At 34.1% G+C, this 60,948-nt stretch overlaps 1 protein-coding gene and 1 long non-coding RNA gene across 2 annotated transcripts; both read left to right on the top strand.

The window, feature by feature from the left end:
- Positions 1-302: 302 nt before the first annotated feature.
- Positions 303-11,351, top strand: LOC107867298 (endo-1,4-beta-xylanase 1). Its single transcript, XM_016713465.2, has 9 exons — positions 303-734; positions 817-879; positions 1,370-1,438; positions 2,115-2,482; positions 2,565-2,724; positions 2,837-3,189; positions 8,777-8,954; positions 9,177-9,710; positions 10,063-11,351. The coding sequence occupies exons 1-9, from the start codon at positions 654-656 to the stop codon at positions 11,179-11,181; spliced, it is 2,925 nt and encodes a 974-aa protein (XP_016568951.2). The 5' UTR covers positions 303-653; the 3' UTR covers positions 11,182-11,351.
- Positions 11,352-43,993: 32,642 nt separating this feature from the next.
- Positions 43,994-47,612, top strand: LOC124897746. The gene is made up of 3 exons (XR_007054681.1): positions 43,994-44,134; positions 45,358-45,432; positions 47,265-47,612. It is a non-coding gene; the product is annotated as an uncharacterized LOC124897746 (long non-coding RNA).
- The last annotated feature ends 13,336 nt before the right edge of the window (positions 47,613-60,948 follow it).

Here is a 60,948-nt window from a genome sequence, read left to right as displayed (position 1 = left end):
AAAAGAGAACAACTAATAAATGACGTATGTGTTAATACATAAATTTTGATAGTTCATCTAGAAAAATAGAACTAATAGTTGCAATTTGAAACTTGTAAAAGAACAAATAAACTATAGTTAAAAGTGTTTTGTAATCATTTAACTTTTTAAAAATAAAAATATGGAGGAAAGTTTTTGAGTAACGGGTAAAATTATTGTCACATAACTAAGAGATTACAGGCTCGAATCATGAAAATAACCTCTTACAAAAATATACCATAAAACTGTATATAATAGATCTTTATGGTTTGATTTCTCCTCGAAATGCACCCATAAACGGGGGCTTTGGTGAATCGGCCTTCTTAACTCTTTCAAAAAAATAACCTATACTTATGCTAGATTTGCACCATGTCCACACTACAGTAACATAATAATTTCAATTGTCTTTGAAGTTTAAACCCACCCCACTAATAATTTTATTTTTGTCTTAGGATTTACTTATTTTAGTATGTCTGGATTAACTAGACAGGAAAGACAACTAAAGACCAAAAGAGCAAAGAGTTATGTCAGACACTGAAAAAATGATGTTATAAAATCCTAATTGGTTGGTGTCCCGCGCTTTTCTGAAGACTTAGCTTCCAATCTTTCTCAAACGGAGCTAGTTGTCGTATATAATGAAGAGGTTATGTGCTTCTACATTTGCTCGTCGACTCTTCAAACCTCGTACTACAACAAAAAAACACAAACATTTACAGGTGCTTTGTCTTCTTGTTTTGTCCAAAATCCTCTGGAAACTTGTTTGGCATTTTTGATTAATTGTGTGATTGTTGAGCGTAGGAATCAAAGGAGAAAATGGAGCAATCACCAATTGTCACTGTTAATGACAACAATGATTATCAGGTACGAATTGTTTTTTTGCAAATTTTCCCAATTGGGGAATGTTGGTCCATTTTAGAAAGGAGAGGTATTGTGTTCTTTGCGATTCTTGAAACAAGATTCTTTCACTGGTTTGCCAATTCTTGAATATCATTGATTTTGCTAGTCGAGGGGTTGAACAAGGGTTTATGGCATCTGAGACTGTAGAACTACTGTAGGCAATTGACATAAGTTAAATTTTCAACTATGATTAATTTTCTTGAAAATGCATACATAACAACCAACATTCAGTATCTCCAGAAACTGAAATTACAAGTACCTTAGTTGTTGATACAATGAAACATATGCATTGTGTGTGTTTGTGTTGGAGATTGGGGAAGTGGATTTAGGAGAGAAAAATGCTTACATTGTGTACAAATGCTCCCTGACTTGAACTTTTTATGGGTATTTTTTGGGCATTGCATTCGGTATTTTGAGTTTCTCCATTCGAAAAATTGCATGATTGTGATTATAGGAATCAAGGGAGAGCATGGAGAAGTCAGATATGATCACTGCCAGTGCCAACAACAACTTTGATTCTCAGGTATTAATTGGGTTTTGCTTCTTTCCTAAATTTGTGAATGCTGGATCATTTTGGAAAGCGGAGATGTGTTCCTTGAGATTATTTTACTGATTTAACCGTTTTTCTATTATCTACAAATTTTGCTATAAGAGGGGTTGAGGAAGGGGTATGGCATTTGGGATTGGAATGCTGTAGGCAATTTCCATAAGCTAAATATCCGAGGATGATGTTTTTTCTTGCAAATCCATAGATAAAGGAATGTCATTTAGGTGTTGATATAAGGAAACAAAAGCATTGTTCATATTTGTGTTGGAGAATTGGATTATGAGAAAAAGAAAAGGTCTTACCTTGTTAATGAAAGTCACCCCAAGTAGTGTCGGAATATGGGGAGATAGGTGTATATCCTTAGCAGCTTTCACCTTGCATTTTCTGTACAAAAGGTGAATCCATGGCTTACAGGATCAAATCTGTCGTCGTGCAAAGACTTGCCTTCAAAAGCTTATCAGAAGAAATTTTAGTAAACTCCTCCATACTCAGTATCTAAATTAGTTTTGATTGGCCTAGGAGCAATTTATTTAGATGAAATCTGTACCTTCAGAAGCAACTGCAGCTATTATTTTACACTCGATATTAATTAGTGGAGCTGCTGTTAATTTTTCTTCAAGCTCATCAATCATACATATTTAATTTCTTACAGAGTGCAACGGAAAATGGGAAGGAGACTGGGAGTTATGTTGCTACTAACATCATCCTAAACCATGAATTCTTGGATGGGCTGCACTCTTGGCATCCCAATTGTTGCGATGCTTTTGTGGTTCCAGCAGGTTCTGGATATCATAAAGGATTAGCAGCTGAGGAAGGCTGTTGTTATGCTGTTGTCTCAAATCGTAAGGAATGTTGGCAAGGCTTAGAGCAAGACATTACAAGCAGAGTATCAGCAGGTTCCGCTTATACAGTTTCGGCTTGTGTTGGAGCCTCTGGTACTTTTCAGGGTTCTGTTGAAGTCCTCGCCACGTTAAAACTAGTGTATCAAAATTCAGAAACAAGCTATCTATTCATTGCAAAGTAAGATTCTATATTTAGTTTGTCTTTGTTATCTTTAATTGTTTAAGAAGCAATAGTCATGGTAGAGTTTTACTCCATCCAGAAAATCTGCTTCGAAGGAGTGTTGGGAGATATTAGAAGGTTCGTTTTCTCTGTCAACTATGCCAGATCAAGTTATATTTTATCTCGAGGGACCTCCAGCTGAAACTGACCTGCTCATAAAGTCAGTAGTGATATCATGTCCTAGTTCTACTGCTTGTGATGTAAGTCTAATTCTATGTCTATATTTCCTTCTTTTTCTCTTCAGTCTAGAGATTGCTCAAGTTTATTCAAATTATGTTCTATTACTGAAAGATTCTCTCCTTATTTTGATAGAGTTCTGGCACATCATCTGTTTGTACCGACGATGATAACATCATAATAAACCCTCAATTTGATGATGGCCTCAATAGTTGGTCTGGAAGAGGCTGCAAGGTGGCTTTGCATGACTCTATGGCGGATGGGAAAATCACTCCAATGTCTGGAAAAGCATTTGCATCTGCAACAGAACGCACCCAGACCTGGAATGGAATTCAGCAAGATGTAACAGGGAGAGTGAAGCGAAAACTAGCTTATGAGGTAACTGCGATTGTCCGGATCTATGGTAACAATGTCACCACTGCAGATCTTCGCAGTACATTATATGTTAAAGCAGCTGATAACCGTGAACGGTACATCGGCATTGCCAGGTAGGTGAATCCAAGTTCGCCTTACATAATGTGCATTAATAATGTGTTAGATTTCTATAATATTGAGCTATGAGCTTGAAGGAAAAGAGCAGAAGATTCTAGAAGAATAGTTTTTTCATTGATTGATTTTCTTAGCTAATTATGGCACTACAAGTTACATTTATAGAGTTAGTTTGCTCCTTGTGACAGCTGTCACACTTAACCAACTAACTCACTCACACATACATCACATACACACTAACTTCCTCTAACTAATCATCAACTAGCTGATTACACTTTTCACTATCTTAACACTCCCCCTCAAGTTGATGGCTTAAAGATGTTCTTCATTCCCAGTTTACTTAGTAGATATTCATGCGGACTCTTCCCTAAGGCTTTTGTGAGAATATCCGCTAGCTGCTCCTCTGTAGGTCATCTTCTGACTGATTCTTTCTCTCACAAAATGACAATCTATGTCAATGTGTTTTGTCCTTTCATGGAAAATAGGATTAGCAGCAATCTGTATTGCTGCTTTATTGTCACACATCAAATCTACAGGTTGTTTAATCTGAATTCCTAGCTCTTGAAACAGTCCAAGTAACTAGGTGATCTCTGGACTACAAGTAGCCATGCTTCTAAACTCTGCTTCTGCAGAGCTCCTGGACACAGTCTCTTGTTTCTTTGATTTCCATGAGACTAAAGCACCTCCAAACTTTATTACATACCTAGCCACTGATCTTCTAGTTTGTAAGCAAGCACCCCAGTCAGAGTCACAGTAGGCTGTCAACTTATTAGAAGTTTCTGCAGCCATAAACAATCCCAAGCCAGGATTACCTTTTATGTGCCTCACTACTCTCAATGCAGTTTCCATGTGAGATGTCTTTGGAGAGTGCATGTATTGACTTAGTACCTGTACTCAAAGGACAAGTTAGGTCTAGTCATGGTGAGATACAATAGCCTTCCTACTAGTCTTTGATATGCTGTTGGATCCTTCAGAGGTGCATCATCATCTCCTGTTCCATTGGAAACATGATTGTCATATTCCACAGATGTTAGTTTCTGATTCATTTTCAGTGGAGTACTAGCAGGTATTGATCCACTTAGTCAAGAGCATACTTTCTTTGATTCAGCACTATCCCTTCCTTGGACCTGGCTACCACTATGCCCAAGAAGAACTTCAGATCACCAAGATCCTTCATTTTCTTTTGTTGCAAATCTGATCTAGCTTGATTAATCAAGGTGAGGTTGTTTCCTGTTATTAACAGATCATCCACTTAAACAAGAATAATCACTATTTCATTTTCTGATTTTTTGGTAAACAAGGAGTAGTCATAATAACTTTGACTGAACCCCATTTGTGAGAGAGCATCAATCAGATTCTTATTCCATTGTCTAGGGCCTGCTTTAGGCCATATAAGGACTTGTGTAATTTGCAGACTTTTTGAGTCTCCCCCTGTCTGTAAAAACCATTAGGAATATGCATGTAGACCTCTTCTGACAGATCACCATTAAGAAAAGCATTGTGCACATCCATTTGAAAGATTAACTATTGTCTAGAAGCAGCAAGAGCAATAAGGGATCTTACTGTCACCATCTTTGCCACATGAGAGAAAGTATTTGAGTAATCAACCCCAGCCTATTGACTATAACCCTTAGCTACTAGTCTGGCTTTATACCTTTCTACCTCTCGATTTGCCTTGTACTTTACTTTGTATACCCACCTACAACTTATAGGAACTTTACCAGGTGGCAAGTCAACAATAGACCAAGTATGATTCTCCTCAAGAGCTGCAATCTCCAGCTTCATAGCCTCAACCCAAGAGGGATCTTTGGAGGCTTCAAGGAAAGTGGAGGGTTCAGGAATAGAAGAATAGACAGAGAGAGCTTGATTATACTGAGGAGAGAGCTGAGAGAATGAGACATAGGAAGATAATGGATATAAACATTGGTGAGCCGAGATAGGCTTGGCAGTGACAAAGTCATGGATCCAAATGGGAGGTTTCTTATGTCTGGCGGATTTTCTGAGAAGAGGAGGATCAGAATGAGATGTAGAGGGATGAGTAGGAGCTGAGGGTGAAGGGACAGGGCCATGCTCCAGCTTAGGAGAGACTAAAGAGGAAGTAGAAGAAGGAATGGAGGGGAAAAAGAAAAAAGGGACTGAATGATCAACAAAAGTGGACTGCAGGTCAGGAAATAATTGAGATTCAGTGGGAACTTGGTGAAGGAAAGGAAAAGTGGACTCTTGAAAGCTGACATTTCTACTAGTAAAGAATAGTCTTGTATGAAGATCATATAGTTTGTACCCTTTCTAGGTGGATGAGTTGCCCATAAAGACACAAGGAATTGCTATAGCAGCAAACTTATCTGAACAATAAGTGCTAGAGGCATAGCCTAAATAGCCAAAGACTTTTAAATGAGAAAGTGAAGGAACCTATTGATAGAGGATTTCAAAGGGAGATTTATAGTGAAGTATTTTTTGAGGGAATTCTATTTAGCAAGTACACAACAGTGTCAACACATTCACCCCAAAACTTGAGAGGTACACTTGCTTGAAATCTGAGGGATCTTGCAACTCCCAAAATAGTTCTGTGTTTTCTTTCCACCACCCCATTTTGCTGAAGGGTATAGACACATAAAGTTTGATGCAAAATACCAAGATTAGACATAAGAGATTTAAATTCATGACTAAAGAACTCACAGCCATTATCAGTTCTCAGAATTTTCACAGAAGTAGAAAACAAGTTGTGCATTCTAGCCAGAAAATCTTTGAGTACAATTATCACTTCAGACTTAAACTGGATAAGAAACAACCAAGTGAATCTAGCATGATCATCAACAATAGTAACAAAGAATCTCTTTTTATCATAGGTAGGCACTCTATAGGGTCCCATATATCACAATGAAGTAGATGAAAGGGAGCCTTAGACACAGAGTTCTATGCTGAAAAGGAAGTTTAGTCAGCTTAGCAAGGGGACACACAGTGCACATGTGCTCTTCAAACTTCAAATGACTTAGTTCAGCATGCCTTTTAAGCACCTCAACAGGTGCATGACCCATTCTTTTGTGCCACAGAACACTGGAATCAGACAACAATTTCACATTATTGGCACATCTGTTTACACTTGCAGGTTTAGAGGAAGCATTTTGGAGAATTTAAAGCCCTTGATTTTCTTTACCAATCCCCAGCACCATGCCAGTATAGAGATCCAGGAAAATGCAGAGGTCAGGAAAAAAATTCACTGAACATTGCAACTCCTTGGTAAGTTTTGATATAGATAGAAGATTATATTTAAACTTAGGCAGATATAAGACTGAGGGAATTGCCGAGTACACCAGAGGTGCCTTTGTGAGAGATTGGAACCTCATCACCTGTTGGAAGATAGACCTGATTTTGTGAAGACTGGGTCATTTTATGATAACCATGCAACATATCAGGGTTGGAAACCATATGATTAGTAGCACCAGAGTCAATAATCCAACTATCACTTACAGTAGGACTAGTTGGAGCTATCATGATACCTGCATTTGCTGCAGGTGAAATGGAATCCTTGTCCTCCTTCCCTTTGTTGAGCAGCACGATAATCTGTTGATATTACAACAACAACAAACCCAGTATATTCCCACCTAGTGGGTCTGTTGATATTGCTCTGGTGTAAAATGAGGAGTAGGATTCGAAGTAGTCTGGGATGAACTGGGTTGAGACATCTTATCACTAGTAAAAGATGTGTCCACAGGGAATGCGGAGTCTACCATATGTGCATACTGTCCTGAGCCTTTCTTCTTGAACTTGGGCCAATCTGATGGCTAACCAATCAGCTTGAAACATTGATCCTTAGTATGACCATTATAACCACAGAACTCACAAACCACTGGTGGTCTTTCTGTGGAGCACCTCTATCGGTGGAAGTTGGTGATCTTCCCTCATAGATACCTGCAGTCTTAACTGAACTTGTACCTCCTGAACCACCAAGGACCTAGATATCCGCCTTTGCCTTTGTAATCTGGTTTATAGGTAAAGAGAGCTGCTGCATCCAGTGCATCATTAAGATGACCCACTGTGGAACTAGAAGCTATGGATTACTGGCTTTCATGATCCACAATCATGTAGTACACTTTGCTAATGGATGGTATAGGTGTCATTAATCGGATTTGGCTTCTACACTGGGAGTATGTTTCATTTAGACCCATTAGTAACTGTAATACTCTTTGATAATCAAAGTGTTGTGCATAATTTCTAGATTCAGGGCAGCTACATCTAGGAGAAGGCATAAGAGCATCAAACTCATCCCAAAGAGTTCTCATTCGAGAAGTTCCCTGAGAGAGGGTCACAATTTCTCTATGCAAGTAGAATACTCTAGAGCCATTCACCTCATCAAACCTTTTCTTTAAATCTATCCACACATTATGAGCATTAGAGGCATAGATAATACTACTCAACAGATCCTTCCGTACTGAATTCATAATCCATGACAAAACAACAGCATTAACTCTCTCCCACTGATCATGTACTGATTCATCAAAGTGATTTTTAGGATATCTCCCATCAACAAAGCCTATTTTGTTCTTGCCTATGAGACTCAACGCCATAGATCTACTCCACAGGGCATAATTTTCAGTGCCAGTAAGCTGGATAGAAATCAGAGAGCTACCTGGAGTGTCGTTTGGATGCAAATACAAAGGATGATTGTGGTCAATTTCAATTGTACAAGCTGATGTAGGTGTATTTCCAGGTGCTGCAGTTGTAGTTGAAGGCTCTGCAGCTGAGTTTCGAGTAACCGCCATTAAGGCTCACTGTAAGCAATAGAACAGTAACTGCTATTCTCACTGATCAGGTGAAATCGATAGTCTCTAGCACCGAATACAGCCAGCGATCAGTAGTGGCTCTGATACCATGTTAGATTTCTATAATATTGAGCTAAGAGCTTGAAGAAGAAGAGTAGAAGATTCTAGAAGAAGAATATTTTTTTTATTGATTTATTTTTCTTAGCTAGTTATGGCACTACAAGTTACATTTATAGAGTTAGTTTGCTTCTTGTGACAGCTGTCACACTCAACCAACTAACTCACTCACACATACATCACATACACACTAACTTCCTCTAACTAATCATCAACTTGCTGATTACACTTTTCACTATCTTAACATAATACTTGTAGTATCTCCTGTCTTATCATCAACTTTTTCTTCTATCCTTGTAGTATCTTCTATGATTTTATCGTCTATGTTTTTTTCCTGATCTTAGAAACCATTCATACTGCACATAAAAAAGTGACTCATGTCTCTCTTTGTTCTGTTGAAGGAATTTTGACTGGTTCTTCTGCTCCGTATATATTTGGATACTCATCTGTGTTGCAGTCACAAGCATGTGCTCTGTAGTAACTTCATTTTCTAGAGTTAGTTAACTTGTCACTTAGAACAGATCGATAATATCTTTTGACGTTAAATTTGCAATCAACTTAGTTCGTTTTGAAACTGAACAAGGTGAGCAGCAATTAAACGTGGTGTTTTAATTGATCACATTGTGATTTCTGTTTTACCTTCCATTTTTATTTACCATGTATATCAAAGTTTCGTTCAAGTGGTTTAACAAAAGCTACTGGTGTGTAGTGTCCAAGCCACAGACAAAGACTGGGTGAAGTTGCAAGGGAAGTTTCTTATTAATGACTCCCCGTCTCAGGTTGTTGTCTTTTTAGAAGGTCCACCTGCAGGGACGGATATCCTCCTTAACAATCTAGTCATAAAGCATGCAGCTAAACCTCCTTCACCTTCTCCACCAGTTATTGAGGTCAGTTGAAAATGTGCAATATTTTTTTTCTTCCTTTTTAATTTACATAGTACTTGAAGCTTAATATTTTCTGTGTAAGTGTTAGGTTATGCCACTTAAGCTTGCTAGCTGGCAATTCAGCTGTTTGGTCTGTTTAAGCGTCAAAAGTACTTTCATGCTACACCGGCCATTACCTCCCCGTACAGAGTTTGATGCATTCTCTTTCATTTTCATCTTTTTTAGGATGCTGGTTTTGGTGTTAATATAATCGCAAATACAAATCTGAATGATGGCACAAATGGTTGGTTCCCACTCGGAAACTGTACAATGAGTGTTCAAACAGGCTCACCACATATAATGCCTCCAATGGCTAGAGATTCCCTTGGTGCTCATGAGCCTTTAAGTGGCCGCTATATCTTGGTGACTGGTCGTACTCAAAACTGGATGGGCCCTGCGCAGATGATCACAGATAAAGTAAAACTCTATTTGACATATCAAGTATCTGCATGGGTTAAAATTGGAAAAGCATCAGGACCTCAAAACGTAAATGTGGCCCTTGGAGTAGACAGCCAATGGGTGAATGGGGGCCAAGCTGAGGTCAGCAGTGATAGGTGGCATGAAATTGGAGGATCTTTTAGAATTGAGAAGCAGGCAACAAAGGTTATGGTTTATATTCAGGGTCCTGCTGCTGGTGTAGACCTAATGGTTGCTGGGCTTCAAATATTTCCAGTTGACAGGACTGCACGGTTTAGACACTTGAAGAGGCAAACTGCAAAGGTAATACTTAAGTTTTGTGTTCATGGTATTTTCACTTATTGTGTGTAAGTAATGATCATCAGTTGTTTCGAGGTGTTTCATCAGCGAAATCATCCCTTTACTGTTGCAGCACTGCTTTAGAGTACAAATCTTCAAAATTTTTCTTTTGAGCATCATAGAAGTTTTGAAGGAAAACAGAAGTTAAAAAAAAAAGCTCCTCCTGGAAACATCACTCTTTAAAAATTGTCATTGCAGTCATTAGAAATGGTTTTTCTATATCTTTCTTCTGACTAGCAGAGAATGTCGTTACTTTAATCACAGTTTATTAAGCATTAAAAATAAAGACTCTCTTTCTTGCTGATTCTCTTTACAGATACGCAAGCGAGACGTAATATTGAAGTTCTCAGGATCAGATTCAGGCAGTTTGTTTGGCACATTTGTTAGAGTTAGACAACTGCAAAACAGCTTCCCCTTTGGATCAGCCATAAGCAGAACAAACATGGATAATGAAGACTTCAATGATTTCTTTGTCAAGAATTTTAATTGGGCTGTGTTTGGAAATGAGCTGAAATGGTACTGGACAGAAGCACAGAAAGGGAACTTAAACTATAAAGATGCTGATGAGCTCCTGGACTTCTGCACAAAAAACAACATCCAGGTTAGAGGTCACTGTATCTTTTGGGAGGTGATTGGCACTGTTCAAGCATGGGTACAAGCCTTGAACAAAAATGACTTGATGACGGCTGTTCAAAACCGTGTAACAGGGCTACTGACACGTTACAAGGGGAAGTTCCCGCATTATGATGTGAATAATGAGATGATGCATGGTTCTTTTTACCAAGATAGATTGGGTAAAGACATCCGGGTAAACATGTTTAAAACTGCACATCAATTGGACCCTTCCGCCATCCTTTTTGTAAATGATTACCATGTAGAGGATGGAAGTGATTCCCGATCTTCCCCTGAGAAGTACATTGAGCATATTCTTGATCTCCAAGAGCATGGTGCACCTGTTGGAGGTATAGGTATTCAGGGACATATTGACAGTCCCGTTGGTCCCATTGTATGTTCTGCTCTGGACAAACTTGGTGTTCTTGGACTACCAATCTGGTTCACTGAAGTTGACGTGTCTTCTGATAATGAATACGTTAGAGCTGATGATCTAGAAGTTATGCTTCGGGAAGCTTATGCTCACCCTGCTGTAGAAGGTATGATGTTGTGGGGATTCTGGGAGTTGTTCATGAGTCGAACAAATGCACATTTAGTGAATGCCGAAGGTGACATCAATGAAGCTGGAAAAAGGTACCTTGCTCTTAAGCACGAGTGGTTATCCCATGCTCATGGTCATATTGATGAACAAGGGCAGTTCAGCTTTAGTGGATTCCATGGTTCCTATGAAGTGGAAGTCGTAGCTGTTTCCAAGAAAATTACCAAGAAATTTGTGGTTGACAAGGGTGATAATGCGCTGGTGATCTCCATTGATTTATCGTGATGTTTTAACTCAATTTATCACCTCGCTGTATGATTGTGTGTTGTGCAAAAATTATGTTCATACCTTTTATCATCTTTCTGTGCACGAGTCTGCTGCAAATTGTCTCATTTGTTTGTTTTATTGTATATTTTCAAGTGAGTAAATAAAGAAAGGTTTCTTGTGATTATAAATGTGATGTAGTAGTTCAAAAGTCAGTTACTAGTACTATTTTCTCCATTAGGATTTAGCTAGTGCAGAAGTGTACAAGATATGTTTGATCAATTATTTCATAAACACTGGGATTTAACTTAGTTGATCTATTGCATTTCAAGTGAATCTTGCAATCTGTAGGCAAGAATACTGATGAACGACAATAACACTCAAATGCCACATTTTGCAATAATGCGCATATAATGTAAGCATGCAGCAAAAAATCCCAATTAAGGTTCAACCAAGCAAAAGTTTTGGCACACTGCTCTATATCAATGTGCAGGTTCAATTAGAACTGAAATAACCCCTGAGTGATTTTCATGGAAAATGCAGGCATCTTTTCTTAACAATGTTATTAGATCCTATGAGCTGGAAGTTATTACTACTTCAAAGAATATTACCAAGAAATTTGTCGTTGACAAGGATGACGATGCTCTGGTTATCTCTGTTGATATATAGTTCCCCTTTTTTACCCAAGCTATCCCCTTATAGTGTATGTTGTGCTGTGTTAAAAATGTTTTTTCATGCGTTTCCCAAAGAACTTTGTTGAATTAATGGAACTTGTCAGTTTCTTTCTAGTATATGGGAAACATTTCTCATTGTAACGGGTAGTTTGCTTTCTTCTTTGTGTTGCATTGTTTTGCATATTTTATTAGTTGAAGTCAGTTTTGCTTGAAGCCTAATTTGGTCTAGTCCAGCCAAAAATATTTTTGATTTGATTATGTAACAACTTCATTTCCACTGTGAATACAATGTCGGGTTATTCTAAAAAAATAGACCCAAGTTAGGGTGACTTTCAAATTTTAGCCCCAAATAAAAAGGCTTTGTTAAAATAGCCTTTACTATATTTTTTTGGATGAAAATACCCTCCTCCAAAATATTCGTTCTTAAATCTCTTTCTTCCTCTCGTTCTTCCAAATTCCAGAATCGACTTTCAAACATTCACAGAATCGACTTTACCCGTAAGATTTCTTCAGGTATGAATTTCATCATCAAAATTCATTGTGGTAATTTTAGTTTATTGATGCATTATGGTAATTTTTGCTCGTTATATAATTAGCATATTGATTTGATTTTTGGGGAGGTGAACGTAAGCTGAAGTTGGGATATGTTGTTGTTGTAGTAACATATTTACCATTGAGGAATTGCGTCGAACAGGTTGTGGGGAGTTTGTTATTGCGATTATAATTGTGTTTGAGTAGTTGCGGGGGGTTGGTCTTGGAGGGAAAGGCCGTTAATATAGGAGTTAACGTTGATCGTAACATATTTTGGGAAGGCAAAACGTATAGGGTCAAGGTGGTAAAGAAATTAGTTCCAAGTATTTCAAACTAGTGGTATAATTAGCATTAGAAGATGATGAGGAATTGTTAGAAAATGATGAGGAATTGTGTCGAACAGGATGTGGGGAGTTTGTTATTCCGATTATAATTGTATTTGAGTAGTTGCGAGGGTTTGGTCTTGGAGGGAAAGGCTGTTAATATAGGAGATAACGTTGATCGCAACATTTTTAGGAAGGCCAAACGTGTAAGGTTAAGGTGGTACAAAAATTAGTTTGATTGTTTCTATAGCTCGAACACAAACTACAAAGCTACCTTTCTTGCAAGCTTCCCTAATTGTCTCAGTTTGTTGGACAACTTTGCATTTCTCTCATGCCAAACTGCATATATAAATTCAGTATATACTATCTTTCATACTTGGGTTATGTGTCTCTTGCCTTTAATTCTCTGCTTAATCCAATCATACATTGCAACTCATATAGCAGATAGTGGTTGAGTACTATTTAGCCAGCAAAGCAACCTCTTCCATACTACATTTGTATAGTTCCATTCCATGAATAGATCATTTCTTGTTTCGCTAACTTGCTTGCACAAAATACACCCAAGGTCAATCTGAATATTCCACTTCACTAATCTATCAGTGGTCACACAATGCTTCACCATCCAATAAACTTGTAAGGAAAATCCAGGTCAATCAGGATCTGCTTCAAATAGGGTCAATCTACAGTATCATAAGTCTTCTGTATATCCACTTTTAACATACATCTAACTGAAATATTCTTTTCACTATGAGCTTTAACCAATTCATGAATAATCATAATATTGACAACTCATTTTCTATCTCGGATAAGTCCAGCCTATGTTTTAGAGATTAAAGAAGCACTAACTTGTTGATTCTAAGAGAGAGCATCTTATCTATTAGATTGTATAACATAGAGCAACAGGCAATGGGTTTAAACTCTCTAATGGTAGTAGGATTTGGCACTTTTGATAACAAGGTTACTATTGTGCAATTCACTGCATTATACAACTTTTCAGTGTTAAAAAAATCCTTCATTGTTGAACACGCATCACATTTAATCCTTCATCTTTTATTAACTGCAGTCGTATTGGTTAGTGCACACTCCATTAAAGATTGGTAAAAAGTAATAATCTCATGCTTAATATCCTGAGGATCCACCAATTTAACACTATTTAAAGAAATAAGCTCCACTATCTGCTTCTTGTTACTTTTTTTCTTTCATAACTGCACTAAAATACATGGGTTTTGAATTACCTAACTTATACACAAAGCCCTGAATTTTTGTTGTAACATGCTCTCTTCAATATTGCTCAATTTCTCAAGAAGAGCTAGTACATCATTCTCTTTCAAGGCCATACTATCAGAGTAATGAGTTGATAAACTATGTTGTATCGCTTGCAACCTATCTCTGAAGTAACCAACCCTCTCAAAATCACCCCTATAGTGTGTGTTATTCAATAGTTTCAAGTGCGATTTTAGCATCTTCAGATTCTGCCATACATTTCAAATTATGCCCCATGGGCAAGAGTTGACACTGCCTTAGTCTGTAATGATTTGATAGATGACCTATAACTCTTGCCCCAGAGAAAAGACTTAGATAGTTATGCCCCATGGGCAAGAGTTGACACTGCCATAGTCTATAATGATTTGGCAGATGACCTATAACTCTTGACCTAGAGGCAAGACTTTGACAGTTATGCCCTATGGGCAATAGTTGATTATATCTTACTCTTTAATGATTTTACTTGTTGAAGATATATATTCTAAATTTAATTGTTACTAATCTTTTATTGTTTCATTTTTCACAAGAATTGTGCTTGGAATGGATGAAAAAGAAATAAGTATTGAGCAATACAATATGGGACAATCAATTAAAAGTATCGATAGAAATAATGAGTTAATGGTATTAAATCAATATTGGAGGCTGAAATAGCTGAAGAAATGGGGAAGCCATCCAAGATTAAGAGGGTACGACAAAAAAGAAGAGGATACTTAATTTCGAGACTACTCTCTTGAGACACAATGCCTCTTTGAATGAGGTAAATTCCAAGTCTATCTTCATTGATAAATAAAATATGATGACGTGCATGTCAAATATTGCAATTACACACAACATCCAATTTAAGGTTATCAAAGCAAACACAACAAGATATTCACTGCGATGTTTGGACGACAACTGCGCATGGCAGTTTCATGCCTCGAAGATTGCTGATTCTTTGCTCTTTCAGGTTACTACATATGAAAAGGCTCATAGTTTCTCGGTTGATTTTATAACGTCTGACCACATAATGCGACATCAAAGGTCATATGTGACTCCATACTAGAGCTTGTGCGTGACTCTAGTAATGTAATCACACCAAACTTGGTGGTAGATGAAATGAGAAGGAAATACGAAATAATCATATCCTACAACAAAGGATGATGAGCAATACAGCATGCCTATACGGTGATAAGAGGAACCGCGGAAGATAACTACAACAAGTTGCCATCGTATCTTCACATGATGAAAGAAAACAATCCAGGCACGTACACAAACATAAAGATGGACGATGAGAACAGGTATAAATGCTATACTAATGAAATTGAAAACTTTTGCCCAAGAGGCAAAAGTTTATTCTTTAATTGCACTGATTAGATTATTAACATATATGCAACTCTTGCCTCATGGGCAAGACTTAGTTTAGAAAATTGTTGAAATTGAAAACTTTTGTCTAAGAGGCAAAAGTTTATTCTTTAATTGCACTGATTATATTATTAACATATACGCAACTCTTACCCCATGGGCAAGACTTAGTTTAGAAAATTGTTGTACAAATGCTATACTATTAAAATTGAAAACTTTTGCTTAAGAGGAAAAAGTTTATTCTTTAATTGCACTGATTAGATTATTAACATATATGCAACTTTAGCCTCATGGGTAAAATTTAGTTTAGAAAATTGTTGAAATTGAAAACTTTTGCCTATGAGGTAAAAATTTATTCTTTAATTGCACTGATTAGATTATTAACATATATGCAACTCTTGCCTCATGGGCAAGACTTAGTTTATACAAATGTTATACTGTTGAAATTGAAAACTTTTACCCAAAAGACAAAAGTTTATTCTTTAATTGCACTGATTAGATTATTAAGTAACTCTTGCCTTATGGGCAAAACTTAGTTTAGAGAAGGGATAATATCCACGAAAATACCTGAACTTTGACCGAATTTTCAATTGAGCATACTGAGCTTTGTAGGGGTCTTATTACCCCCACTAGACTTTTTTCTGTATTTTAATAACATATATCAGACCTCTTGAACTATTGCGTGTAATTCACGCACATTGGGCACGTGAAAGTGTTAAAAAATCGTTAAAAAACCTTTTTTTGGTCAAAACAGCCCTCAATTTTCTAATTTTTATAAATTGAATGGTTTTTTATTTATTTTTCATTTATATCTTCTCTCTTCTTTCTTCTCTTTTTCAACGGTGTTTCTTTCTTTCTTCTCTTCAATGGTGTTTCATGGGTGTTCCATTGTTGAATTGGAATTGAATTGAACATAATTTCATCACACACACACACATCAAATAAGTTATCTTTAACACACCCAATTCAATTACATCAATTTGACCCAATTTCAACACACACACCAAATGGGTTTTCTTCAATCTTGATAGTAATTGAAATTTTAAATTCTCAAGAAATCTGTGAAGATGATTTTCTCAAATTATGAATTTTTTATTTATTTGACCCAATTCTGAAGAAAATTCTTGCTATTTTTTCCATTAAATTGAACTTGGGGAGTGTAAAGATTGAAACTTTCTGAGTTTTGGGTTGTTTTGGAATGTTGGATGTCAATGTTTTGGTTGTAATGATGCTGTTTTGGATAAGAACAACACCATTGTTTTGGTCTGCTGCTACTGCTAATTTTGGAGAAAAACAACACCATTGTTGGATAATAAAAAAAGAGAAGAACAACACCATTGCTGCTACTGCTAATTATGGATTTTGATGAATAAAAAAAGAGAAGAAAATAAGAAATTAAATGGAGAAGAATAAAAGTGAAAAATAAATTAAATGAAAATTAATTTTAAATAAAAAATACGCGTGTCAATATGTCATTGGTACGTGTATTACACTTTCCACTTTAAAATTGGTTATAGCATTTTAGGGGTAGTTAATTCCACTTTAAAAAAGTCCAGGGGGTAATAGGACCCCCGCAAAGTTCAGTTTGCTCAACTAGAAATCCGATCAAAGTTCAGGTATTTTCATGGGTATTATCCCTTTAGAAAATTGTTGAAATTGAAAACTTTTGCCCAAGAGGCAAAAATTTATCCTTTATTTGCACTGATTAGACTATTAACATGTATGAAACTCTTGCCTCATGGGCAAGACTTAGTTTAGAAAATTGTTGTACAAATATTATACTGTTGAAATTAAAAACTTTTGCCTAAAAGGCAAAAGTTTATTCTTTAATTGCATTGATTAGATTATTAACATATGCAACTCTTGCCTCATGGGCAAGACTTAGTTTAGAAAATTGTTGCACAAATGCTATACTATTGAAATTGAAAACTTTTGCCCAAGAGGCAAAATTTTATTCTATAATTGCACTGATTAGACTATTAACATATATGCAACTCTTGCCTCATGGGAAAGACATAATTTAGCAAATTATTGAAATTGAAAACTTTTGCCCAAGAGGCAAAAGTTTAATCTTGAATTGCACTAATTAGATTATTAATATATATGCAACTCTTGCCTCTTGGGCAAGACTTAGTTTATAAAATTGTTGAAATTGAAAACTTTTGCCTAAGAGGCAAAAGTTTATTCTTTAATTGCACTGATTAGATTATTAACATATACGCAACTCTTACCTCATGGGCAAGACTTAGTTTAGAAAATTGTTGTACAAAAGCTATACTGTTGAAATTGAAAACTTTTGCCCAAGAGGCAAAATCTTATTCTTTAATTGCACTGATTAGATTATTAACATATATGCAACTCTTACCTCATGGGCAAGAGTTAGTTTAAAAAATTATTGAAATTAAAAACTTTTGCCCAAGAGGCAAAAGTTTATCCTTTATTTGCACTAATTAGATTACTAACATAGATGAAACTCTTGCCTCATGGGCAAGACTTAGTTTAAAAAATTGTTGTACAAATGTTATACTGTTGAAGTTGAAAATTTTTGCCCAAAAGGCAAAAGTTTATTCTTTAATTGCACTGATAAGATTATCGACATATATGCAACTCTTGCCTCATGGGCAAGACTTAGTTTAGAAAATTATTGTACTCTGATTATAAACATCAAATGTAAATTGCTACTAATATTCTATTGCTCAACACAGGTTTCAATATGCATTTTTTGCTTATGGCGCTTCAATCATTGGATGGACTATGTCACGACCCGAACCAGGGCCTGGCCGTGACGAGTATTTCGAACCATGAAGGCTCGAAAGACCCCTATCTGTCTGGTCATCATGCACCTAATTCATATGATCAAAGTAATGCGGAAGAAGCACAATAATTCAAAAACATGGTCATAAATATGGAAAGAAACAATAACGGGGAAATAAGATTTCCCCCAACGTCAATCAACCTCTAAATAACTGTCTGCGAAAATCTCTAACAAATGACTGAGTCAAGTAACCATATATAAACTGGGACAAGGCCCCCAGTAGACCCCAAAACTGAATATAAGATAAAAGGACTGCAGGACATAAGACCTTCCGAAACATAAAAGGCTCACCACTTGTCTCTGCAACTCTGTCTGAATGATCTACTGATTCTCTTGACCCCTATACTGGGCCTCTGAACCTGAGAGGTTGGAGAGGGAAAAGGGTCAGCACAAAAGTACTGGCACGCAGAGATATCAAAACAAAACATAATATTTTTACAAAATATAGTTGAGAGCCATTATAAAGCAATTTCGTATCAAATCATTTGAAAAACATGGGCGTAATGCAATAGTTTCTCAACAACAATGAAATGCAACTGAGCTAGGTAGAATACCCTACATAATTTACACCAACTGTCTAACCTTGGTTGCCGCCAAGATTAGAGTATAAGTGAGGGAGAGACACACAAGGTCACGTAGCATGGTGTCTCGACCCAATGGTAGTGCCCAAGATCACTTAGCCCGGGCTCTTACTTATAGTCCCAATTTGGGAATGACATAAAGTCAAGTACACAAGATCACTTAGCCTGGTACTAAATCTCCGTGTCGGCAAACACGTTTTCCAGCGATGAACCCTTACACTCAAACGCCTTCTTCGGGCATCTACCTTTCTCATGTAAAATCAATGTATTCAAATTTTCTCTGATTCAATCACATATCATGTTCTGTAGGGTATCGTCATACCCGACTTGCAAGTCATTAATATCACTTCCACATATGTATTATCATGTAAAATCAAGGTGCTTCATCATTTACAAGTGGTGAACAATATTTATTTCAAATTCATGCTCTCTTTTGTTAGTCACAATATGATATGGGGTATCAAGACATTATCATGGAAATTTGAAAGCAATTTATCATTCATATTTATCAAACTTCCATGGAAAATCTCAAATCACATATGCATGGTTTCAACCATTGAAGTATATAGGCAAACAATTCCCATGACATAAAGAAAAATTACTTAGAAATCATATTGAAAGCAAGTTATTAGCATTTGATTCAAAACCCCCATTTAAAAGCATGCATGTTCATAAAAACTACACCCATGAGATTTTAGGATAACCCCATGTACTTCTATTTCCAAGGATAATAGATGTTTCTTGAAGCTTGCCGATTGGTGATTCCAAATATGTAATTATGTTTGAAAACCTACGGTCGAATCTTGAACAATTTGAGTTTTTATTTTGAAACCCTAAGGAGAATCTTTGAGCACTTTTGAAGAATGGAGGTGTATTTTGGGGTCCTTGGAACTGAATTTCGTGTTTTAGGGCTAAGTAAAGGTGGAAAAGGACCACTTTGTCCCCAAAATAGAGTATTTAAGTCACTTGAATTCTTTACATAGGTGCCGCCCATCCCATAGCCTATGTTTACATAGGCGCCGCCTAGGCTATCGCCTATGTTTACATAGGCTCCGCCTAGGCTATTGCCTATGCTTTCCAGTGGACATGGGCAATTGGTTAGGCAACGCATATCACTTTGAAAGGCCATAACTTCTTGCTCAGGTATCGGATTTTAGCAAAATTGGTATCATTGGAAAGATAACTCGAATACCTATCATTTGACACATAGTAGGCTTTCTAATTCGACATATACAGAGAGTTATGGTCGATGGAAGCTGACACACTTTACAACGTCCACTAAAACTTAGTCGATAGAAATAGTTTCAACTCGTCCATGAGTTGAAGGACCTCTATGGTATAAATTCAAGCTTGAATGAATTCACATGCTACATAGATAATTAACATGCCGTATTGGCATAGGATTTTATGCTTTGGAATTATCAACGCATCGAAATCATGGTCTATATTGTAGCCCAAAATGCGGGGCGTTACAGACTAACTGTAGACCGGTAATAATGGTAGATGCAATATTTTTAAAGTCAAAATATCGTGGTGTCCTCATGATAGCAGTGTCAAAGGATGGAAACAACAACATATTTCCTTTGGCTTTTGGAATTGCAGACTCAGAAAATAATGAGTCTTATAATTCGTTCTTCAATCAGTTAAGAAATGCAATTAGGGTACGTGAACAATTGTCTATTCTATCAGATCGCCACCTAGCCATTGCAAATGCAATTACAAATATCTATCCAGACTGTCAGCACGGGATATGCATCTATCATACGGAGAAGAATTTAAGAAAAAGATACTTCTCAAATGTGGTTCTATCACTCTTCTACAACGCAACAACAGCATACAAACGAACTAAATTTTATACTTTTATGGATGATACAGAAAAAGTCGACAAAGTTGCTGCAGAGTACTTGAAAGAAGAAGAACCAAAAAGATGGGCTTGTTTGTTTCATACCAACAGAAGGTACAATATGCTTACGACTAATAATGTAGAGTCCATGAATGCGATACTGAGAAAAGCAAGGCAACAGTCAATACTAAGACTGATCGATTATATTCTGAACAAGTTACAAAGATGATTTTATGAAAGAAAATTGAAAATGCAAAGCAACTTTCATGACATCACACATTGGGCGGAAGTGGAGGTGACTAGCAAGATTCAAACCGCCTTGAAATTGAAAGTAAGTAATTGAAATTGTATTTTGATAATAGGAAAATATTCTATTACTATTTTTTTATTGCAGATTATATATAGCTTGTTTACTATTATTTGTGGTTTATTGCTATTTTTTTTATTTTCCTGAGATTTGCGCGTGAAATATATGTTGTGTTGCTTCTGTTCTGTTGCTTCTGCTCATAGCTGTGTGATCGTTTATGATTTGATGTTGTATGTTTAATTGTAGCTGTTTTTTTATGGCCTCAAGATTCGTCCCCTATGTATGTTTGATTGCTATGTATGGCTGATTCTACTCATAAACTAGATGTTTCACTATCATAGTTGATTCTACTCCTAGGTTAGATTCAATATCTGTTTTATCTCAGTTTATTTGTCGCTGATTCTCCTGCTCATATGTTGGAAGCATCACTATTAAATCAGCTGATGTTCCTGAGCAAGGTTCTGTCTTTTTTATATAATACAGAGAATTTAACTTTGAAATCTCATTCCTTGGATGACAGATCCTTCTCCTGCACTTTCCCTGACCAAGCCAAGCATCAAAACTCTAAGTATCCCCTATATTGGCCCTTCTCTTCCATTTTGAAACAGAACCTTAATTGTGACTCCTTATTATTGATCACTTATTATTAGATTTTCGATTAGTTCAATATCAGATTGTGATTTGATGTTATATGCTTGATTATAGCTGTTTTTTGGTTGCCTCAAGATTCGTCCCCTATGTATTGTTGATTGATCTGTGTGGCTGATTCTGCTCATATACTAGATGTTTCACTATAAGTTGTCATTTATTTATCATTTTATTTACAGGTAGACCATATTGATGCAACAAAATTTATTGTAAGAGAAGAAGGAGTTGAATATATTGTAGACCTGAAGAGTAGGACTTGCCAATGCTTGGTATTTCAAACAGATGAGATACCATGCACCCATACAATTACAACGATAAATAGTAGACATATGAACAAGTCTATCTATTATTCTCATTAGAATCTTGGCTACAAACATACTAGGTAGAAATCCTACTATTTGAAAGTACAACATGATGGATTGTTCCAGATAACATAAAGGATCTGGTAAAAAAACCTCCAGATACAGAGGTTCTGCTTGGGAGAAGACAAACATCCAGATATCCTTGCAGAACAGAATCTTCAAGAAATAACTACAGATGCTCGGGATGCAAAAGAACCGGGCACAACAGATTAAATTACCACTACACTCCTATCCTTCATCCATATGCAAGAAGATACAGAAAGAAAAATAAAAAAACATGATTAGTTTTACTTTTTATCCAAAAAGTTGGATCAAAATAGCAGTTATAATAGAATTTTTTTATACCCTATTTTAGTTAGTAACAAGTACTTTTGACTTTCAGTCACGAATGTCTTCTTATTTATATGAAGTTTTAACTTGTGGTGAAGTATTTAACTCAATACCTTCTTATTGATTGTTTATAAAAATTACTTAGTATGTTAAATTTTTTTATATATTGATGTGTAAAAATATATCATATTAACAGGATACACCCCCAAGAGATGTGATGTAAATAATTCTACGGAATACACTTTAAAATTTGTCTTAAAGGCAAGATCCAGAACAAGTTATGCCCCATGGACAAGAGTTGACACTAGCTTATTCTGCAATGATTCGGCAGATGATCCACAACACTCGCCCTAGAGGCAAGACTTAATCCCCAAAGAAACAAGTTATGCCCTATGGGCAAGAGTTGACACTAGCTTAGTGTGTAATAGCTTGGCAGATGATCTATAGCTCGTGCCCTAGAGGAAAAAATTAATACAACAAATGAACAAGTTATGCCCCATGGCCAAGCGTTGATACTAGATTAGTGTGTAATGATTTGGTAGATAATTTATAATTCTTGCCCAAGAGGCAAGATTTTTAGACCCCAAAGGAACAAGTTATGCCCCATGGGCAAGAGTTAACACTAGCATAGTCGATAATAATTTGACAGATGATCTATAACTCTTGCCCTAGAGGCAAGACTTAGACATCAAAGGTGGTTCAACTAATAATTTTTCAAAGAACATTCTTCCTCTACCATACAAAATATGTTTATAGGAATATTACAATCTTACAACCATATGAGCATCAATCTTCTAAACCTAGACTAAAATACTATAAGCCAAGAACAAAAGCAATAAATATTAAAAATTATAAAAAGAAAAGCATGGGGGAGTATTCAATTGCGAGTAGAAAAAAAGATGATACCAATCAACAAAATCAAATAAAAAAAAAGTGGAGAACCAACTACTGAGGAGGAGTAGATGACCTTTAGATTACAAGGTCTAAACTATTTCTTATTTTATGCCATTTAATCGAGGAAAAATGTGATTGAAAAGTTCACAATGATCAAAATACTCATGTAGCAGTCACACATAATTAATGATAAGACAGCCCCCATAGGAACAAGTTATACCTCATGGACATGAATTGGCCCTACCACATTGTTTACTAATTTAGAAGATACTCAATAACTCTTTCCTCAGGGGCAATACTTGCACAAGGAAAGGCAAAAAATATTCTTCGATAATAAAACATAAATATACGAAGATACCAACAAATGAATCAGTAGCGATTCTACATTGTATATTTTACGTTATCGCATAAAAATAGCTTATTCAATTTGAAAAAACTGTTTAAACTTTGCATAATCACATAAAAATAGATAAAAATCCTTCATGTGCAGTGATTTCAATAACTACAAAACTAAACTACTACTCCTGGTGCGTCCTCTTCCTCTTTTCCTTTCCAAATAATCTGCAAACTTTTTCTCTAGTGTTGTTTTTTGTACCAGCTTCTAGTTTTCTCTTTTCATAATCCCACAACAAGGCTCTGTACCTCATGCGAACATAACTAATGTCAATCTCTGTAGAAATATCTCTACCATGAATGACATATTCAGCAAACGCACAAGCAAATGCTCCACAATTACTGTGATACAAAAGAAATATATTACGTGAATATATGGAAAACAAAAAAAAAGTGAAATGAACATTTAAAAAATAAATTCAATACGATACCATTGAGTTTGTTGTGGCAGCTCATCAACCATTTTTATCGGCAAAGTGTCATTTTCAGATTTGTCAATGTCCTTCTCAAAATAGAAATTGACCTTTTTAAGAAAATATGTTATTAATGTTTGGTAAGGTAATATCACTTTTTGAACAACTTTATTACTGTGTTTGGTACGGTTGGAGTCGTATATATATATGCACCAATCAGTAAAGTCAAAAACTCCCAAAATTCAGTGTCTAAGTTCAAATTTTTTTCGTGGAACATAAACTGGAAATAACACATAGTCAACCTTGTTCCACGGTTCGTTTGCATCACAATAAAAGCCTCTGATATACTCCTCAACCTCATGTTTCTCGGGAAAGGCAAAAAAATCTTTCTGATTTTCTATAAAATCGTGATAAAGAGCATCAATCTTATTTTTAAATACAAAATCAGTTGTAGTGAACTTCACAACAATATTAGGTTCATATTTTGCCTTCTTCCTCATGTAGTAGAATATTGTGTCTAAATGCTGCGACAAAATAAAAAGAACACTGAATAAGAGCATTACAACACATTTATTACATAAAGAAGTAATCAAAGTAAGATGATTGCCAATAGTGGAATATAGTTGGCGAAGAACTCGGGCATGTTATAATACAACTCAAACTGTGCCACAATACTGCTTCTCTTCTAACTTATCCCACTATAAGCCCTATTTCTAATATGGATGGTTATTGATACAATTGTAGACTCATGGTACGTAAAGTGGCTTAACTTTTGTAATTGTGCATTCCAGGTATGACAAGAATCATGTATCTTTTTCTCTTACTCTTTCAACTATTCAAATACCTTTGCTTGGGTACATAATCGATGCATCATTCCTTTATTATATGTTTAATTTCACTGTTTACTTTGTAATAAACCACATCAAAGCATTTCTAGACAGTTTATTCAGTTTCAAAGGAAAAATTCACTCTCTTTTACTTACTCATGATTTATAGACACCTTACCTAAGTTAATATTCAACCTTTTTCAGAGTTCCTTTGATATTTTGGGGTAGCCAATCCAATACATATATTTACCCAGCTGAACGATTTAAAAGAAAAAATCTAACTAGAGCATAGAATAAGCAAGAGAAAATAGAACTCCAAAAATTGAACATATAGAAAAGTTTACAGCTTTACACCAAAGTTACAAATAGCAGCTAGATATTTAGCGAATCAACTACTGAAACAACATCGTTCAAAGGGGTGGAGGCCAGATTTTCATCATCTTCAGTTTATACACAACAAAGAGAATTTTTGAACTTGTATATACGTATACAATGTGAATTTTTGACAAAGGGGGTCCAGCTGACCCCTTCTACCTGCACAAGGTAGGGGTACATACACTCAACCCTCCCCAGACCCTACTTGTGGCTTGGGGAATTACATTTGGTATGTTGTTGTTGGTCCGAATGGCCCCCTTTTGCCCTCCTAACTATACACCTCGCTCTACTCATGAATAAAAAAGTTACAACTTTACACTAAAGTTACAAAGGTAGCAGGTAGATATTAGCCAATCCAAACTACTAACCAGTATTAATGGAAGTTGGATTTTCATCAAGGGTGTTCATCATCTACAATATACACATAAAAATAGTTTTTGACCTTATAATATGACATATGAATTTTCGTCAATGCACAACCTTTACTTAACTCTGCCCCCTAGCTCTACTAATGAAGTAAACGATAAGAATAAAGGATAAGACATCAAACTTCCATGAAAAACAAGCAAACAAACAATAAAAATCCAAACCAACAAACTTTAGCACTTCCTAATAAACCAAACAAAACTACTGATCAACATTAGCAGAAGCTGAATTTTCACCAAGATGTTAATCGTCTACAATATACACATAAAAATAATTTTTTTAAGCTTGAATCCCAAGAATCAGAATAAATATAACCATTACAAACAGTCAAACAAGAAATACTGTCAGCATGTTTGACCTACTAGAAGAAAGGGAGGAACAAAATAAAGAACAAGTCAAAAGCACATTACAAATATAGATTAGGATAACAAGTGATAATACCGTGTCATTCAAAGGTCGACCACAAGTTGCAAGTGAATAAAACCACTCCTTCAAATTCACAACATAAGAGCCAAACATTAAATATTCGGGCAGCACATCTTTGAGAAATGAGAGATCTGTGGGTTGAAGCTTTCTTTCCTACATGTGACATTGATGAATCCCAACTTGTTTCTTCCAAGTATGGCAATTATCATCGATTCAATCCACAAAATAGTTTTTAGATCTCGCTAATTGAATAAAAATTGACATAACTTCAGACAGATCTGATGCATTCAGATACAATTGATGATTATGACTCAATTTCTTGGGCAATTCATTATCTATCACCACCACCACTGTTTCTCCTACTAACTTTCTTAATCTTTCTCCTTGATTATCTTAACTTAGATCATATCAATAGTCAATAGCTCTTATACCATGATGTAAAAGAGGGTCAAGAGAAAGAGGATCAAGTGAAAAAGGAGAAATGAGGATAATCTTCAAGGTGAAGCAAGTTGTGATCCAATGGTTGATGATCAATATCGTGAGTCTATTTGATTGAAATCGGATGAAAAGAAAGAGAAGCAAGAGAAAGAGTATTTGAGAAATGAGGAAAAATGATGAACAACGAGAATGAATATCTGAGAAAAATCTGGAAAAAAAAAAAGAAATTAAAAAAACTCTAAATAAAGATTAAATACAAATAAATTAAAAAAATAAATAAAGAAAGAAATAGATAATGGTTGAGAAAAAAGAAAAACAGAAAAAAAAAATTAAAGGTTGAGACAACTAAACTAAAACATGAAAATAAAGTTAAAGGAAAAAATAAAATCTGAAAATAATAAAAAACAGAATAATAAATTTAAAGAAAAAAAAGTAGAATAATAAAAGAAAAGGAAAAATAAAAAAGTGAAAATAATAAAAAAATAAAATTTGAGAGATATATGAGTATGGAAAACTTTAAAATAAATTTGAGGTGTAGAGGGGTAAAATGAAATTTTTAGTATATTAAAAAGTAAGGATGACTATTCTTCAAAGATATTCTTATTTAGAATTAAATATCTAAAGTCACCTATATTTGAGAATATGACATGCAATTTCCTGCACAATGTCAGAGCATGTACATATATATTTCTGTCCACCCATTAAACAGTTTAAGCTTGCATTGTGTATGGTGCTGCTAATTCCTGAGCCCAAAGAGTTTGGGCTTGTGACCAAAGCCCCCAAAATATATTAGTCTCAATTCAGCATATGGTGAATGAGCCCATCCATTTCAATACAGTTTTTCATGCAAGGCCAAGGCCAAGGTGCCTCCACATATGTTTTGGTACAACTGGCATGAACTGACCAATTTGATCTTGAAAATTCATGGTCTTGAACGTTTGATCTCCCACTTTCTCCGTGGAATAATTTTATCCATTAGGCAAATGGGTCAAAAAGTTCAAGACTATCCGACTCCAAAGCCACCATTGTTGTAAATCACCTAGCTTCTTCTGGTATACTTTTTAATATTTAATCAACTTTTTCAATATCTAGCTAGTTTTCATAACAAATACTTATATCTTTGCCCTTATTTTCTTTGTTAGCTCTATATTGTCACTTCTTCATCTTCCTATGCTTTTTCGTGTACTATGAATCGCTCGGTTTATACATCGCAAATTTTGTCATTCAAACTCTAGAATCTTTTCATGAAGTTGGCTTCATTTCTGTTGAGAAAAGAAGATATTGTACATTTGAAACTCCAGCAATTTTGTATTAGTGCCATCCTAGAATTTTCTTAAGTGTCACCCTTGAAATTACCATTGTACTTTTCTTGTACATATTGCACTGAAATATTTTCTCAGACGCAACGCATGAAATTACTCTATTATGATTTTCTTCGTACACTTGAAAATGTGACGTTGAAAGTACTACCCAAGAAAGCTTTCTGGATTTCGAAATGATGTAAATGGAACTTCATTAAAATTTCAAAATAATGTAGGCTGAACTCTTGTCAAACCCTATGAGTCTATGACATGTCCTGGATTATATTGATCAGAAGGAGACAATTGAAAGTTTTAATTAACAAGGGTTTAGATTGAAAAACTTTTCGTCCCAAGTTTCACATGAAAAAAGATTTGAACTTTTACGCATTATGGTTTTATTTGTATCTACATCTTGTCTTTACGTTAAAAAATGCCTAAACTATGAAAAACAATTGGAATACTATTATAACTAAAACTGGAACAACGGTTCAAAAAGAGGCTATTTGCTAAGTATTTTACTACTATATTTTTCATTTTGATAGCCCAATGCGTAATTGCTGAATGGAACTCCTGAAATTAAATGACTCAATTTTATTTTCAACTTGAGGTTCTGTAGAAAACAAGACAAGACATTTGGAGGTGAACAGCTAAAAGATTGTGCTAAAGAATAAATGACCAAAAGAAATCGTGCTAAATTAGGTGTGTGTTTGTGTGTGGGGGGTGGGGTGGGGGTGGGGTGTTAGAGTTGTAGGGTTGGGGGTAGTACCACTATCTAATCAAAGTCAATTTAGTGTAACTGTGATTACGTAAGAATGGTGAATATCGTCTCAATGAACATTGCCTACTGGCTGCTCATTCCAAAGTCTATATAATATTTGAATTATATTATACTAAGATTTAAATGAAGAATCATTTAGCTAATTTCAATAGTAAATTAAATCAATATTTCTAAACAAGTCAAACTAATCACTCGGTCTACTCCTAATTGAATATTGACGATAATTTAACATATTTTGATGATACTGTCTTTCGAGAGATCTTTAGAGATGATCAGAAAAGTTGATTGTTGGGATATCTAAGATACAACCTAATTTAAGTTTTACTAAAGAATTATGGTGTATGAAACGAAGATTAAATATCCCAAACCAAATGATAATCATGAAGCTATCGAAGTGGAAAGAAATTGCTAAACTGTTGCCCAACTTATGAGAAAAGACAATGTATATAACATCATCCATTTAGACTTATTATTAAAGATTGGCGATATTTGTCGAAGGCCGAGATTCGACATGTCTGTAGAAAGGCAAATCAGTATATGGACTTTCTAGCAAATAAAAAAGATAATTGTAATGAGACCTTGATACTTTGCAAAAATATCAGTAAAGCGCTTAGGAAATAGTGTTTCTTCTCTGCAAACTTAAGTCGTGTTGCTAATGAACATTTCTAGTATATTTGTTTAGTGTATCTCAAAGTAATTTATATGACACAATTTGACCGGGAGGGATGTGAGGAGTGTTTGGATATGTTTCTAAATCTTCCCTTGCATAGAATATACTGTAGTTACCAACAATCATTTGTGACCTTAAATAAACCTAATACTTATTACATAAAGGGGCCCATTGGGGGCAACTCTAAAAAGTAAACATTAGTCCCACAAGTCACATCTATTGATAGACTCCCACCATCTACTTCCCTTACTAAGAAGAAGTATGATTAAACTATTGTTGGGCCATCAACTCCCAAACACAGTACCTTTCTCTGTTACATGTAAGGCCCCACTCCACATGGGTAGTCTAATCTTTTCCCTTGTGAAAATTAAGTAGCCGGAAAATAGAAATAACTAGTTTTTGTTTTCAATCTGAAAAATATACTTTCTTAATTTCATTTTATGTGATATATTTTAATTGAACACAAAATTTAAGAAATAAAATAAAAGTGTAGTGATGTTTACTGAATTATTCTTTATTAAAAAATATATTATTATTATCTTTAATTAAGTAAGATCTTATAAGTGGGACCAGTAATAAGGATATAAGTAAAATTGTGTCTTTAAATGGTTTTAAATAAGGAAAAGTGACATTTTTTAAAGACGGATCAAAAAAATGGGGACATATAAAATGAGCCGGAGGGAGTAGACAATTGAAAATTGGAGTTATTTTTTAATTTTTGTGAGCAATTTGGAGTGAAAAAAAAAAATGAAAACACATTTTGTTGTTTTTGAAATTTGTGAAAAAGTGAATAGAATGAAAAATGAAGTTTTCTGAAATTTAGCTGAACAGATTTCTCGGAATTCAACTCCGGAAAAAAGTGAGTTTTTCATGGCCAAACGCCTCCTAAGTTTACAAAGTCCTTAATTTTTATTTTTATTTTTATAAATAATGTTTATAATGAAAGTGGTGAATTAAAAGTATTAGACATTTATTCTCAGAAGCTTGTACTTATGCAGAAATGGAATGAATTCACACAAACATAGTCAAATACAGAACGAGGAAATTTGAGGAAAACTGAGAAATGTAGGTAATATTAATCAATAAAGTAATTATCTTGGGTCCACTTAATTGATTTGAAGTAATTAGAATAAAATGGGGACAAATTAAGATAAGAATTTAGTTAAGTAAAAGGAGCTTACTGTCATCACGTGAACCTCCAAATTATGTGATGTAAATTGCTAGACATGATCTTATTCAGTTATTCTTATAAAATTGTGTCCCACAAATTAATTATGGTCCCATTTTTAGACAAATTCATATTTCAAATACAACAACCAAAAACAAATGATAACAACATATTCAGTATAGTTTTGTATGTCACAAAAAATATACTCCTACCTTATAAACATAAATACACTATTCAGTGGGGGAGTCAGAATTTTCAGCAACAGGTTCACAACATACGATTTAATCGAAGGAGGCTCGACATCTACTGTATATACATAAAAAATAATTTTAACCATGTATATATAATATAATTTTTCATCAAATGAGGTTTGGATGAACCCCCTAACTTACATGTAGCTCCGCCCCTGACACTATCTTCTAAACGTCCAATAATTATCATGTTGAATCAAACAAAATTTCCGAAATCATAATAGGAATATAACAGCAGAGTATGAAGTTATTCTTGCTATTGAATCTGTTTATTATTAAAAATAAGTGATAATTTATTAGATGAATCCATTATTTATTTATTTTTTGCTAATTTTCTAATCTATAAGGTCAACTCCAAAATGAGGCAAAGTGACAAATCGAACACCTTCCCAATTCCGGATCTATGCCGGATGTACAAATTAGGTACTTCCTTTCATTTCAATTCATGTAAATCGTTGGGAATATAAGAATTAAATTGATTAAACTAATTTATAATATGAATTTAAATATTTATCATTATCAATAATTTTATAAATCATAGTATATCTTAGAAACTACATAAAAATATAATAAGTTACTAGTATTAATAATTCAAAGATATAATCAAGCAAAAACTTATTTGACTCTCCAAATAGTAATAGAGTCATATAAAATAAAATTAAAAAAACATATAATTATCTTTAATTAAAGCAAAATAAATTTATTCAAGTTTTAGTTTACGAGAAAAAAAATGAAGTAGATAAATATAACTTACATTATAGGGTATGAAACCCAAGGAAGCAAAAGAAGGAGCGAATCTAGAAGGTAGCGAGTGCCAAGGAGGTTGACCTAAATCTCCGGGTAAAATATTGCACAGTATATAAGATATTTTTATAATATTTTATGTATATATAGAGAGAGACTTTAAAAACTCGGAACATAAAAATAGAAGTTGGCTGTAATTGATGGGATTCAAAATTCATTTAAGATTTTAAATTTAAATCTCAGACGATATATTTTTATTTTTTGAATCATATTAATAAAAACCCTAAATCCCTCCAGAAGCATTTTATTTTTGGTTATTTAACCATTGGCTTTTGATATAAATTAGCAGGAGTAGGTAGTGAAATCTGGGGTGGGGATGGGGACTGACAGAATTTTATTTTATTTATTTTTATTTTATTTCTTGGGAGGGGGGGAGGGGGTCAATGATGTCTGGGAAGGCATTGTGGTAAGTACAGAAGCATGGGGAAACAGCTCCCGCGCTGTTTTCGCGCGCCATGATCCAGCTCGGGGACCCCCACTCCATTTCTCTCTGTCTGATATGACTTCTCTTCTTTATTTTCCCTTACTTTTTGTTTTAGTCCGTCTTTTGGGACGAAGATTAAATTATCTCGAAATTATATAACAATAGTATATTTAGTGTATTTTTATAAAGTAAAATTTGAGAGGATAAATGTACGAAGTTCATACAACTATCTTAGATAAAGTAGAAAGATTTTTTTGATAGATCTCGGCTCAAGCAAGCACCAGTATAACAAACAAAAAACATGAAAATACATAACGAAATGATACAAGAGATAAGACACTCATAGATTAATACTAAAAACTATCTATCCAAAATCTCTAACAACACCAAAATACCATGGAAAAAAAACTACAAGACACCTGCATAACACTATGCCTACAGACACAACTACACACAAAGCACTTCTCCCTACTAGAAAGGATGCGCTCCTACCCACTAACCTTCTACTCTGATTTGTATTCTCCACACATTATTATCAAGAATCGTGTCCTCTGTTAGCTGAAATTACTTCATGTGTCATGTCTAATTACCCCATTCAATATTTCTTCTACATCTATCCTGCATGAAACCATCCATAGTCAACCTTTAACACCTTCGTACTTGGGCATTCGAGTACCTCGTCCGAACCACCCCAAATTGACTTCCTGGATTTTTCATCCACCGAAGTCACTCTCATCTTCTCTCGAATAATCTCATTTCTAACCTTATCTCACCTAGTAAGTCTATACATTTATTACAAACATCCTCATCTCCGTCGCCTTCAACTTTTGAATGTGCGAGTTCTTAACTAGCAAACAATCTGCTCCATACAACATAGCTGGTTGGACTACCACTTTGTATAACTTACCTTTAAACTTACGAGACACCTTATTACATAAGACACTCGAAACGAGCATCTATTTCAGTCATCTTACACCAATACGATGCATGCTAACCTCATTAATTTCCCTATTTTCCTGAATCATAGACCCAAGATACTTAAAACTATCTCTCTTTCGAAAGGTCTAAGAATCCAGATTCACTATCATGTCCTCCCCATGTGTCATATCACTGAATTTACAGCCCTAGTACTTGCGAATATGCTACGTCAGAACATCCATAACCATAACTCTGAGAATAATCTCTCTTTGAATACGCTGCGTCAGTACATCCATAACCAAGACAAATAAAAACTGGCTAGGAGTCGACTCCTGGTGCAACCTTATCAAAATAGGAAAGTGCTTCGTATCTCCTCCTACTGTCCTCACATAAGTCCTTACTCCGTCATACATTTTCTGAATCGATTCAGTGTATGTCATAGGTACACCTTCAACATTCAAGCACTTCCACGGAACCTAATCTCTAGGTACTTTGGCATACGTCTTCTCAAGATCAATGAATATCATATGCAAGTCTTTTTTCCTCTCCACATACTGCTCTACTAATCTCCTCAAGAGGAATGGTGTCAGAAGTCGAGTGACCTGAAATGACATCGAACTAATTCTAAGAAATAGTTACGATCCTCCTCAGCCTCAACTTTACTACCATTTCCCAAACCTTTATAGTATGACTCAACAACTTGATACCTCTATAGTTGTTGTGACTTTGTATTTCTCCCTTATTCTTATATTATGGAATCATCATACTCCATCTCCAAGTTTCAGACATCTTATTCGTCCTAAAAATGATGTTAAACAACTTTGTCAGCCACTCTAAACCTGTCCCGCCATCACTTTTTAAAAAATTCACTGAAATTTCATTTGACCTAGCTAGTCGTCTTACCCCTATGCATCCTACAAACAACCCCTTGACCTCCCTAACCTTAATATGTCTACAATAACCGTAATCAAGACACCGCTCCGAGTGCTTCAAATCCCCCAACATGAATTTTTTATCCCTCTCGTCATTCAAAAGTCTATGAAAATAAGATTGTCTCCTCCTCCTAATAAAGACGTCCTCTACCAACACTTTGCTATTCTCCTCTTAATGCACTTCACTTGGTCAAGATCACGACCCATCCGCTTCTTAGCCTTGATAAGCCTATACAACCTCTTATCTCTGAAATTATAATTTTTAGACTAACTTTTACCATATAAAAGGTGGTATGAAATAATTTTATATTGGATGAGAAAAGATGAAATATTTCATCATTAGGTTTGATACTAATTTTATACTACTATGTTTGATTAGTAGTATAAATTAATCTCAAGATAAATTCATATCGTCAAATAAATATGGTATAAATATATTGTATAACTTAATGATGGAATATTCCACCTTATCCCATGTAACGAATGTCCCCTAATGATACTACTACTATGTTTTTTGTGTTTATTATTCTAATTATGTGAAATATTTTATTTTAAATTCTTTTTAAGAAAAATGATGACGTATTTTATATTTGGAAATAGTTGATGTTACACTCCTCATTCTACTCTTAACAATTTAAAAGAATTATGATCCTTTATATATTATGACATTCTGAGGTCATACTAAATTACAAAAGTACGATGATTACTCAAATTATGACTTATTTAATATTATATTATTCAACTTTGTGTTATTACACTCTAAAGTTTCATGCCGATCGATACAATTTAGGTAAAACTTAAAATGGAGGGAATAAATGTTTAATTACTTTTTCATTTTTGTCTCTAATATATTACATACATTTTTATTTTGATATTAAAAAATTAAAATTCTTCTCCACTTTGTTAGTAAAGTCGCTGGTCTTCACGTTCCTTTTTACCGCTTAATTAATGCTGCAACTTCTGTTGCACATCATTTCATTGTTTTGGTCATTAATCACCTTAAATGTTACGGGTGTACTCAAAATTTGAAATTTATTAATTTAAGTTTTATTATTTACAAAAATAACATAAATATCAATCTTTTTGGAAGTAATTACACTCTCTCTCATTTTTTAAATTATTTTACTTTCTTTCCCTATTAATATACATAATAACCGACATATACATAACATTCTATGTATATGTTGTTGGAATTTTTGTAATATGTTTAGAGAGTTGGAATTTTTTGTAATATTGAAAATATAAGTTATGTATTTGCGTAATTTTTAGTTATTTCAAAGTCACGAGCTTATTATGAAAACATTACTATATAAATTTTCTAATACAAATGTAAATTTGTATAAAACCTATTGCATTTATACGAAATTATGAATCCATACTTGATATCTTAGCCCACTGCTGCTTGTGTAATTGTTAATCTAAGTTGTTGATTTTTATTTATTTTTTTTTGGTTAAAAGAATAAACAAGACTACAATCTAAAATAGAGCAGGCAGAAAAAGAATTAATTCTTGATAGCTTCTGACAAGGGAAACAAGGCAACGGGGATCAAGGAAAAACCCATCGTGCGGTTTCCACTGTCTACTCTAATTTAGTAATTAAATAAACCTTAATTTATTAGTTGAATTGCTTATTCAATTGCAAGACCCATGAGACGGTTCGAGTAATCAAATCTAAGTTATGATTGAACTTAAGGCTTGTTTGGTGAATTTTGTTAGGAAATAAAGTAGTACTCTCTCCGTTTCATAATAAATGAATTGTTGGGTTTTGATACACGGATGAAGGAAAAAACATTAAAGACCTAAATTTAACACAACTTTTCATTTTTACCCCCCAAAAAAAGAAAAAGTTGATCTTGTAATACCTTTTCAAAAGTTAATTGGTTGTCAAATCATAAGGGTAAATTTACAAAAAAAATTCAATGATTCACTTATTTTGAAACACCAATAAATACCCCAACAATTCACTTATTTCGAAACGGAGGGAGTAATACATATGCTACTAGTTATAACTTTTGACACGCATAATGATGTATAAAATCGTTTGATCCTAAGAAAAAACCAAAAACATATACTTCTCTTAATTCAAAATAAGTAAATTTTTGCCTCAATGCACACAAATTAAAAAAAGTACGTAGGATATTACTTTTTATTTTTATTCTTTTAGATATTATCAATCTACTTTTGAAATTTCAGCCACATTAAAATAAAGTCAATTAAATCTTTTGAAACTCACAATCTAAAAAAAGGCAGTCCAGTGCACTAAAATTACCGCTATACGCGGTGTCTGGGGAATGACCCCACCACAAGGGTGTATCGTACGTAACCTTACTTTGCATTTTCGCTCGACGTTGTTTCCAAGACTTGAATCCGTGACCTCTTGGTCACATGGCAATAACAATTTTACCAGTTACTCCAAGGCTTCCCTTCAAAATTGTGATAGGCTGACAGCTCCGAGATAAAAATTATAAATGAAGGATAAAAGTGAAAGAAATTTTCAATATATTTTTTAAAGAATGAACAATTCACTTATTTGAGGCATTGAAAAATAGCTTTAAAATTCACTTATTTTGAACTAAAAAAAATATTAAGTATAATTTCACAAGTAAATTTAACCTTGTAAAAATGAGATATTAATTTCAGAAATACGGAGTAGTACTTCTTATGAGCCAAATATTAATTTTAAAGACAGTGATTCGACAGATTGTTTTATAATGTCGTGCTATTTTAGGTGTAAAATAAGTAGAGTAACTAATTAAAAAGTGGCATATATCATTAATTACTCCATTACTTTAGTAGGAGTAATATTTAATTAATTAAAGTGTTTAACAGCACCTCCCATAAAGGTTGCAAAGCAAGGAGAAAGGAAACATTGTCCTTTGCCGTCAATTTACATGCAGATTTATTACGTTTAGAGAGCCTACGTTACCCAAAAGTGAAAATTATTTATCCTTTTTTATGGTAAAAAGGTGGAGATTGATTATCCTTTTTATAGTTAAAATTTAAGAATATTTTAACATGATTGAGTCAACATAATTAATACTTACCTTTTAGTTAGGTGGTTTACGAGTAAGATTATGATTTTCAAGTCTTAAATTATTGTCCTTTTGAAAGTAGCTGTTAACTTCATGGTGGATTATGAGATGGAAAGAGATGTTGATTATACATTTTCTTCATTTTTAAGTAATTTTTGAACTTTAATAATTTGGTCAATTAATTTCAAAACAAGAGCCCAAATTGGTGTAGGGCGGAGCTAGCATGGAGCCAGGGGTTCATTCAAATTCCTTTGATGGAAAATTATGTTATTTATACATGATTGAAATTTTTTCTACACATATAGTAGACGTCGAATCCTCTTTGGCTAGATTGTGTGTTTAGTTTTTTATATTTTGAACTCCCTTAATATAAATCATGACTCTGCGCTAACAAACCCAAAAAAACATAATTATGCTGTTTCTAAGATTTTCTCTTTACTTTTCATTTAGGAACCTACTTAACTAGTTTTCCCAAGTAATTCAGCTTAATTAGAGTTTCTAATTGCAAGTGTAATCAAATAATGCTGAAGCAAACAGTAGAAAAGGAATAATATGATGATAAGTTAAACTCATCCATTTTGCTTAGAAAAGTATAATTAATCAAGTGAACCACACTAATCCACGTTGCTTATATATATAGTACTCAAATGCATGAATCATTATATGTACGAATCACATACTAATTATCTCCTCGGATTCTGCTTATTTTTATTTGATTAATGTTAAATGAACCTATCATTATCCCACAAATATATTATGATATTGCTACCAGATTTTCCAATCTTTAACATCATAGGGGTTAGTCAAACAGTAAATAATGGTCCCCAATGAAAAGTGTTTTGAACTATTGCTGAAAGGGGATTAATTAATAATGGAAACAGTAATCTTCAATTCAAAATGGTCATTAATCAACATGTACGTACGCGACAAACTTTACTTGACTTCAAAATTAGACGTGATAATGATTGGACTTAACTTGATTTAGCTTGCTTTTAAAAAATCAAGCTCCCCTCCAAATATATGGACTAAATTAATGATGGATGGTCATTGGTCACATTGGTCCATGTGTTATGTATGTTATATGTTAATTTTTGTAGTATTTAACCTTTATCAGAAGTAGTAATTAAGTACAGATGAGCGCATACTACACTTTGTTGAACATCAAAGATACATATATGGGGCCTTGTCTAACGAACAACTACTAAAACTAAGTAACTTAAAGCTGTTCATCTCTACTTACTCTATTTAACCAATTTTATGCAATTCAATCGCAGAAGAAGAAGGGGCACTATCAAATATATGAACTGAAAAAGAAATGAAGATCTTTACCTCTCTATCTATAGATTGAGTTTACTTACTAGATTTTAATTTCTTTGATTATTCTCATGTAGTTTATCTAGTTTATTTATACTATATTTAAGAGAGAATAAAAGTTTTGGTAGTCCTCACATTAAAATTTATGGACGTTAATTTTTCATAATTCTTCTTTTTAAAATTTGCCACATGAACCTTTGTAATTGGTTAATTTTTTTTTTTGATTTTATTAAATTATTTTCTTCTACATCTTAAAATAGTTGTCACATTTCACTTTTGAAGATCAAATTATATGAGTTTTAATCAATGTTTTAAAAAAAAAAAATTATTATGTTGATATAATTATTACAATTTATGGTATTTGCTTTTCATATAGTTTCAAATATCTTATTTCTATTTTATTGAATTAATATAACACAGTTTAGCTCTAAAGTAAGTCAAATTATCTTTTGAAAAATAAAACGATAAAATTTGAACAACTTTTGAAGACAATCTTTTGAAATTGTTATTCCATTGAAATTGTTATTCCAGAATGAATTTTGCAGTTAGCAATATGAATTTATCGAGACTCCAATATGAGTGTCGAAAAGTATTAGAGTTTGTGACCCGAATTTTGTTGATTCGGCCCTGAAAAGTTTACGGTGCGACCCATGTTTGTGATTTTTTGTGGGGTTTGTGGTGGTAGCGGAGGAATCGCGGTATGAACCTGTATGTTTTTTATCATAGGATTTATTTGTACACACGTACAATTATATAAGTGCATTTAGTGGGTCGTTATGGACGTAACATAAAAATACGTCATTGAAACTTTCGTCTCATTAATGGACTCCTCTTCATTATAGTGAATTCTCCTCCTCTGCTCGTGGTTTTTTCCGCCAAAGATTCTCACGTAAAACTGTGTGTCTTCTTCTTATTTTTTTCCTTTGTGGTATTGCGTTTTCTGTCTGATCATAACAAAAAGAGATGGAAAACCCAAAAAAAGTTTATTATATCTAATAACTGCCCATTTATTGGAAGGAAAAGAAAAGATGAAAATGGGGGAAAAAAAAAAAGGAGTGAGGAGAAAGTTGATAAATGTAGGGAACTGTTTGGGTTGGGGAGTTGGGGGGAGGGCCAAAAAGGGGTAGTGGTGGAAAGTTGTCCCTTTCTGGTTTGTAGCGCGAGAATTACGGGGGAATCCAAGTCAGAGCCAAATAGTATTAGTATTATTGCACAACAGTACACACCCAAAAGATACAAAATCCTCAGGCACTCCCTCGTCAGTTTCTGTTCTCTGTTTAGTCATTCATTCATAATGTCCATGCTTCAATATCAATATGATTAATAAATAACAATCTCATTCATTTATATACTACCAATGCACTCAACTTACTTAAGCAGAGATTAATTCTATTTTTTACTCTCTACGTCTCAATTTATGTGGCACAATTTAAATTTTGACAGTAAATTCAGATATGAAATCTTATTTACATATTTAAATACTATGTTAAAAATGATATAAATCACAAAATACTTGATAATTCATGATATTTAATAGATATATGAAAAAATTATGGTCAAAGAAAGTAGTGTTTGAATCTCGAAATTTAAAAGATTGCCTTTTGAAAGTCAGTATTTGGATACTACCTGCCAGTATCAACTAAGTTGATATAGGATCGCCCTTTCTAAGCCCATTTATGCAGAACTCTTGGGACTTCTGCTTAAAAGCTAGGGCTTTTGATTTATCATCAGTACTTGTTTTAGAGCGATATAACCTTCTTGTTTGTCTCTTAATCATATAACTCGAGACGAAGAGAGTATTATCTAATTGAGTTTATTATTATAGATAGTTACACGATATTGTAAATGACCATGCAAGTGATAGTAACTGATCTTTAGAGGTGGAGCCAGGATTTCAAGTAATGGGGTTCAATATTCAAAGAAAACTAAGTCGAAGGAGGTTCAACACCTACTTTAACCACATAAAAAATAATTTTGATCATGTATAAATAATATATTTTTCCGTTGAAGGGGGTTCGGACGAACCCCCTAAAGAAGGCTGGCTCCACCTCTGCTGATCTTTCCAGATGGTCCGTCACTTTGGGACTAAGAAGAGTGGGGCGTGGGGTGGAGTCAGGAGTGGGGGAAGTACATAACGGGTGAAAGTTCGATCCAATAGTATCGCGTGAGTGAAAACTGAAAATGGATATTGACATTTATAAAACTCTTTAGTCAAGTGCGCGATCATAATGAAAACCTTGGATTAATTAAGCCCCGGTTAGCTACTCCGTGCTACCAACCGCAGCCGATAAGACGGGAGAGTGTTCTTCATTGAAAAATATATTACTATATGTAGTATAATTAAATAATCATGTTTATATACTAGTAATATTTTGATACTCCCATAAGTTAAAATTCATACGGACTGGTATTTAAATGAGATCAGACATACACCTAAATCTGCCTTTAATATGTTTATCTATATTTATGAAAAAAGCCAGTTTCGTTCCCCACTTTGGAGTTTGGAGGGAAACCTAATTAATCCAGCCTTTATATGTCATTCTTGTCTCTCTTTCCCAACTTTTTGCATCCTTTATACATTTATCATCCTTTTTCTACTTTCTTTTTTCTCTAGAATTTACATTTTATTTCATGTAATGAAAGGTGAACCCAATTATTTTTTGATAGTAAGAAAAAGCATGGAGAACTTAAGGAGACGAAATTTGATTTTTTGCCTTAAAAAAAGTGAACACAACTACAACAACATGACAAGCCAAAAGAGCAAATTTACAAACATGTTTTGATTTCCAATACATACACTTTGGCTCAGGTTTAATATCTTGTCCCTATGGCTTTACACCATGAAAGGTCTCGAATTTAAGTTTTGAATATCAAAAGATCCTGATATAAACACTTTTTTTTTTATAACATGAATTTAAATTAATCGAGTCAACCTAAAATTAGAGAAAAAAGGCATATGTATATAGAGAGAAGAGGTCAGTTGAAACTGTCAGTCAAGGGGAGTAGTGTTGAATAACTAAAGTCTGACTGCATGTTAAGCTAATGCATGTGCTCTTCTGCACATATTTGTTTACTAACAGTACTCTCTGCTAACATCCCAGCTGAGTTTTTTTTTTTGGCCTGAATTTTAGAGACTCACTATGCAACGTAACAAAGATGTGACACTAGTCACTTTCTTTCTTCTAGTACTGTTTATCGTTGAATTTTTGTACAATTAATAATCCCTCTCTAGCTATTAGCTACTTTAACCCCGGTCTACCATTGTTTCTGTTCAATTAGCTCAGATGAGTTGAACTTACACAGAGTTAAGTCAAGGTACGTAATTGATTATGCATTCAAAAGACATATTTTTATTGAAGTGTCCTAGATTGACAACTCAAATCATGAGAGGCTGTTTGATGCGTTGTATGAGAATAGTACTGAAGTACTATTAATATCATGGTTTACTATGTAAAAAATGATATTGAGTAGGGTGTCTAACTAATATGCATTAGTTATACGATACTTAAATTTGCAACCAAATATTGTACTAAAATTTAATATCCCCTAGTCAACGGGTGTTAAGTGGGCCTGGTCGGATCAATTCGAAATCGGCCCATTAAATTTAGCCGGATTGCGGGTTGGGTCCAGGATGTGGTTAAGTGGACCGAGTCGAGTCCGGGTTCAACAGTAAAATTTTTAAAAATAATCTTAAATCGGTCCACTTAATCTAATCTGGTCAAATTCACCTAAACCCGGTTAAAAATTTGATCAAATCCCATCAAAAAAAAAATAAAAAAATTCAATATACAATATATATACCTACCTATATATATATTTTAAATACATTAAACAATATATATATATATATATATAGGCATGAACGCTTTAGAGACGTTTGGTTGCTTTGTCAGGAAGTGAATTGTTTTGGTTGCTTGTCAAGAAGTGAATTGTTTATGAATTAAAATCAGCATAATTAGTACTCCAATCACACTAGGCAGCATTTTTGTTGCGATGCATAAAATTTAACTTATCAAGTACAATATTGATTAGTTGATAGTGGCGGAGTCAAAATTTTTATTAAAGGGTTCAAAAATAAATATATGAACTAGTTGAAGGGCATTCAACATCTACTATATATATATAAAAAATATTTTTAATTATATAAAAATAGTACTGTATAATTTATTATCGAAGAGAGTTTAGATGAACCTCATAAGCAAAAATGGCTCCGCCACTTGTTGACAGTATCATTATGACAAAATCGAAGAAAATCATATAATGTTAAATACTTGTATCTCTCTTTTAAAAAGGAGAATCATGAATAAGCACTCCCTTATAATTGGAGATGTGCAAGGGGAAAAAAAGGAGATTTTGGGGCTCGTTAATTAAGCTAGTTCTGATTTTACAACTCTTGTAGCTAACATTGCCTTCTGTCATATTTGTCGAGTCATGGCACCTAGAATAATATGTGTCCAATCGTTTAATATAGGATTGTAGTACGGGTAGAATTAAGGCTTGATACATATTCTTTCCATCTCAAGACTCAAATTAATTAATCTATTTTAACTTGATATGGAATTTAAAATAATAAAGAAGAGTTTTAAATTTTTATGATTTTAAATTAAAAGTATGTCAAATGAATCAAAATATAATATAATCTTGTGGTCTTCAAAATGTAATTTGAAAAGTTGAAATTAAAGAATCAATAAAAAAAAAGTTATTCTTTTTAAACGGACTAAAAATAAAAATATGTAAAACAAATTGAAACAACAAGAGAAATAAGTTCATTAAATTTGTGAAAATATTTTATTTAGACATCAAAATTAAGTCAGATTTTAATTAAGCACCACAATTCCTAATAAAATATTTAAATTAGTCATTTTTTATTCAAATTTCGAAAAAGACATTGAGTGTATGTTCATTCATTTAGTAGGTAGCTAATATCATCTTCTTTAATTATACGCATCAATCTCAATTACAAAATGTCTGGGGTTTAACCGCTTATTGAGACAAATACGTATAATCAAAAGAGATGACACATTTTATGTAGTAACTTAACTGCCTAATAGATAAATGAGCAGACACAAATTAAAAAAAATAAAAATTGAACCAGCAATATCTAATTGAAATATTTTATTAAGAGTTTAAGTAGTATTTAATCAAAACATAGCTAACTTCGAATGTCTAAATAAATATAATTACAAATTTAAGAAATTGACTATACATGAAGCCTAAAATTAAATAAGATCACTTATACAGATTCTTTCATTCTAGTTCTAGTATATATCCCAAGTAATGTATTACTTATAATTCTTGATATTGACATATATAATTATTAAGAGCATCTATTTTTTTTAAAAAATAAAATAAATTATGACTCAAATTCTGAAGGCCATGATCAGCACTTCTTTTCTTTTTTTTTTCTCTCCATTTTTTTTTTTTTTTAAACTAATGGCAGAGGGTAGGTGGAAAGCCCAACCTACTAATGTCATTGCAAAATTTGAGTTTACAAGAGGTTGGTTTTTGGTAAGTCTGTCACGCCCCAATCTCAAGAGGCGCAATTGGCACCTGGCCATACTTGACCCTGCGCCAAACCTGTCGGACATATATGCTATCGGAGCATACCAACTCCACTGCAACAAACTGTATTTAGCGATAAAATTTACTGACAGACCTTTTTCTGTCACTATATGACAACAGAATAATCAGTTTGATCGGATGCAAAGTAATTCAATTTTTATGTATGCTATTAGCAATGAATCAATAATGGAATTGTAATTCTGTCATAAAATAATAGCGAAAAAATTTGACGCCTAAATTTAGTGACGGATTAGCAATGAAATATTGGTTGTTATGTTAATTATTTCGTAGCAACAAATATTCGTTGGTAAGCTTCATTTAAAAAATAAATAAATTATTTTATTTAGTGACCAACCGTTCCGTCGTAAAATATTAATTTTATTTTTTTAATTAATATTAAAGTATAAAAGGGTGTTGGGGGGCGGGGGGGTTCTAGGGTTTTTATTTATTTCCGCCCCCTACTCTCTTTCTACTCTTTCTCTCTCAAGAATCATTCACGACTTCAAGACCCTTTTGCCAAATTTGAACGAATTTTTGCACGAATTGAAGGCATTTCTGCATGTATTGAAGGTCAAGCTCACACTGATTTGCCGATTTGAAGCATTTGAAGGTATTTTCTTCCATTATACACTCTCTATCCGAATTAAAATTTGTGTTTTCTTTAATCTTTTGAGTCGGTTTTATATTATTGTTCACTCTCTATTCGAATTGAAGCTTGAATTAGTGTTAACTTATCAATTTCTTCGAGAAACAATTATGTTTTGGATGTTTTTTCGTGATTTTATTTTACAATGAGTGAATTTTGTGATTTTATTTTAGTTTACACGTTTTTGAATGCATGCAACCGGTTGGGATTAGGATTCATGGAAGCATTTGGGGCTAGGGTTTATTTGGGGCTAGGATAGTTGACTGTTAGGGTTCAACTAGATGAGATGTGGTTTGTTTTCTTTTAAAATCTTTCCAGCAGAGCGTATGTTGTCGATAGCTTATGTTAGAGCTCTCAGTAGGCTGGGATTCTACCTTATCACTCCGCGACTTTCTTTGATTTTCTTAAAGTGGTTCACAATTGAAGTATTGGGATTCTTTCGACTTTTTGTTGACATTATTTTGTTGCTTTTAAAAAGATTGAATCATTTTGTGGTTTTAGAGATCTAGTAGTGTAAGTGGTAGACTGTGGTGATTGATGAAGTAGATAGTTTTCTTTTTCGGCCTCATCTGGTATTGCGAGCCAAATATCACGATGTATGTCAAAACTTTGTTTCTGATCTTTTATGTGTATTACATTAGATACTAATTGGTTGTATTTTGCTACACCTTTTATCCCATTCAAGTTCTTTTTATTTGTGATATGATGATTCTTGTTCTATAGTGTCTATCCAAATTCTTCCTGTCACTAAGAAGTACAAATTTTTTGTAAAAGTAAGACTAGTTGTAGAAGTCATTTTTTGATAAGTGACTAGGTCTATTTAGTTTGGATTATAAGAATTGGTACATTGATTTGATGCTGATTCTTTTTATGGTCTATTATTTTTAGAACTTATTGTTTTCATCTCTTGACTTGGCTCAGTGGGAATGTATTTATATTTCTATATATGAGTATACAACAATAAAACTCAGGTGGCGGGTCGAGTTGAATTTATTTATTGTTTAAATTCGTTGTTAGTAACATCTGCTGATACAGATATGTTGTTTTAAAGTCGTCATCTCTAGATATTGCTGATACAGAAAATGTAGTCCTGAAGTACATACCTGTACTTGTGACAGGTTAACTTTTTAAGCCAAATTTGCTTAAGTCATAAATTTAAATATTTATTTGATACACTTATCTTTCAGGTGTCTATTTACTGAAATTGGTGTAGTGCAGCTGTAGATTGGTGGCAAAATAAGTGGAGTATTGTATTCAATCAGGTATGTTTTTGGCTTCTCGATTACGTTTGTAACTTATTTTTTATATTAAGCATGTAACGGTAAATTTCTTGTTAAAATAGAAGTATGTATCACTTTTATCTTATTTTATGATAAACTAGTTTTGTTTTCTACTTTGAGAGCATAAGTTTGAATAATTTAGTGAACCTATTTAACTATCAATTGACCTACTTAATTATGCTTTCTTTGATAACTAGTTCTTCATATAGAGTTTGATCATAGATTATAGTATTTATTAATATGAATTTTCAACAAGGTTAATTATTAAGACTAATTATCGTATTTTTTATTAAGCTGGTTAATTAACACTGATTAGGCTATTTTTTTTATTTCAACCTTAATAGGAACATGAATAATCTAGAACATTAGTTCTTGTAATCTTGTAACCGCTAGTTCTTGTTATGATAGTGTTGTTTCTTCCTACCATATTATTGATTATCAGTGTCAAATAAACCTACATATCTTGTATTCTTGTTGTGTTTGTCGAATCCGAGAGAGGTCCCCATTTGGTCCGCGATTTGTTGTGATTTGTGGACTATTTTGGGGTGTGATTTCATGTTTCCTTGTTTTATCATGTATCATTTGGTATCAAAGCCGAGTTATTTCGTTCCTACGAAGTCAATCTTGGGTTTGTTACTTAGAAAATCGAAAAAAAATCTGAAAACTGAAAAAAAAATCCAAAAAAGTTAATTTCTGTCCATTTTTGTTTCTTGGCCGAAAATTGTGTTCTTGTTGTCTTGGCTAAGATTTGTTTGTTGTGTGTCTAGGTCTAGTAGTGTTCTTATTTGTTTTGTCATTTCTAGTGTTAGTTTTCTTGTTCACTAACATTTTTGAGTCTAGATCTAAACTTGAGCTTAAACATGTTGAAAGTTGTTGTTGTGAACATTGTTGTGGCCGTGTGATATTGTTGTTGTTCAAGCTTGGCCGTGTGTTGTATTGTGGATTTGGAGTTGGACGTTAGGTTGTTGTTGTTTGTTGTTGGAGATTTGAGGTTGAACATGTGTTGTTGATGATGGAGAACCTAACATGAACCTTAGAATTTCAAGTGTTGTGTTTTTGGTGTTCTTCACCACCTTCATAACTTGTTGAAGAAAATGTGTTGTTTGATCTTAACACCAAGAAGAAAGAGAGTGGTATTGTTGTTAGTCTTGAAGACTTTTTTCAACCACCCTTAAGCCTTCTCCAACAATCTTCCAAGGTTTAAGGTCTTTCGAGACTTTTCCTACACAAAAAAAAGACTTTACAACCACTTCCAACAACCTTCCATGATTTAAGGACCTTGTTTTGTAGGAATAGTATTAGCCAAGTCAAGACTTTTGTTTGAAAATTGAAAAGAGTTTCAAGACTTGTAATTTCCCTCCATTAACCAAATCTCAATCATCCAAATTTAAAATTGACCAAGACTTCCAAATTGAAAAATAACAACTTTTTTAAAAACCACAACCAATACGTGGCTGCCACGCTTTTATTTACTGTTCACAGGATAATTTTAAGCTCAAATTTTAATCTCTTAAGTTTCAATTTGTTGTTTTCTAGTTTTGTTTGTTGATTCCAATACCAACTTACAAACTAGTGACCATTTACTAGATTATGAGTTTATTTTGGAAATCGTTCTTTGTGTTTACGTCCTTGTGTGTTTCTTTTCTTATTCTTTGGAGTCGTTGTAAACGTTTGGTTCACCTCTCAACACCTCAGGGAATACAAGCAAGCTTACAACACTTGTGAGATTAAAGTGTGAGGAATCCGAGAGGCAAAGAAATAAAGAGAGAGTGTGAGAACCTTTCTTATACAACTAATTTGTTTGTGTTTTGTAGGTAACTTCTTAGCGACAATGAATAACAACGTTCCTAATGCTATCTTGGCTGGGAATGAAACTCAATTGAGCCGAATGAGATTGAAGTCAAATCTCAAGATGGAGAGAAAGCCGAGGTTCAAAATGAAGTTGTTATGTTCTCGATTTCTTCTTATTTTGTGGGCTGTTTTGGAACCATTTTCATTTGGATTGTGCCGTAAATTTAAAGTCAAATTCCTCTCAAGATGGAGAGGATGATACGGGTACAATCATGAAGATTGACGTTTTTAGTGTGTTAAATGCAACCTACGGAGTGTACGAGTTGGAGTGTGAAAAACGCTCAAAAGTAGTCCCTCTATTTTACTCCATGGAAGCCATTTTGTTCATTTAACACTAAGGGACACTTTTGTCATTTTTTCTATTATTGTAATAAGTCTATAAATAGAAAATGTTAGGGTTTATTTCATTTGGTTGCTGATTATTGATGTAAGAACACTTGAGAGAAGGCTCTCTAGGCCGAAAACTAGGGCATGACAAGTGTGGAAACACTTTAGAATGTGTATTACTTGGAAATATTGGTGCTTGAGCGGTGGAATCCCTCTCGTATCTTCGTAAGAGTGTGGTATTGCTATTGTAAGTTCTAGGGGTCCTTATATGGGATATGTCTATGGGTTCTTGGATCTTATTGTAGTGTATGTCTCACTTCCTATCTTTATATTTCATGTTTTAGTTTGGGTTGTCTAGTGAACCATTGGTTCTTGTTATCATAGTGTTGTTTCTCCCTACCATATTGTTGATTATATCTTGTTGTTGTTGCTGTTTTTAGTGTCAAATAAACCTACATATCTTGTATTCTTGTTGTGTTTGTCGAATCCAAGAGCGGTCCCCATTTGGTCCACGATTTATTGTGATTTGTGGACTATTTTGGGGTGTGATTTTGTGTTCTCTTATTTTGTCCCGTATCATCCCGTGTCTAAAAAATTTTATGATTTGCTAGATGTTGTTGATGCAAAATTATATCCCGGTTCATCCCTCTCTCAACTTAAAGTTATCTCTCAAATGTTGAATACTAAAACGGAGAACAATATGTCGCAGAGAGGCTATAACCAGATGATGCAACTGGTTAAAGTGGTTTTACCTAAAGATAACATAGTGCTTGATAGCTATTATCAGACAAAAAAACTAGTGCGTAGCTTTGGTTTGCCAGTTGAAAAGATTGATTGTTGTGAATTAGGATGTATGTTGTATTAGGGTGATGATGATGAACACCTTACATCTTGTAAAATTTGTAGCAATCTAATGTATAAGAATTGTGTTAGCTCTCATAAGAGAAAATTAGTCCCTCACGAGAGAATGTATTATTTTTCTTTGATTCTGAGATTGCAAAGATTATATGCATCCCATGCTACAATTCCTGACATGAGATGGCATGATAAGCATATAAAATAGGATGGTGTGATATGCCATCCATTAAATTCTGGGGCTTGGAAGCACTTTAATTAAACTCATCCCTTTTTTGCCACTGAACCAAGAAATGTCAGGTTGGGGTTATGTACGAATGGTTTTCAGCCATTCAGTCAGCCTGGAAGGATATATTCTCGTGGTCAGTGATTGTCACTTCATACAATTTACCTCCAGGAATGTGCATGAAAGAGGCTTATATGTTCTTAACTATCATTGTTCCAGGTCCCAGCAATTTCAAACATAAAATTAATGTTAATCTGCAACCCCTAATAAAGGAATTGACCTTGTTATGGGAGATAGGTGTGGAAGCATTTGACATCTTAAAAAGGCAAAATTTTCAATTAAGGACAGCTTTGATGTGGATTATTAGTGATTTTCCTACATATTCTATGTTATCGGGATGGAGTACTGCGGGTAAATTAGCATGCCTTCATTGTATGGAGGAAACACAATCCTAGTTTGATTGCCACAGAATGTTCCTTGACCAGTATCACCCATTTAGGAGAGATAAAAAAAACTTTCTAAAAGGCCAGACTGTCAAAAGACCCCCCCCCCCCCCCAATATATAGAACTGAAGAGGAAATTTTGGACCAGATTTGTAATTTCGGGATAAGATATGTAACAGATTTAGATGCAGAACAAGTTAATAAAATAATATGTAAGACATGTGGATGGAAAAAGTGAAGCATCTTTTGGGATTTTCCATACTGGAGTTCTAACATGATTCGACAAAATCTTGATATGATTTATATTGAGAAAAACTTCTTTGATAATGTTTTTAACACTGTTCTTAATTTTGATGACAAAATCAAAGACAATCCACAGTCACGTCTAGATACGATAAAGTATTGCGATCGACCTCAATTGGGAAAGGATAGTAATGGATAATATCCAAAAGGTATCTATACATTAGACAAATAAGCAACAACGATCTTTTTTAATTGGGTGAAAGGCTTACAGTTTCCAGATGGGTAAGTTTCAAATTTGGGTAGGTTGCCAGACACAAATGGAAAAAGGTTATTTGGTATGAAAAGTCACGATGGTCATGTGTTTATGCAACGACTAATGCCTATCGCTTTTCATGAAGTACTTCCTAGTAATGTGTTGCAGGCACTTACAGAATTGAGATTATTTTTCAAGGATCTTGTTATTTTTCAAGGATCTTACTTCGACCACTCTACTAGTGGATGATATGGTGCGATTAGAGAGAGATATTCCATAAATTTTATGCAAGTTGGAACATATATTTCCTCCTAGATTCTTTGACTCAATGGAACATCTTCCTGTGCACCTTTCATATGATTCAAGGATTGTTGGACCTGTGCAATATCGATAGATGTATCCTTTTGAAAGAAAAATTTGAAACTCTACGTCAAACTTGTGACGGTTAATTAATACATAACCTTTCAAAATATAATATTCCATCTTTTTCTGTATATAGGTATTTGGGAACTCTTAAAAAGATGATTGGGAATAAAGCTAGTGCTGAGGGTTTCATTTGTGAAGTGTATTTGATGATGGAGTCAACACAATTATTTTCTCATTATTTTGAACCTCAAGTCATGTCACGAAATTATAATGTGGATCGTAATGACGATGGTGGTGTTGTGGAAGATCTTAAAGAAAATCTTTCAATATTCTCCCATCCAGGTCGACTTTGTGGAGAAGCAAAGAAAAGAGATTTAACCTTAGATGAAATCAAGGAGGCCCAAACTTATATTTTATTAAATTGTAAGTAGGTTGAACCATTTGTGAGGTAACCAAATTCTCTTAATAATAATAAAAACTATTCTTATATCGTGACCTCTCTTATTTAAATTATTGTGTTGCAATGAAGTATGTACATGCAACGTTTGGAAGAAATTTTTTTGAATCTCTCTCAAAGTGAAATAGACGAGATCCTTGAAGAAAATTTCGCTATATGGTTCAAGGAATATCTAAGATTTAAATAAGTATTAACTTTCATATAATGATGCATGTACTTAAATTGGCTTCTCATGTTTAACTAGATCTTTGATTTTTTTTTTAAATAGACTAGGTGCAATCCCATTGAAAATGAATACTTGCATAGTTTTGCTCGTGGACTATTAATAAGAGCTACATTCCATTCAGTTTATTTTGTTAACGGATATAAATTTCACACAAAATTTTATGGTAGCGTGAGATCAATAATAAATAAAGGAGTTTGTATCTCGAATCCAAATTTTGAAGATTATTATGGGCGGATAAAAGAGATGATACAAGTGGAATACCGTGAAGCACCTTAAAGCAAACTGTGTTATTCAAATGCGAATGGTTTGACCCAGCAATGGATGTCGATGTTAAGAAGCATGATCGGTACATATTGGTTGATATTAGCCATCGATGTCGATATAAAAAGCATGAGCCTTTTATTCTTGCAATGCAAGCAACTCAAGTATGATATGTACTTTATCCAAGCAAGAAAAAGGAAAGGGATGATTGGCTAGTTGTATTGAAGGTCAAGCCTCAAAATGTTATTGAATTACCAGTTGAGAAAGTGGTGACAACTTAAGAACTGAATGTTCCTTTTTAAGTTACAGAAATTGAAGAAGTTGAAGTTCATGAGATAGATATGTTTGTTTTTATTGATGAAGATATTCTATTGCATGATCCAAATGGAGGTGTTCTTGAAATGAATGAACCTCTTAATAATGGTTTATTTGAAGAGCATTATGAAATCCAAGATGAATCTACAGAAGAAGAATATGAAACTGAGGAAATTGAGGAGGAGGAGGAGGAAGATGAAGAATTTGAAGAAGACATTGATAGTGACTAGAGCTTGTTTAAAGTCTGATATTTTATCTTTGTTGTATTTTATTTTTAGTAAGAAGAAACTGATAGTGACTAGTGCTTGATAAAAATTTGCTATTTTATCTTTATTGTATTTTGTTTTGTTTTTAGTGTTGACTTCTCCAAATTATTATCATTTTCTTAGTTTTTGGTTTTCTTTTATTAATATGTTAGTTTTTTTATATCACATCATTTTTAATTTGATTTTTAATAGTAATGATCTAACGACACAATTTTTTTTTTAGATATGACTCGAGGTGGATATCGTCCAGGCAAGTCTTCAAGTAGGAGTAAGACTGCTAATCGAGCAAAAATTCCTTCTATTCCAACTCCAGTGATTGAACATGATGATACAAGTTCCATCTCAAGCAGTATGCCAATCGATCAAACACTACTGCCCAATAGTACGCCATCGGTTCAAACATTGGGAGAAAGAAGTACCCCGGTCATTCCTGAAACATCTCCTGTTTCACCTAACCAAAGCAGCCCAACATGCCAGAATATGAATTCTCAAAGCAACACAGCAGCTGAGAGAATATTTAGTCAGAGAAATATATCTGGTTCAGATAATTCCAGTTTTAGCAATGGCCGGACCCTTATTTTTCGACTTCTTCAGGGTTAGTGCTTATTATTCATTTTTCGTCAATGTTTTCGCTGTCTATTGGTGATTATTAGTTGATAATCAATGCTTAAATAGCTTTTGTGTTTACTATTTTTGTACACAAATGTTGTAGTGTTATTGGTGTTGGATTTGATGTTGTACAGGTTGGAACCTTCTTCAAAATGCTCTAGTTCCATTACATTGTCTTTCAAAAGTGAAATTGATCCTAATGGGATCTACTGGAAAGGTGTTTCAAAAGATGTCAAAGATGGTTATTTTGGATAGTTCAAGGTATATTTTTTAAAATAATAATTGATAGCAATTATTTGAGTTTGCAGCTAACACTTAATTATATTACTTTAAACTGTATTTCAGAAGAATTTCTATTGGGATGCTTCCGTTAGTGAAGCCTTGGTAAAGAACCAATGGTTGAAGAAGGCTGCATTATGCTACAAGAATTTTTTTTCTAATATCAAAAAATATAGAGCTACAGTTCAACCAAAATTTGTAAATGACCATGTGTGGGAAAAGTGGATGCAAATTTGAGAAAGTGATGACTGTATTAAGAAGTCTGAGATAAATTCAAAGAACTGTTGTGGTTGGCGTGAAGTAGCTGCTGGGACACACACAGGTGGCTCTATCACAGCTGGAGAGCACTGAAAGAAGCTTGTAAGTATAAATTTCATGAACAATTTTTAAAAATTGACATGCAAGTCATATAATTAAGGACTTGGGTGATAGTGTTGGATCCTTGGCTGGTACTTTGTGTGAATTCTTGCCTTTATGTGTTGCACTTTTTATCTCTGCTTTGTATGGATACGAGCAGTATTCACATCGCCATGTATAGATAACATGACATTGAAAAATGTAGGACAAGTTAGTGTAACTTCTTTGTTGTGATGTGGATATATAGCATTAAGAGTTTGGTGATCCAATACCGTGTGGATGATGGGAGATGAGCTTATAACTAGTGTGGTTGCTAACATCATGCACTTCAATGTTGCAAAATAATTTGTAGTCATACTAAGCTCTTTTGTTTATGTTCTCCTTTTCTGATACATCTATATTTTGTTGGTATAAGGAATGACATTCTACATATAACAGACTAAACCATCTCTCTCTCTCATATTTATTGATAACTCAAGCTCACAATTTTAGGATTGAAGGGGTGCTTAAAATCTGAGCAATTAATCTTGTTGTTGTCCACTGATTTCATTTGTAATTTTTTTGCTAGAGTTGTCATGGTTGCTGCTATGGTTGTGTCTAAGATGTTGTCCACTGAGTTCATTTAAATCTTTTTTCTAGAGTTGTCATGGCTGCTGCTATGGTTGTGTCTAAGTTGTTGTCCACTGATTTTATTTGTAACTTTTTGCGAGTTGTCATGGCTGCTGCTATGGTTGTGTCTAAGTTGTTGTCCACTGATTTTACTTACAACTTTTTGCTAGAGTTGTCATGGCTGTTGCTATGGTTGTGTCTAAGTTGTGTTGCATTTTGTTTGGTTAAGTGAATGTACAGTATTTATTTTGATCAAAGAGTTGCCATTGCTGCTAGAGTTGCTGTTATATTTTCTTTGTTCTGCTGCTATGCCAAGAGGTTTTATGACACTATATTATTTTGGTTTGTTGCTATATACATTGGTCTTATTCTAAATACCTGAAAATTTTGTATAGGCTCTTAAAATAAGTCGAGATCCAACTCTTAGTGAGTTACATTTGCACGTCTATACACATAATCATGATGAAAAATCTTTTGTTGGTGAGCGTTCCCGACTTCTACATGTAAGTCCATAATTTACATCATTACTCTTCTCTTATTTTTATTTTTTATTGACATGAACTTGAGTTTATTTTAATAACTCTACTTGTTAGACAAAAAGTATGAAGAAATTGTATGGAAAAAATTACAATGTGAATCTGAAATTGATCAATTGGAATCATATTATGAAGCTGCGGGAGGAGCAAAGAAGAAAATATTATTTGGTCTTGGGTCTGAATCTGAAAGTTACTTTGGGAATAAATTGTGTGCCTGTAATGCCTCCACATCATCAGTACCACCTTCGGTTTCTTTATCGACAACAAGTTTGGAGGAGTTTGTGAGGCAATTGATTCCGACACTTACTACTCATTTTCTTCCGGTAGTTATTGAGCGTGTTGGTGGTATTAGGGTACGAGAAGGGGCCGTTCTTGATCCTCCGCCTACTAATGATGATGACGACGTTGATTCCTGGCTTCATAGTATTCATAGTCTTTGATCGTTGCATTAATTTTGATAGACTATTTTGTGCGAAAGTACATAATATTGGGTTTTCATACGAATTTTTGATGGATTTGGTTTGACATTAGTTTATTTTTGACAAAACATTTATGTAGTAAAAAATTATGGGTGTTTGGACACAATTATTGTGCATTTTGCTTTAACGCCCTAAAATCTCATCCCGAAACATCACACGATGCTTAAGGCTACAAGTAGCCCCAAGCTAACCCTTTAAGCCTGTTACTACTTCTACCACTTACTTTAGGATGAATTACCAAACAATAAATGTTATATTATATCAAAACAAAATTGAAATCATTGAAAACAAAATGTCTGTATATCAAATACTGAAAATTTGGAACAAAACTTCAACTGACAGTTTGACAAGCCTCTACTTACTTAGAATTAGAGAGTCATTAGGACAAACCCCCAACTAACTCAACTGGACTGAAAATAAATAATCAACTACTATAAAGACTGAAAACAAGGGATTAGGTCCTCGAACCATGAGGACTCACCAACTGTCGACGTGTAGATAAAGGTACTCAAGATCACTGTCACTGCTGAGAATGAGCACCTGAACCTACATTATGAGACAATGTAGCAAACAGACGTATATGTGGATCAATACTTTAAGAATGTACTGAGTATATGAGGGTGTATTCAATAATTAAAAACAACAATATCATCAATCTTTTATAGAAATCATGCATGCTGATATAACTGACTCACATAGCTTGAATAACTCAAAAATGTAAATCACATAAATTATGTATAATGAAACGTATAGTATAAATCTCGTGAGTCAATATACTTTCTTCTGAAAGTCTGTATTTCTAGTCTCTTATCAAAATATATAGACTAAGAAGTAAAGTGCTCACCTCTGTATCTGAAAGCTAAGACTATAACTTGGAAACTGAAATCTCAAGTAAAACAATATTTGAATAAGCTTGTGAGCCTTTACACTCATTATCTAAACATCTTTACTGACTAGGATATCTTTCAAAACTTTAGGTAAAATTCTCAAAAGTTATTTAATAACTTTTACTAGCAGGGAGGTTCTCTTAACCGACATACTCTATGCGAGCTACATGGAGTCCAACGTTTTGTCCTCCTAAGGAAGAAATCACACGATGGTTAGAGGCGTCATACTCTTGCCAGGGAGTATAACCTCAACTCAGTGATCACTATCTCGGCCTCAGGCCCAAAAGTCTCAATCCTACGGTGGCACGTAGTTTTGGGGTATGAAACTGTAGTAACTTACCCAACTCGGTGCTAAATACTACTCCCTTTAGTTAGCTACGCTTATCTCATGGAAATCCACATTAAAATAATCTCATGGTTTACAATGAAATCAACAACAAAGAAATCTGCAATCTCATTCAGTGAAGTGGATTTCAAATCTATTATGACCATCAAAGTCAAACTTTCTCAAGAATCTCAAAATAATCAATTCATGGGTGCTTATAGCACAAAAGTTCTCAGAAATCATAATCTCAATTAGTCCTTAATGACCCATATATCAACCTTTGTTTATAACATTTAAAAATTCATACTTGATATCACAAAGATTCATATATCATATAAAAATTTGGAAATTTCCGTAATATGTATTATAATCCCAACGTACTCATGTACTTCGAGTTCTAAAACATTAGAATCATTTTAAATCCCAAGAATAACAACATAGGGTATAAACCCATATTTCAATTCGGTAAGAAAACATATAAAGCCATATATCTTTGTAATTAAAATAACTTTTGGGTAGAAGGACGAAAGGAGTGTCCTTGTTCAAACCCCACATACCTTAGACTATGAATTAAGATGAACAAGCTTGCTTGAGACTCTTTTTCGTACTCTTGAGTGGGGGTTCTTGAAGCTTCTGACTTGGGAACCTTGAATCTTAAATTAATTTGCAACAACTATGGAAAAATCTTGGAGAAGGAATTGGGTCTTGCTATTGAGGGTTAATCTTGAGAGAAAACCCTAGTTCTTAATGCTTTGGATAAATCTGAAGTTCTATGCTTCATTTTTTATATATCTAGGTGTTAAAAAGGATGGAAAAAGACCAAAAAAACCTTTTAAAAAGAGCTTTAAAATGCTGAACGAGATCTGCGATGGATCGTGTGACGGTCCGTTACTGGCTCGACGGTCTGTCACTGGCTCTACAGTCCATCGGTCTGACCGTCGTACCTGGGCCAGAACAGGGACTTACTACCTTAGTTACAACGGATTGGGCGACGGTCCGTAGGCCTGACCGTCGTACTTGGGCCAGAACAGAGGCATACTGCCTTAGTTGTGATGGCTTGGGCGACGGTCCATTAGCCTGATCGTCGCACTTAGCCAGTGACTGAATTCTCTGCCTCGGTTACGACGGCCGGAGTGACGGTCTGTCAGCCTTCCCATCGCTCCTGGACAATTCAGACAGTTCTCTGTAAAATGTCCATAACTTTTTACTCCGATACCGGATTTGGGGAAAATTGGTATCGTTGGAAAGCTAATTCAATTTTATTCATGATAAAAAGTTAAAATTAAGAAAACTCTATATAATTTAAACAATACTCACTTTGAAAGTCATTCCTTAATCTTATAGAGATACAATTTAGGCTTAAGGAAAGTTCGGGGTATTACATTTGCTATCTATATGCTTGTTGGTTATTTTAATCATTCTATGATTTACGTCTTTCAATTATTTTCTTACAAAATTATTAGCGACAAAAAATTAGTCATTAACCTTTGCCGTTGCTACTGAAAAACTTTAGGGACGGATAAATTTAGTTGCTAAAGATGGCTGTTATTAGCGACAAAAAATTAGTGACTAACTTTTATCGTTGCTACTTAAAAGCTTTAGCGATGGATAAATTTGGTCAGTAAATATGGCTACTCAGTCGACCAAAATATGTTGCAACGGGTCTGTGATAAAATATTCAATCATAAATTTAGCCACGATAAAAATAAATTTTGGTAATAGCAACTAAATAATCCATCGGCAAGAGCAACAACTGATATTTGTCGTTGCTAGCGGGTCACAAATTTTGCGACGGATATAAATTTTTCATCACTATGAGGCTCGCAACGAGCAATATACGACAGAAGCTGATTCGTTTTAATTCCGTCGCTACTTATTTTTAGCAGCGGATTTTGACATGATAGCGATGAAAAGCGCGTGTAGCTAAATGCTATTTTTTTGTAGTGTACACTCAACAAATTTTAGCAAGGATGTATCGTCTTACTAGAAGTCCTACATCGACAAAGCCACAATCAAAACTATGTAGGTCATTGAGATCACCATGATATGCATACATACACACACATATACATACAAAGGTTCAAGGCTACAACGTTGATAGCTCCAAAGTCACAAGGCTGATATGGTCTATAACATACTGCTACACAGCTTAAGTCTACAAACCTCTATGAGTAAATACATGATGAGGACAGGGTACCGATCTACCCATAAACTATATACAACACAATACTGATAGATTTATGAAGCTAGTCACTCCAGAAGGAAGTACCAATCTTCTGGAACTCAGGCATACTACGTAAAAAGTCATGTGTACTTATTTGTCAAAATTTGCAGGCAGAATGCAACACCTTCAGACAATGGAACGTCAGTATGAAATCATGTATCAAGTATGCAAGGCAACTAAATAACTAAGCAAGTATTATGCAGTATTGATATGTAATACCACAAGAGAGATGAAAATAATTTGAGCATACTTAAATACTCCTGAAACCATAAGTAGTTGAGATTGGTATCATAAGTAAGGTAAATACTCAAATAAAGAATTAAAGGTTAGTCAGATTTCTCTCTCTTATTTCTGTCCATACAATAAAAATGTTGCTACCCTCAACAGCTATCTCTTCCTCAGCTGAAGACTACGCGCTACCTTATGGCTGTGGCCGTCGAACACGTACTGACACCTTGGGATAGGCCACCAGATGGTACAACACTAATCCAAGATCCAAAATCGGTGAAACCCACCTACTTGAATATAATTTCAAATTCCCCAAATTTGAGCTCTAGTCAAAGAAAAGATACAGTCAAAGCCATAATTACCAAGAACAATGGAATTCTAACCATCATCTTTGATTCAGAACAATACTATAGAGTAATGACAGAGGAGTGCAAATATACGATTGTAGGAAAATTTCTGAAAACCCGCCCCCAAATTAAAATTATTTGATCAACAATTAAAGAATCTTTCACTCTAAAAGGATTGATACGAGTTGGGGTATACGATAATAGACATGAATTCATTGATGTATCCAACGATGAGGATTTTAACACAGTCTACTATAAGCATGAAATTGAAATTGATGAACAAACTATGTGGCTTAGCAGATGGTCGCCGGATTTTACCCCTGAAGAAGACAGTCCGCTGACTCCAGTATGGTTACTTTTCCCTAAGCTGCCTTTTCACCTTCATACCTGGCAATACATAAAGCAAATTTTGAAGCCTATAGGAGTACCTATGGCTGTGGATCTTTCAACAAAAGGCAGAACCAGGTCAAGTATGGCTAGAGTCCAGGTTGAAGTCGATCTATCTAAACCAAGGATTAACCAGTTGTAGGTTGGATAGAGAAACTCTAATAATCCACTCCGGGGATATGACAAGAAGATTGAATATGAAGGAGTTCCTAAGTATTGTAATCATTGCAGATTGCAGAGTCACTACATTAGCCAATGTAGAAGACTTGAAAGGGAGTTGGAGGAGAAAAAGAAACAATAAACCGACAACCAACAAAATAGAAGAAAAGACCAACAAAAGAGTAAAGAGAAAGCTGAAACCTCTAATACGCAGATAACAAGAAGCGCAAACTAACGGTATCAGTAGTTGGACACCACAATCCAGAAAAGATCATGATACTAGGGGAAGAATGCTTAAGAACGATGTTAGAAGAATAAATATGAGCAAAAGAGGAAGGAGTGAAGCCCCTACAAAGGTATATCAACTAACAGGAGCAATTTTTAGAGTGGACAAGCCTCCTCTAACTAATGAGGTGCATAACCATAAAGATATGGCTATACCAAATGGAAAGGAGACTGCTGACAAAGTAGGGGTCCCTGAATCTCCTAGCTCACAACAAACGATTGTCGTTTCAAGTGATCCGCAACTAATTCAAAAACTATCCTTTAAAGTGAATCTCCTCGAGTTGGGGAATGACACTTTGGTAAATAAATGCAAACACATGAGGATAAAAAATCCTGGTGATCTCTAAGTTATTCTCTTTCAAAACGAGTGACAGACCCCCTTCAAAAAGGGTGCTATAGCTAGGAGAGATAATAGTAGTGTCAGTCAGGATAACATGATGACATCTTTGAATAAATTTGATATGCTAAGAATGGAAGAGGGGAATCAAAGCAATTATCTGAAGAAATGCAATTTACAGAAAAGTACCAAAATGATTGAGGTAGGGAATGAGATAGCCAACATATCCAAAGAAATAGTGAATAAAGCTACAGACAATTACGACGAATGGAATGAAGATCCTACCACTGAAGAAGAGAAAGTCTTTAAAGAATCATCTAGTGAGGAAGAAGAATATACCACTATAAATACAGACCTGTAAAATGAGGAAAAGGAGAACATATAGAAAGAAATAAATATTATTTGTGAGCAAGGAGGTCTATCCCCTAGAGGAAGAAATCACAAAATAAAATTCCCGACAAGACCCAATTATCAGTGTCCTAGATTGGAATATTAGGGGCATAAAGTCCCAAGCTGCTACTGAAAGGTTACAATTTCTTATCAATCAATACAAAATTTCCTTTTTAGCTATTCAGGAACCTTTTGTTAAGGAAGACAAAATTGAAACTTTTAAAAAAAGGCTTAATATAACTGATAGTTTTGCCAACAATAATAACAAGATATGGTTGTTTTGGAATGCTAACATCATCTGCAATGTTTAGGCTAATGAAGACCAAATGGTCACGTGTAAAATAACTAACGATAGATTAATCAAAGACTTTTATATCTCTATAGTTTATGCTAAATCTAGATCTGTTGGTAGACTAGATCTATGGAGATATATGAGAATTATAGCCTCTACCCTGAATTACCCATGGGTTGTTCGTAGTGATTTTAATAATATTCTCAATAAGGGTGAGAAGATAGGTGGACATCCATATAAATTGATTAAAAGAATCCCTTTCATAGAATGTTTAAATAATTGTGGTCTATCAGATAAGGGATATTCGAGGAGCAACCACACTTGGTGTAATGAGAGAATAGAGCAAGACATCATATGGATGAGGTTGGATAGAATGATCGCCAATGAAGAATGGGATGAATTATTTATGAAAACCTCAATCCTGCATTTGTCTAGATATAGTTCTGATCGCTACCCTTTGTTAATCAATATAAGCTCTGAAAAGGTAAAACCCATAAAGTATTTTAAATGTCTTAACTTTTAGGCTGATGAAGATGACTTCATTAATATCATCAAGGAGCAATGGTAGAATAATAAGCTGGCAATATTTTTTGGAGAATCCAACAGAAATTGAATAGAACGAGTAAGGCTTTGCGTTAATGGTCTAAATTTAAAATTGGTGATATATTTGAACAACTTA

This window comes from Capsicum annuum, chromosome 4 (genome assembly GCF_002878395.1).
Source record: "Capsicum annuum cultivar UCD-10X-F1 chromosome 4, UCD10Xv1.1, whole genome shotgun sequence".
NCBI classification, from domain to species: Eukaryota; Viridiplantae; Streptophyta; class Magnoliopsida; order Solanales; family Solanaceae; genus Capsicum; species Capsicum annuum.
The sequence above is the reverse complement of the archived record's forward strand: the minus strand, read 5'-3'. Positions and strand labels throughout refer to the sequence as shown.

Excerpts from the sequence above, each read along its gene's own strand:
- LOC107867298 (XM_016713465.2), top strand. The coding sequence starts at position 654 with ATGAAGAGGTTATGTGCTTCTACATTTGCTCGTCGACTCTTCAAACCT. Across the intron at positions 880-1,369 it reads ATGACAACAATGATTATCAG|GAATCAAGGGAGAGCATGGA; the intron begins GTACGAATTGTT and ends TTGTGATTATAG. Across the intron at positions 3,190-8,776 it reads CGGTACATCGGCATTGCCAG|TGTCCAAGCCACAGACAAAG; the intron begins GTAGGTGAATCC and ends ACTGGTGTGTAG.